At 31.8% G+C, this 59,305-nt stretch overlaps 1 protein-coding gene across 4 annotated transcripts; it reads right to left on the bottom strand.

Annotated features, from left to right (window-relative positions):
• Positions 1 to 16,660: 16,660 nt before the first annotated feature.
• Positions 16,661 to 22,180, bottom strand: LOC105114692 (potassium transporter 2-like). Of its 4 annotated transcripts, none has more exons than XM_011011330.1 (10): positions 21,984 to 22,180; positions 21,315 to 21,418; positions 20,887 to 21,121; positions 20,563 to 20,805; positions 20,413 to 20,466; positions 19,307 to 19,567; positions 19,026 to 19,078; positions 18,809 to 18,926; positions 18,283 to 18,537; positions 16,661 to 17,955 (listed from the first exon to the last, which is right to left on the bottom strand). In XM_011011330.1, the coding sequence occupies exons 2-10, from the start codon at positions 21,351 to 21,353 to the stop codon at positions 16,835 to 16,837; spliced, it is 2,379 nt and encodes a 792-aa protein (XP_011009632.1). In that variant the 5' UTR covers positions 21,354 to 21,418; positions 21,984 to 22,180; the 3' UTR covers positions 16,661 to 16,834. The 4 variants fall into 4 exon arrangements, with proteins under 4 accessions (XP_011009632.1, XP_011009633.1, XP_011009631.1 ...); XM_011011331.1 differs by having other exon boundaries at positions 22,031 to 22,180; XM_011011329.1 differs by lacking the exon at positions 21,984 to 22,180 and adding an exon at positions 21,616 to 21,977.
• Positions 22,181 to 59,305: the final 37,125 nt, after the last annotated feature.

Below are 59,305 nucleotides of genomic sequence, written 5' to 3'. Positions count from 1 at the left end.
TAATAATAATAATATAATAATAATAGTAATAGTAATAGTAATAGTAATAGTAATAATAATAATAATAATAATAATAGTAGTAGTAGTAGTAGTAGTAGTAGTAGTAGTAGTAGTAGTAGTAGTAGTAATAATAATAATAATAATAATAATAAAGAAAGAGAAGAAGAAGATGATGATGAGAACTTGGAGATGGAAAATTAATGTAAGGATTAAACAATAATAATAACAAATGTCAAGGTTAGAGGTTTCACTAATGGTATGTCAAACAAGTATAGTATAAACTCTTATTAGTCAATTGGAAACCACACACAAAGGAGGTTCCAATCAGATTATAGATTGTTAACATGATTACATTACTCATTTTATTCGATTAATGCTAGTACTTGTAAATCTCGTCAAGCATTCATGATTATAACTTATGTTAACAACAAATCAAGTTCCTTTCATAGCTCAGGTGTCGGTTATAACATAGTATGAGCTATGAGAGTGCCAAGCATTTGTTGTACCAAGTGTTATACAACATAAATCAAGATTAGTCATTTAACAAGCAAAGTATTAAAGAGTGAACGAGATAACAAATATAAAACATATTAGTATCAAACATTAAAGTCCATATTGAGTTTACACTATACTTATTCTTACACCATTAGTGTAACCTTTTCACCTTGACATAACTAACTTAGCTAGACATAATGAAAGAAAGAAAAATAAATAAACAAAATAAAAACATAAATAAGATAAAAGTTCACTAAGAAAATGAAAGGAAATGAAAGGCATAAACTTGATATTAATGAAAGCAAAGCATAAACATTACAAAAAATACAAAGACAGAAAGCAAGAGCATGATCTTGATCTGGAGACCAAGATGCCTAAATGCATGGCAAATGCCTCCTTTTATAGGCCAAAATCGGGAACTATTGATTTGATGACTAATTGATGAGTGGGTGGCCAACTCTTGACTTGATGACAATCCTTATCTTCTCTTGTCTGCCCAACACGTCATTGATAACGTCAAAATTGGAGCCTTGAAAACATGAAAGTTGTAGGAAATTGTCTCAGCTTTCTTGTGTAAAAAATTCAGCTCATTTGGACTTCTAGAACTCCAGATATGGCCAAAATACTGAACAGTGCTCAGGCTGGAGGACAGCTTCGGGCTTCTTTGTTGTTGCAATAATGTGGACTTGAAAATGGCCTTTTTAGATCTTAGGCTCCATATGAAAGTCGTAGGCCTATGTCTTACCTTTCCATCCATATAAAGTAGACCTAAATCTGAGATCTATAGCTCCAGATATGACCCAATTACTGAATAGTGTTCCGGTTTGGATTGCACCGACATCTCTTTTCTAATTTTGGTCACCTCGTTGCCCTTGCAATTTAAGCTCTTAAAGTCATCAATCAATCCTTTCATTTATGTGATAGGCCTGCATTTAAAATGAACATTTTCCACAAATTAAAGGTATCTTATATTATTAAATATATTATTATAAAACATGCTTTAGTTAAGGAGTTATTGATACTTCAAGTGCAAAATGATGATATAAAACCATGATAAAAATGCACTTTTAAATACTAATCAGTATGTTTGCAAGTATGGGTTCTGATTGGGTCTTTGGAAACTATTTAAACTATGGGCTTGTTCATGGAGACATTCCTTAAAAGAAGGCAAGGTTGGACAGTCATTGGTTGGGTGTTCATTTGTTTCACATATTTGACACACAATGTTTTTAATAGATTTTAATTTACCACTTTTTTTTAATTCTAGTGCCTCGACTTTTCTAGCTAAAGATGCAAACTTGACTTGGAGTTCATCATTTTCCCTAAAGGTATACATATCTCCACTAGATGTATGAGGATGAGTTTTACTCGGTGCCTTGTAAGTACTCGCGGTGTCCCAATTTTGAGCATTTTCAACTAACAAGTGTAAGTACTTCATTGTTTCATTAGGGTCTTTATCTTTAAAAGTTCCATTACATATCAATTCAATCATTTGTCTATCTCTAGGTGTTAACCTTTCATAAAAATATGAAACCAATCTCCATGTTTCAAAACCGTGATGAGGGCAAGTATTAAGCAAGTCTCGTTACCTATCCCAAAACAGATAAAATGTTTATCCTGGTTTTTGAGTGAAAATGGTGATTTGTCTTTTGAAAGATTTGTTCTATGAGATGGTAAAAACTTCTTTAAAAACTATTGTTGCATTTCATCCCAAGCACGAATGGATCCTGGTCTCAAATTTTGTAGTCATGTTTTAGCTTTATCTTTTAATGAAAAAGGAAATAGCTTTAATCTGATGGTGTTCATGCTACATTTTGAGTCATTATAGGTGCTACAGACCTCCTCAAATTCCCTTAAATGCAATTATGGATTTTCTAAATCTAAGCCATGAGAAGAAGATAAAATTTGAATAATGCTTAGCTTAAAATTGAAATGATATGCATCAGGAGGGAAAACTATACATGATGATGCACTTATTCTTGTCGGATTCATATGGTCTCTAAGTGTTCTAACACGGTTATTCTTATTATGAAATGATTGATTATCTTCTTTGGCCATATTTTCTGAAAATGATGAGGATACCCTAGAAAGTCTACCACTTGATGTACATGACCACACTCTCATGTACATGTAGGAATAGATTAAAAAGAAAAAGAAAACAAGAGAAAAGAAACAAAGTTATATACAAGAAAAGTGAAAAGAGAAAATAAAATAAATACTATAATTTTTACAACAATTTACTCCCTAGTGATTGTGCATCAAAAGTGTCATTAAGTCTCTTGTTTTACATATGTATTTATTATTTTTATTTGGTTGTTTTTATAATAATTGATGTGTTTTTTAGTAATGAAGTTTGTTTTAATGTTTCGATAGGTTTTTGGAGCTTAAATGAATTAATTCAGAAAATTCAACGTCGGAATTCAGAACAAAGAATTGAAGAGACATTTAGTTGAAGATTGAAGCAAATCTTGGTTCAAATAAGTGCTCCAAATTTGTCCCAAAAATCAATTCTATTCCAATTCTAGAAAAGAATATCATATGATTTATTTCAAGCCCAAACTTGCCTTATGTTGTGTGCAAACTTCAACCATTAAACACTCAAGGTTTCAATGTCAATCTTAGCCCAAATAATAAGTACATTTGTATACTTATTTGATGCTCAAATTCAGCCCAAATTCAACCCCAAATCAGCCCTAAATCAACCCCAAATCAACCCAACACAATCCATGATCTTACATATCCACACAACAAATAACAATTGATTTATTTTGGGTAATCTATTGATCCAAGAAGGCAAGCACATGGATGGAAAGCTGGAGGGGATATTTTAACATTATTTTTGGTCAAAAAGAAGAAGGAGACACCTCATAAATGAGGAATAAAAACGTGCACCAAAGTAGTTGTAAAGCTGTCTTGATTTAAATTTTCAGAATACCTTTCGGTGTTTTGCCCATAACTTTTGACTCCGGTGTCCAAATGAGCTGTTCTTTAATGATCTGGAAAGGTGACAGAATTGCCTATAAATATGTATCTAATAGACTTCTCGAAAAAAAGCTTCTAAAAGGGTCTAATTGCTATCCAAAGTTAGAGTCAGATTTGTGTCCGAATTTTTTCTGAAATTGTATTGTGTTCTTCTTTATAGATTTCGGTTCTTTAGTTTGTAAAACTTATTATTTTAGTTTGATTCAAGTTATTTCATGTTTATTGAAGTGTTATTTCATATTAATTCAGGAAATTCAACGTTGGAATTCAGAACAAAGAATTGAAGAGATATTTAGTTGAAGATTGAAGCAAATCTTGGTTCAAATAAGTGCTCCAAATTTGTCCCAAAAAATCAATTCTATTCCAATTCTAGAAAAGAATATCATATGATCTATTTCAAGCATTCTAGAAAAGAATATCATATGATTTATTTCAAGCCTAAACTTGCCTTATGTTGTGTGCAAACTTCAACCATTAAACACTCAAGGTTTCAATGTCAATATTAGCCCAAATGATAGGTATATTTATATACTTATTTAATGCTTAAATTAAGCCACAAATCAGCCCCAAATCAACCTTCAAATCAGCCCAAGCACAATCCATGATCTTACATGTCCACACAACAACAATTGATTTATTTTGGGTAATCCATTGATCCAATAAGGCAAGCACATGGATGGAAAGCTGGAGAGGATATTTTTACATTATTTTGGGTCAAAAAGAAGAAAGAGATAGCTCATAAATGAGGAAGAAAAACGTGCACCAAAGTGGTTGCAAAGCTGTCCTGATTTGATTTTTCAGAACATCTTTCGGTGTTTTGCCCATAACTTTTGACTCAGGTGTCCAAATGAGCTGTTCTTTAATGATCTGGAAAGGTGACAGAATTGCCTATAAATATGTGTCTAATAGACTTCTCGAAAAAAAGCTTCTAAGAGGGTCTAATTTCTGTCCAAAGTTAGAGTCAGATTTGTGTCCGAATTTTTTTCTGAAATTGTATTGTGTTCTTCTTTATAGTTTTCGGTTCTTTAGTTTGTAAAACTTATTATTTCAGTTGGATTCAAGTTCTTTCATGTTTATTGAAGTGTTCTTATATATAATCATGGTTGGCTAAACTCTTTCTTGGATCCAAATCAAGGATAATGGTGATTGAGGTGAGTTCTTTAGGATATGAATGAATCTTAATGTTTATCTTCTTATTTTCTTCATGAATGATTTATTATTGTAAAGAAATTTTAGAAATCATTTAGGTAATGTTATAATCTTGAATTTTTATGCACAAACTTTAGTTTTGGTATAGAGATTGCTTGATTCAATGTCTTACTTAATATGAAAGTACTTGTTCATTCTTAAGCAATAATCAATCTTCATCTTTCTAATCTTCATTGTAATATCTTCGATCTAATATCACCATCGTTGATATTAGGTTGAGTTAACTTATATATGTTGAAGAAATCACCAATACATCACCATTAAAATTGATTTGGACCAAGACTTACTTTTTCTTGTCATTTCAAATCTATTTACATTTTTTTTTATCTTTAAAAACAAATCCATCAATTATTTTCAACCAAGTTATTGTTAATTTAATTTCTCTTGAGTTTTTTTTTGTTACTTAGCTTAATTTCCAGATCTAGCTCTCTGTGGATATGACCTCAATCTTACCGAGTTAATTGCTACATCGCACACTCTTGCACTTGCGAGTTAAAACAAGCCGATCATAAAAAGCGGTCAAGCAATTTTGGCGCCGTTGCCGGGGAGCTAGCAAGCAAAGGTAACAAATTTAGATTTGATTATTGGAAAACTAAAAAAAAATCATATAAAAAAAAATTAAATTGTCTGGTTTTACCGCCTCAAAAAAAAATTTGACCTTAACATTTCGGATATTGGACTGTGGACTGGACTATTAATTGTTAGATTTTGGTTGGTTCAACCATTTTTCTTTTATTGTCTATTCTTATTAGTTTCTAATATTTTTCTTGTTTATTTCATTTTATTTTGTTTTTTTGTTTTTATTTATTGTCTAAAGTGTTTGACCGGTATTACCGCCTTTGTTTTTTTTATTCATGCTTATTATAATTATCTTTTAATGTTTATTGTTGTTATTTTTCTTATATTTATTGTCTAAAGTGCTTGGTCGGTATTACCGCCTCTTGTTTATTTCCTTTTTATTTTGTTGTTTTGTTATGATTATTTTTCTTATATTTATTGTTTGAAGTGCTTGGCCGGTATTACCGCCTTTTGTTTATTCATGCTTGTTATAATTATTTTTTAATGTTTATTGTTGTTATTTTTCTTATATTTATTGTCTAAAGTGCTTGGCCGGTATCACCGCCTTTTTATTCAAGCTTCTTATAATTATCTTTTAATGTTTATTGTTGTTAATAGTGCTTATTAGTTGGAGAGTGAATTTCTTAATTTGTTGTATTTTTATTTTTGATCTATTACTTTTATTTGCATTTTTTTTTCTTTCCTTTCCTTTCCTTTTCATATAATTGTTATATTATTATTATTATTATTATTTTATCATGGCTAATGTTGAAGATGTAGAAGGTGAAGGGAGTGTTCAAGGTAATGGACCTCCACAATTCAATGATCAACCTAATTTTCGAACTCTTAGAGAGTATCTTCACCCGGCTAGACAAAGTACACCTTCGTGTATTATCTTACCTCTTAACCAACAAGCTTTCAATTTGAAACCGGGCATGATTCAACTTCTTCCCACATTTCATGGTATGGATTCTGAAAATCCATACATACACATTAAAGACTTTGAAGAGGTATGTAATACTTTTATTGATAGAACATGCACAGAGGAAACCATTCGGCTTAAATTGTTCCCATTCTCTCTAAAGGATAAAGCCAAGCTTTGGCTAAACTCCTTGCGTCCTAGGTCTATAGGTACATGGAGAGAAATGCAAGCTGAATTTTTGAAAAAATACTTCCCCACTCATAGGACAGCAGCTTTACAACGTCAAATGATGAATTTTTCTTGTAGTCCAAATGAGTCATTTCACCAAGCTTGGGAAAGGTTCAAAGACTTGTTAAATGCATGCCCTCATCATGGTTTTGAGATGTGGAGGTTAGTGAGTTTCTTTTATGACTCTCTTACCGCAGATTTTAAAAAGCTAGTGTCAACCATGTGTAATGGTGAGTTTTATGACAAAGAACCAAGTGAGGCCTTTGATTTTTTTGATCAATTGGCTGAAAACACAAAGCAATGGGAGACTTCTCTCCCAGTTCATGTTAAGTCTAGAAACACCATTTCTCATTCAAGTGGGAAGTTTCAATTGAAAGAGACTGATGACCTCAATGCTAGATTAGCCTTATTGGCTAGGAAAGTAGAGTCTCTTGAGATTGAAAAAGTGCATGTCATAAGTGAACAACAAGAGGAAAGTTGAGTTGTTTGTGAGAGCAAAGGGCATAGGACAACTGAGTGTCCTACCATTCCATCCTTCAAGGAAGTGTTATATGGCCAAACTTCTGATTCAAGTAATGTTAGAAAGCCATTTCCAAACCAAGTAGGCAATCCCTACTCTAAGACCTATAATCCTGGATGGAGGAACCACCCAAATTTTGGATGGAGAAATGAGGGCTCTTCAGTACCTCAAACATTTCAACCTCCACCCCAACCATTTCATGCTCCCACACATAACACATACCAACCACCTCATAAGAGATCCTTAGAGGATACTCTTCAACAATTCATGCAAACACAAGGAGGAATCAACAACCAAGTTTACAAATTCCAAGACCAAACCAATAGGACCTTAGATGACATTCGAAGTCAACTAACTAAGTTGACTCAATCACTAAGCATTCAAGAGAAGGGAAAAATCCCAGCTCAACCAATGCCCAATCCTAGAGGTCAGGTACACATGAGTGAATCCTGACCTAGTGAACCTTCAAACCATGAACAAGTCCAAGCCATCACTACCCTTAGAAGTGGAAAGATTGTTGACAAAGGTGTAGGTTTTAGGATTCCTAAAGGTATTGTAGAGGAGAAATTTAGGGAAAGTGAAGAGGGAATCAAAACACAAGTGACAAATGAGAGTTTGAGTGACAAAGAAGGTGAGATAAATGAGAAAGAGATGAGTGAGAAAAGAGATGATTCAAGAAAAATTGGAGTCAAAATGAGTGATTTAGAATTTGTTCCTAGAGCACCATTTCCACAAAGGTTAGGGAAACCTAAACAAGATCTTATGAACTCAGAAATCTATGAATTGTTCAAACAAGTGAAAGTCAATATTCCACTCCTTGATGCAATTAAACAAGTTCCATCTTATGCAAAGTTTGTTAAGGATTTATGCACAGTTAAAAGGAGATTGAATGTGAAAGAAAGAGCTTTTCTGACTGAACATGCTAGTGCCATCATCCAGTTTAAGACCCCTCCCAAATACAAAGATCCTGGTTGTCCTACCATTTCATGCATTATTGGAAGTCATAAGATAGATCAAGCTTTGTTGGATTTAGGAGCAAGTGTGAATTTAATACCCTACACTGTTTACGAACAATTAGGTTTAGGAGAAATCAAGCCTACTCGAATCACCCTTCAATTAGCTGATAGGTCAATCAAGATTCCCAGGGGTATCGTTGAGGATGTGTTGGTCCAAGTAGATAAATTCTACTTTCCTGTTGATTTTGTAGTGTTAGACACCGCACCAATTCAAGGTTCTAGTGCCCCCATCCCAGTCATCTTAGGGAGACCTTTCCTAGCTACATCCAATGCCTTAATTAACTGTAGGAATGGGGTGATGAAATTGTCTTTTGGGAATATGACTGTGGAGATGAACATATTCAATATCTCCAAACTAATCGGGGAACATGAGGACATTAGAGAGGTAGATTTAATCCAAACAGTTTATCAAGAACACTTTGAGAGAGTGTGGATCAAGGATCCATTGGAGAGAACTTTAATTCATGATGAAAGATTTTGTTCTTTGGAATGTGTTGATGAGGAGGTAAGAGAACTCGAGACTTATCTAGATCCAATGCCTATTATGTCAATAGGTCAATGGACCCCATCATTTGAGCCTTTGATTTCACCCCAAGTGAAAGTTGAGAAATCTCTTGTCCAGCCTAATAAACTACAAAGGAAGTCTTTACCGAGTGATCTTAAGTATGCATTTCTAGGGGAAGATGAATCATATCCTATTGTGATCTCATCAAAACTTAGCATAGAGCAAGAACAAAAACTTTTGAGTGGTGAGAAAACACAACAAAGCAATTGGGTGGAAAATTACTGACTTGAAAGGAATTAGCCCTCTTTTATGTACACATAGAATCTATCTTGAAGAAGAGGCTAAATCTGTGAGGCAAATGCAAAGACGATTGAACTCAAACATGAAGGAAGTAGTGAGAGGTGAAGTGCTTAAGCTACTTGATGCAGGTATCATTTACCCTATTGCAAACTCAAAATGGGTTAGTCCAACCCAAGTTGCTCCAAAAAAATCTGGAGTCACGGTAGTTAAGAATGAAAATAATGAGCTGGTACCAACTAGAATCCAAACTGGATGGCGTATGTGCATTGATTATCGTAAATTGAACATGATGACTAGGAAGGACCATTTTCCGCTTCCATTTTTAGACGAAGTGCTTGAAAGAGTAGCTGGAAGAGCTTTCTATTGTTTTCTGGATGGATACTCAGGTTACAACCAAATTGAGATTTCTTTAGAAGACCAAGAAAAAACCACTTTCACTTGTCCTTTTGGTACTTATGCTTATAGAAGAATGCGATTTGGTTTGTGTAATGCACCAGCCACTTTTCAAAGGTGTATGATGAGTATCTTTAGTGACATGGTGGAAAATGTTTTAGAAGTTTTCATGGATGATTTTTCAGTTTATGGGGATTCTTATGAGTTGTGTCTAATGAATCTAGAAAAAGTTCTTGAAAGGTGTGAGAGAGCAATCTTGTACTCAATTGGGAGAAGTGTCATTTTATGGTGACACATGGCATTGTTTTAGGTCACATTGTCTCTTCAAAAGGGATAGAGGTAGATAAGTCAAAAGTGGAAGTCATTCAAAAATTAACTACCCCTAAGACTGTGAAAGATGTGAGATCCTTTTTAGGACATGCTGGTTTTTATCGAAGATTCATTCATTCTTTTAGTACCATTGCCAAACCATTGTGTAACTTGTTGTCACAAGATGTCCCATTTGATTGGACACCAAAATGTCAAGAAGCTTTTGAAAAGCTTAAAGGGTTGTTGACAACTGCACCAATCATACAAGCTCCTGATTGGTCTTTGGACCAAGACTTACTTTTTCTTGTCATTTAAAATCTATTTACATTTTTTTTTATCTTTGAAAACAAATCCATCAATTATTTTCAACCAAGTTATTGTTAATTTAATTTCTCTTGAGTTTTTTTTTTTGTTACTTAGCTTAATTTTCAGATCTAGCTCTCTGTGGATATGACCTCGATCTCACCGAGTTAATTGCTACATCGCACACTCGTGCACTTGCGAGTTAAAACAAGCCGATCATAAAAAGCGGTCAAGCACCCAGCAACGACCAAAAGATTGATGTCTTCTCCCAAGTGTAGGAGTGTCGAAGAAATAAATAACCCGGCAAGACCGAGGTCGAACCACATAGAGATTAATTGTATAAATTATAGATGACAATAATACAACAATAATAACAATAACAACAACAACAACAACAACAACAACAACAACAACAACAATAATAATAATAAGAAGGAGAAGGAGAAGAAGAAGATGATGATGAGAACTTTGAGATGGAATATTAATGTAAAGATTAAACAATGATAATAACAAATGTCAAGATTAGAGGTTCTACTAATGGTATGTCAAACAAGTATAGTATAAACTCTTATTATTCAATTGGAAACCACACATAAAGAATGTTTCAATCAGATTATAAATTGTTAACATGATCACATTAGTTATCTTATTCTATTAATGATAATACTTATAAATCTCGTCAGGCATTCATGATTATAACTTATGTTAACAACAAGTCAAGTTCCTTTCATAGCTTAGGTGTCATTTATACCATATAATATGGGCTATGAGAGTGCTAAGTATTTGTTTACCAAGTGTTATACAATATAAATCTAGATTAGTCATTTAACAAGCAAAGTATTAAAGAGTGAATAAGATAACAAATACAAAACATGTTAGTATCAAACATTAAAGTCCATATTAAGTTTATACGATATTTATTCTTACACCATTAGTGTAACCTTGTCACCTTGACATAATAAACTTAACTAAACATAATGAAAGAAAGAAAAATAAATAAATAAAATAAGAACATAAATAAGATAAAAGTTAACTAAGTAAATGAAAGGAAATGAAAGGCATAAACTTGATATTAATGAAAACAAAGCATAAACATTACAAAAAATACAAAGAGACAAAGCAAGAGCATGATCTTGATCTGGAAACCAAGATGCCTAAATGCATGGAAAATGCCTCCTTTTATAGGCCAAAATTAGGAAATGTTGATTTGATGACTAATTGATGAGTGGGTGGCCAACTCTTGACTTGGTGACAATCCTTATCTTCTCTTGTCTACCCAAAACATCGTTGATAACGTCAAAATTGGAACCACTTGAAAACATGGAAGTTGTTGGAAATTGTCTTAGATTTCTTGGGTAAAAACTTGAAGTCTTTTGGACTTCTGCAACTATAGATATAGGCTAAACATTAAACAGTGCTCGGGCTGAAGGATAGATTCGGACTTCTTTGTTGTTGCTATAATTTGGACTTGAAAATAGCCTTTTTAATTCTTGGACTCCATATAAAAGTTGTAGGCCTATGTCTTACCTTTCCATCCATATAAATTAGACCTAAATCTAAGATCTACAACTCCAAATATGACCCAATTACCGAATAGTGTTCCGGTTTAGACTGCACCGACATCTTTTTTCTAAGTTTGGTCATCTCTTTGTCCTTTCAATTTTAGTTCTTAAATTCATCAATCAATCCTTTTATTTATATGATAGGCCTGTATTTAAAATGAATATTTACCATAAATTAAAGGTATCTTATATTATTAGATATGTTATTATAAAACATGCTTTAGTTAAGGAGTTATTGATACTTCAAATGCAAAATGATAATATAAAACCTTGATAAAAATACATTTTTAATTACTAAATAGTACCTTAAAGTGGACCTAAGAATATAACCCTAAAAGTCTCTTCAATCTTAATGTATCCCACCAAGATTGTGTCTTGTAAAAAAGTACATAGGTGGTATAGTTAACTCGCAAACCCTCTAGTACACGCATTTGGTCCATGGTGTCTTTAATTGTGCAAAGCCACCTAACTATTATCTCTACATCTAGTTCATCAAAAAAGAATTCACATCCTAACTCCCTCATACTGTATAATACATACCAACATGACTACATTATCTGCTAGTATTATCACCACTAGTGTTGTCTACACTACCAAGGCTACTAGGGTTGTCAGGGTTAGTGTACTGGGCATCGCCTCAATCACTACTCTTATTATTTGAGTTATGAATGTTGGGTCAACATGTAGTGTAGGGGTTGCTAAAGGTATTATTATTATAGCTGGGGGTACGACTCTTTATCTTTGCTAACTAGACTCCCTAGGTTGTGACACTCCAGCCAGCCTTGAATCAGCATCTTTTAGAAGTCCAATTGATTTTGTTAGTCTTGACTGATAAGAATTAATGGTATGTGAAAGGTAATATCCTCTACGAGTTTTTTTCCCAACATCTCCTCGAATCCTTCTTCTCGAACCTGAGTCCCTGCTAGTGAGGGATCTGTCATCGCACCTTTCCTTGTGTAAACCATCTTGATATATATATGCAGAGTTTTCTTTATATTTCTAATACCAAGTTATCAACCAAACAATTTCACAATCTACAAACAATATTTGTTCCAATACATCGGACTCTGAAAACTTAATCATGACATCAGCATTCCATTTTCTTCTATACTTATTTAATAGAATCAAGAAAATAATTTCTTTATTACTATGACCAATTATAAGACTAATACTTAAATATATAAATCTAAAAAAAGTGCGACAACTTATAAATATAATTAAAAAGATAATTTATTTAAATACATCATCCATAATTAATTTTGATAAGAAACACAATTCAATACAAAATTATATTACAATAAAGTATTTCTACTCCCAAATTACATCAATTGATTTTTCAAAGGATACATAATATCAAATCTTCTTCTCGGATCGATGTTGTGAAGTACCTTAATTGTTTTTTTTATACTAGGCCTAATCAACCTCCTTTTATTTTTATTTTTTTTACTCAATGATAATTCAAAAAATATATCATATGCATCTACATGTATCTATATATATTAACAACCTTTATTTATCAACAATTTATCTTTTACTACACCATTATTTTATTTTATTATAAATCATCTAAATTTTATTATCAATTGTCAATTTAATAGGGCATTAATCCCCATTATCCAGAGAATTAGTTTCTCCAATTACCTATAAACTAGGGCGCGAATCTCATTCACTAGAGAATTAATTTCCTCAAATCACTTATTAGTCAAGGCACTAATTCTGTTAATTCATGGAATTAGTCTCTTGAATCGCCTATTAAAAAGGGCATTAAGCCCATTAACTAGGGAGTTAATCTCTCAAATTTTCTTTTCCTTGTTTTTCATTTTATACTAAAATTCAATTAAAAAATTGAAACTACTTTTTAGAAAATAAAATAGTTCCTTCTAAAGTATTTAACACCTACTAATGTCTATACATGCGAGTTGGTTTTTTACTACTGATTAGGTCCCACAACCTCTTTTATATTAATAGAATTAATACATCATTTATCATTCATCTATGATATTAGTCAATTTCATTCTCCATATAAATTTTTTCATAGAAAATTCTCATTCTAGCCATGTATAAATGTCAATTCCTTTTTTTTTATTCATTTTTATTTTTTAATCGACACATCTTCATACAACTTACTTATTAATTAATTTAACCAAAATTAATTCTTTTACATGAGTTTGATTAGGTTTCTTACCCTTAATGAGTAAAATTTTCTTTTCATTTCTTTACAACTAATCTATTTTTAACATTTTGATAATTCAACTGAATTTGTTTAAACATATTATTCTACATTAATAAGTTAAGAAAAATTACAATCCCCCCCCTTTTTAACAAGCAATGAGGATTCTTTTCTCCTTTTTTTTGAAATTTCCTACCCTTTTTCCATCCATTAATTTTCATCTAATTATAATCTCATACAATCCTAATCAATTCTATCAAAATTCTCATTTCTATAATTTTCCCCTTTTCTATAATTTCCCCCTTTTGGTTGTAATTCAAAGATAACAAGGGAGGGTTTTTCATCTTTTCAAAACTTGAAACTAAGTCATTACCCTACCATAATACATGTTTACAAGCTTTAATCAAGCATAATGAAATTCATTCATCACCCAAACAACACATTTGCATCCTCACATAACCCTTAATTTTCATTTCATTAACAAAACCACAAATTAAATGCAATTAATCTATTTGGATGCATTTCTTACCTTATTTGATTGGTATTTCAAGTGTTGGATGGAGAAGAACCAAAGTTCCCCTCAACTCCTTTTTTTCTTCCTTTTTCAAAACCTTGACCCTTAATTTATCCTATGAATAACCCACTAAAACCCTTAACTTTCTCTTTTGATTTCTTGCTTAACCCTTGAACAATCTAATTTTTTTTTTGATGAATATAACAAAAATTTGGTAGAAGAAATTTAAAAAAAATTCCCCTCTCTTGTGTTGAAACCACCGCCAAGAGAGAAATTTTGGATATTTATATCCAAATTTTTCATTAATTACATATTAACCTCTATTTGTATTATATTTCCATTTTATCCCTCTTCTTTTTCTTCTAAATTAATTTATGCCTTATCACTTTTCTTTTATCCAATTTCACCCTTCTCTTTTATCTAAATTTATTTCATTTTGCTTAATTCAATTTATTTTGTGGGTTAAATAAATTCTTTTATTTTTCTAATCGAGAAAAGATTTAATTGGGTTTTTACAATGTGTTTTGATAGATAATATTTATTATTTTTTGTCTTTAAAATATCCATATAAAAAAATTTAATTCTAAAATTGTCTAACTAAATATAAAAATAAAAATAATTATTTTTATAATTTTAAAATTCAACCTAAAGCAAGGTTCCGATAATAAATCAAGAGGTTCTACCCCAATATTTTTTTTAAAGAAAGAAAAATAATGTTATTTTTACCTAAAAATTTCAAAAACAAAGTCAATATATTTTAATCTAGGTTTTACCCAAGACCGATCAGGTTGTAGCTCAGCCTAGTTTTTTACTCGGTCAAGTTAGGTCAATTTTTCCTCTTTTTTTTTACGAAACCCAAACTATTATAGATTTAGATTGGCCATGTCTTGAGTTGACTTGCTAGATCGATCCAAGTTTTATAACTAGGATTATTATACTATTATTAATCTTAAAAACTCAATATAAACTATAGTAAAATAAAAAAATTAATATCTAATTAGTTTTAAAAAATATATAAGTTTTACATTAAAACATAATAAGAAAAAAATATTTTTATATATTATATTTTGTGTTATCCATCATTAACTAAACATAATAAAAGATAGTTACTCTTTTTTATAAATCATTATCAAACATTGTCTGTCTCCTTTATCACTAGTGTCTTCTTCTTTTAACCAGAGCCTAGCTAAATGTCAAGTGCCAGGCACTTCATGCATTAAATTTGATGAAAATGGGAAAATATTGGTTTGCAGGCAAGATATTGTTCGGAACAAAGCATGGAAAAACGGTGAACCAAGAACTGCTGGCAAAACTATGCTGTTCTTCTATTCTTTTACTCAAATTGTTAATTCTCCTTGAAGACAAGGGCACAATATGATAGGAAAACATATGAAGTCCGAAATGAACAAAAATCATACCATCAATGTAGGATTTAAAGAAATCCCTGTACGTCCCTCCATTTTTTCTTCTTAGAGCACCATACTGCAAGGAATTAGAAACAAGCGCCATACACTATCTATGATGAACGACTAGGAAATTTATTGTAAGCTGCGGATTGTGCAATGCATTTTGAGTTTGAAATGAAAGTCCCTCCCATGTTTGCTTTTTCCAAACTTTAGCAGTTTCAATTCCCACTCCACAGCTAGGTAAGTTGCTTTAATATCTTTAGGGTGGCTGTATTTGGTCCTTTCCTGCTAAGAAGAACCACTTTCTTACAGCAAACTGCAAATTACACGTAGAATGGTTGCCACTTGAAAGATTTGGTGGCTAGGGGGTAACTTCGCGGTCCTTTGCCAAACTAACGAGATTGCGAGGAGCAATTGCTTTTGCAATTTGATCAAACGTATTAAATGTCAAATATCTACTGACCAAATTATTCTCTTTTCTCAAAAAAATGAAAACATGCACCTCTTTACTTACATGTGTTCGTGTGTCTGAAGAAAATGGATGGTTAGGATTTTGCATTTGTGTCTTTGTCAATTCAGAAACACCAAACTCCCGGTAATAATTCATTCCTTTGAAGAGCAGAAACCACTTTGAGAAATTGCCATTGAATTCGCGAGTCGAATAATTATGTTGTGATATAGTAGATTGTCCGTCATGGAGTGAAATCAAAGTACAAGCGTGGACTCAAATAAAATCAAAACAGAAACTCTCTTAGCAGAGAAAACAATGAGGTTCAGGTTTGAATTCTAGCCACTGGAAACGTGTTTGCATCTTTATCCCAAAACATGTAAATAGGAATCCAGGTCTGAAGCATATCATCACCTACGCACCGTAACATGTTAAATGTCAAAGTGTGTTTGGAAATATGGTTTCAATTTATTTTTTAAAATACTTTTTATTTTATTATTATAATATATTTTTTATTTTTAAAAAATTATTTTTAATAATAATATACTAAAATAATCTAAAAATATATTAATTTAAAACAAAAAAAATAAAATAAAAATTTAAATTTTAAAACACGGAAACAAACATGTATTTCTAAAACCATTTGTTATTATAGTAATAATTATTTTTTAAAATATTATTTATTTAAAAATACATTAAAATAATATTACTTTTTAAACAACATTTTAAACATCAAACATCAGTATATTAATTTGTTCTAAAAACATTAAAAAATTGATTATTTTTTTCTAAAACACTTTTGAAAGTCTAAATCTATCGGGGGTGTAAGTAATTTTTTTTTTTTTATGTATCATAATGAATTTGATGGTTAGTGACGCAACACTCTGAGAAAGAGTTACTTGCTAGTCTACATACACATTACACACTTTCCTCGCTCTAATCTTCAGTTTACCATTATATAAAAACATGCAGACAAATTACTCGCACTGGAATCTTACATAACATAAACCATGCCGACCTCTAGAAGAGACACTGGCGGAACCTTGAGTGCCACATCTGGCCCTCGGCAGTTCCGCCTGAGAAAATTGTAACCAAAATTAAGAGCCAATCTCTTCAGAAGTGATGATCCTTGCTTTGCTTTAACATGCGAGTGCCCGAGTATAAATGCAGTACCAGCTTGTTGGGCTGATAACAAATCTTCTAGCTCTTCTTGTAACTGCAAATGCATATCAGCTGGTGAATGGGATCCGGACTCATCATCAACGGCAAACCTCACTCTTCTTTCTACTACCCCAACCGGTTCCATTTCAATAACATCTGTCACACTTTCTACTGTAGGGAAACCACCAGATATACTTGCTAGCTGCACACTCTCCTCAATCTCATAAGCTGGTATGCCGGAGAAAGCGACAGTTCCAATCACTGCCAAGCTATGCTCATTTGATGATTCATTGGATTGAGAGGCATCGTTCTCAGGAAATGAGCTAGTCCCATGACTTCGATGCCAATCATAGTTGATGAAATCAGCCAGTCGAGCAATGAGCTCTGATTCAAAAGAATCAACATCCTGGTGCACATCGCGATATCCATAACGGACAATGCACCTATAAGACCGATGACCTGGAGGACCCACACGACCAACAAGATACCTCTCCGCAGGGGGCACAAAAGGCACAGGCACTGATTTTACACACACAAAGACAAGGACACGATGGAAGGCAGGGAGGTTGGTGACAAAGCGTGAGAAGTTAGCAGGGATGCCAGAGGTGAGATCAGTGAAAACTAAGCCAATGCCAGGGACTCTAGCAATCCCCAAGCTTGGACCCAAGGCTAAGAGCCATTCTAGTGATACCTTGTTGTGAAGGTCAAATTCATATTTCTTAATGGTGGCATAATGCCAAACAAACATGATGGTCATCAAAATGAGGGCTAGAAGGATGGGGAGCCATGCACCCTCGGTGAATTTGGTTAGTGAAGCTGAGAAGTAAAGCAACTCAATGGAGCCGAAGAAAAGTAGAAAGGATAATGCGAGAATAGGGGGTCTGTGCCAACAAAGGATGATAACAAGGGAAGCAAGGCATGTGGTCACTAGCATCACTGTCATCACGGCTAACCCTGCAACAGATAAGAACGAGTGAAAAAGTCAAGTTCAATGAATCCCTCATTGCTGACCTAATTTTAATGTTGAACTTCAATAATACTACAATATAATAAGGTTAATGCAGAAATTAGATTGAAGGAATGAAATAGTGGTAGGCTTCCCGCAAAAGATTTAAGCTTAAAATTGACCGTGTTCCTTATCAAGTATCAACAGAAATGAGCTTCAATTTCCAATCTAACAAGTGCATGTCTTGGGGTTAGAAAATTAAATGGTGCAACTAACTTCAACTTCCCTATAATTAAATGGCAGGTTAGAAAATTATGAAGGGAGGTGCGACTTACCTGATGCATTTCCCATGTGCTTCGTGTCTCTAAATCCAATTGTCACAGCAATACAGAGGATCATGAGCATCCAATTGATCTCAGGGATATAAATCTGTCCGTGTATCTTGTCAGAAGTGTGAACAACCTTCACTCTTGGGAAACAGCCAAGCGACTGGCTCTGGTTTATGATAGAGAATGTTCCACTGATGATTGCTTGGCTTCCCACCACAGAAGCAAGAATAGCTATTATGAGGACAGGTATCCTTAACTTCCCTGTTCCAGAAAATGTATGCTCATTGTCAAATATATATACTAGTTAAGTATAAGCACAAATTGATAGAGGTATTGATATAGAGATTTTGCACTTTATTTTCCTGACTTTTTTCTTTCCTTCCAAATGCAGGGACCTCATAATTCATTTCAATCTGAATTAGCTTGCATATCTTAGTAATTCTGCTAACAAAATTATAATCCACCCTTCAGCCAGCTTTCTATCAATTATGTGCATGTGCAATTTCCATAGAAATTACTATTGAAGACATACCTGGGACCGAGATATAAAAGCCAATATGGTTTGTGTTGTCATGATGCTGTGACAAATAAGCAGCTTGCCCCATATATGCCAATATAAGGGCTGGATAAACCAAAAAGGTGAATGCAATCTGAAATGGGTCAAAGAGTAGGATATTTTATCAGGCATTCAGAACCGACTTTCTTTGACAAGAAAAGATTCTGAAAGACTATATAAGTGTCAGATTTACCTGAATTGCAGTATACGAGAAGTGGCCAAGATCAGCAAACATTGCCTCGGAGCCTGCATACAGAGTCACACAGAACATTGGTACTTGGTAGCTGAATTATGAAAAGATTGAGTCATTCAGAGGTTCATTCGTAGAATATGATCTATCAAATTTATATCATGGAAAGAAAATTATAACATATTCTGCTATTGGTTTAGCAATATATAGCAAACAAGGAACAGGGTGAGCTTAAAAATTGGTTTCCAGTCAAACATGCAGGAAGGGAAAAGGCAAACAAGAACCTGTTATGCACAACAATATTCCACCCAAAGACATCCACCCGCCTTTCTTTGTTTTCTTCATGAACTTGAACATGTAATATGGAGAAAGAGCTTGATAGACTTGTGGGTTCCAGTGGATTATATTATACAGACCAAGGGCACTTATGCATAGCAGCCATGCCAAGACAACTGGTGCAAAGAGAAATCCCACCCGATGTGTGCCATAGTGTTGAAGTGTAAAAAGGCACACCAAGATGAAGCAAGTGATTGGAACCACTGCATCTGCAATACGGATGGCATAAAGAGTGCTATATGAGACAAGAATAGCAATAAAATAGGATATAAATGAAAATCTCTTTGGTCTAAATTAATAACCTTTATAATGTATATTAGTAGTAAAAACAGTGCAGACAGTGATACATTATTATATTTTCAGTTATTTTCCTTCTGCTATTGCAACATATATTGAGAGCCATTAATCACTTTGAATTCATGTTAGGAATTTATTTACTCCCATTCACCCATTTCAACTCAACGACAATAAAAAAGCAGTAATAAGCATAACATATTACTAGTACTTCACCAATTTCACATTCTTACTTGCGTAGCTGTTATCCACATGGCCTAAAACAAAATCTTGACAGGACTAGAAAGGGATAAGAAATTGGGGAGAGGATCAGTCAAGACCACAAGATGGGCAATTGAAAGGTCCCCAAACTTCAGGCCAACATATTCACCACCTGGACCAGAATGACCAAAGGAGACCCCCTCCCATTCTTTATCATTTTCAGTGGCCCTACACAGACACCATCTTACTCTGAATAATTTACATCACCATGGTAACACTTGAAAATCTCCCGTTTTGTCATAAAACCATAACCTCTCTTTCTATACTGCAGAATGATCACGTAAAAAATGGTTCGGAAAACTCAGTCATATGATACTTAACTAGCATGAAATAGTCAGCTGTTTTTGCAGACAAAACCTGCTCCCATTGCAGCAGACGTTTTCTCCAAATATTTGGTTTGGCAACAGAAATCTATTTCTAGGTTTGAATATCATCTACTATTAAACGAATCTGCATAAAATATTTAAATGCTTCAACTCAATTCAGCTAAGAAGCTTACATTGATGATGGTTACTGGACATGGAAAGCTCGAGACCAGACACTGCTGAGAAGACTGCAAATGAAATGATTTTAGAATAAAATGCTGGTCAATTATATGAATGGAAGCGATGCTAAAATAATAATTACATGTTACAGTAAAGAATTTTACCAGAAATTGCTGGAGTGAGCAGTCCATCTCCAATTACCATGCAAGTGCCAAGAAGAACCAAGATTAGCAATGCAGTGTGCAAGGCCTTGTGCTTCTCAAGGTACATTTTAACCCTTGAGCTGTCCTTCTCTGGAGGGTTCTCCAGTTTGTATGTGGAGAGTGATTCATCTGCAACCTGTCTATTGGGCAGAAGGCTAACCTTTGCATGCCGGCATATCAATGAATACAATGCAAAAGTACCACCTATTGGACCAGATACAGAAAATAAAAATAAACTTGATGATTGAGCGATACAAAAAATTACATAAGTGCTCACACACTTACCCTCTCCATTGTCATCTGCTCGAAGGACCACAAAGACATACTTGAATAAGGGGACCAGAGTAAGGGTCCAGAAAACAAAAGACAGAACACCAAAAATCTCTTCATTGGTATCTGAATGTTGAATGTCTTCTGCGAATGTGCTCTTGTAAACATAGAGAGGGGAAGTGCTCAAGTCACCATATACTACTCCAAGGCTCTGATAAGCCAAAAGCAACAATGTCTTCCAAGAATCCTTCTGCAGTGCAGTTTCACAAGCAAAACTCTTAAGAATCAAGCGAAGTGGCAGAAGCATATCAGGTGACCAAAATCCTATCAACTGAATTTGAGTCTAAGACATCATGCCATACTAAATTTCCAGCATTCCAATTGGAAATGCAATTGAAAGTAACGAGCCGCAAAAGGTGAGCTCAAAATGCAAATGCAGATACCTTCGAAGAATCCCAACACTTGCCATGCCCAAGATCCATTGGGTCCTATACCTCAAGCTTCACACACAATGTTTTGCTGTTATTGGAAGAAGCTGGTGGTAGATCTGCACGGAAACATATAATTTGACCGAACACACACTAAACAAGAATGAGAAATTTGAAAACGCAAGTGAAAGGATATCATTTTTATGAAATTTTAAAGGCCATCCATGCATATCAGAGCTTTAACACCCGCAAATAGAGGAGATAAAAGGACGTCAAATTCAATCCACTTTCCAGAAACCCCACATGCCATCCATACCTCCATCACATGCCCACTAAACTCTTAGAAAAATGAGCACATCTTGATGTAAAATTTTTCACAAAACAAAAGAAAAAACAAAACCAAGTGACACCCACTTCCAAACTTCTGGTAACAACTTGGAAGCCATTTAAAAAAAAAAAATGAAGCTCAACTTATACGCTACAATTATTCAGAGAGAGATAGAGCATCATAAACGCAGAAGGGCCCCCTATTTTAATGCCCCGCTGATTTATTCTTACAGACAATTAAATGGGACAGAAGCTGATAGCTCATTGTTTATTGTAATTTAGTCAAAGCTAGGGTTGGTCCAACAGCACAACCCAATAAAGACAGATAGGAGGAAATAAAACAACAGCAAGCAATACCAACTTCCTCAAAGGTTGAGTAGCACGTATTACTACTATTTATTAACCTCAAGGCTGCTGCTGCTGCATTTCTTCAGAGGCAAAAAGAGGAGGTAAAGAATGTATGGAATCTTAAGAGAAGGCAACCCAAAGGCACGATCTTCGTCAAATCACTTCTCCCACCAACAATAAGTGCCCATGGAAATAAAGCCATCGTATACATGTCCCCACCCTCACACACACTCTCTCTTACCTGTTGATGATAAGAAAGAAAACCTTCTCTCCAAACCAAATGCTTTACCTAACAAAACAAGCCCTTCGAATATCTTTTGCTTGCAAAATCTTCCAATTAAGACTGCTAAAAAAACAAAAAACTGGAAAAAAGGTGAACTGTTGCTATAATGGTCATTAATTAAACAAATGGGTCTCGCTAGAGATTCAAGAAAACAAAACCAATCGCAACAATTCACATTTTCAAAAACCTTACCTAATCTAATCTCCAGAAATTGACCTGAATGATATTACAAACCCATGTGAGCAAATATATATTATCTCCAAATTAATCTACTAATGATCACCAGATTATTTCACAACTACTTTTCTAGCAAACATCACCACCTTATTGCACAACTCAATTTTTTAAGAAAAAATAGCATGCTTAGCGTAAATCATAGCTTACGATGTTTCTAACAAAATAATCAAAACACACAACTCATAAAAAAAAAAAAATTGTGTAAAAACGATAAGGTTTGTCGAATTGGTGCTTTCATAACTTAATTAATCCACTGAACAACCTAGAAACCTTTCTGGGCCTAGTGGTACATTTTTTGCATCCTAACGGGAAAACCATAAGCTCAAACGAGCCAGACGCGCGCTCGCTAAAAACAACCATTTAAAGAGTCGATTCATAATTTTTTTTATTTTTTAATTAAAACTTATTTTCACAGTTCTCACTTGAAAAAATACTTCTCACAAAGTATTTCTTGAAATTTGTTTTTGAAATTTAAAGTTAAGTTATTCATGCACTTCCTTTTTATTGAGATAAAAAAAAAATGTGAGAAGTAATTTTTTCAAGTAAAAACTTAATATGAGCGTGAAAGAAAATTAAAAAATAAAAAATCATGAATTGACTATTATCACACACATATAAAATTTAAGAAGTATAAATTTATGAAGATTATATAAAAAATTTAAAGATAGATATTTTATTCTTATAAAATATTAAATAGCAAGTTATTTAAAAAATTACGTATGTTAATTTAATACATAATTTTTCATAAAACAACCGCGGTAATATCATTATAAAAACTTGTCTTCTTATAAACAATTGCATAATTGCATGGCCTCTTAAATATTGTTTTAATAAATTGATTCAAAGAGATTTTTTGTCAAAAAAAATAAAAGGATATATATATATATATATATATAAGGCGTGAGTGTGCCATGGTTTCAGCTTTTTTATTATAAAAATTTTATTTGAAAATTACTTTCACCTTAAAACACTCTAAAAATATCATAAATATCTAAATAAATCCATTTCAAATCCTCAAAAAGCCTATAATTAATCTAAAAAACCAAAATCCAATTCAATTATATAAAAAATATATATATAGGTCCATATACATGACTAAAACATAAAACAAATAAAATTTTAAACTGAAACATGAAATATTTTAAATATAAATATCAAAGATTAAAATTTTAAAGAGTTAAACTATAGTTTTAACACTTATGAATAATAACAACAATAACAAGAAAAAAAATTATTTTAAATTTAGTTCTTGAGTTTCGATTATGTTTCCATGCATCAAGAAAAATAATAGTAGTAAACTAAAAAGATAATGTCTTCATATGATAAAACTAATCAAAAAATTATAAGCATTTATAAATATGAAAGAGATTTGCTAAAATTAACCAAAAATTAAGTTGGAAAATTAAAAAATAGATGCAAATTAAGATATATTATCTTATATCGCATAGAGTTCTTCAAATTTATGTATATAATTACATGTCAAAAGATTTTTTTTATACATAGAAAAAGCACTAATTTAATTTTTATTGAAATTTTTTCTATTATAACTCCACATTTTCTTATCATGATTTTTTTTTAATATAGCTTTTGGAGAGATATTGTTTGTTTGATAAAAACTGAAAGCAATTAGAATAAATATAAAAAACAAACTCTTAATATATAAAATAAGGATAGGAAAGGCATCTCCTTAATTAAAAATCCCCTCTATTTTATTAATGCAAACCCTTTTTTATGATATTCTTTCACAAGAGTAATTATTTTTTTAAATAACAACTTATCAAAACAATAAAAACAAGTTTTAACCAAAAACTTATGTTTTGATATTTTTTATACAAATATATTAGAAAATAAAATAATAATGTAATGCTTAGGTGCTAACATATAAACCTTTTAATAACATATTTTTAAAACCAATTATATAATTATAAAAATAGACATTTGCATGAAAGATAATGAATAAAATTATGGAACCAAAATGTATTTTTCTCCTATAAAAAACTTGCTTTTGTGACACATGTAAATGTTTTGCAACTTGAATCAAATTAATATCCTAAAAATATTTTTTTATTTTATTTAAATGAATTCAATTATTTTTTTTAAATAAAGGCTTATAAAAATAGCTAAGTAGTTTCACCCTACTAGGCTAGTTTTTAGCCCTGAGAAAAATATAGCAAACAAGTGTGGATATGTTTTTAAGTATCAGGATCTTTTTAATTAAGAGACCCAAATATATATTTTATACTTAATAAAATAATTTTAAAATATATATATAAATTGATATAAGAAAGATTTATTAGTTCTTATTAAAAGGTAAAAGACGTTTTGCATAAGGTCTAGTTCCTTAGGCACTGTATTGGCGACGGCATGAGTTGATTGGATCAAAAGAAGATGTGTGCAAGTCGTGTTGGACTGGGAGATGCCACACAAGGTGTAGGAACTACGATTTTTTGTCAGATTAGTCATACTTAAAAAGATATATTTCTAAAGATATATTTATATTAGAATAAATACTATAGGCTTGAGGGCTTCTCGGATGAAATGTAAAGCTAATCTTTTTTTCTAAAAGTGAAAGACAAAAGGGTATACATATATTTAACTCTAGTTTTTTTAATTTATAAATTTTAATTTATTCTTAGAATTTATTTTCTCATAACAAGAACAAATGATTTTATTTTATAAATACATAATGAAAACACAATTTATTTTTTATAAAATATAAAGGGAAAGAAAGTTACAGATAAATTACAATAATTTTTTAAAAAAATTATAAAAATACAAAAAATAACAAATATTCAAAAATATGAACTACACAATTGAAAAAATAAGAGAGATATTAATAAAAATAATGAAAAGTAAAAAATACATAAAAATAAAAATATTTTTTGAGACTATAATAACTTTATATAAAATAAATTAGAATTAAAAAACAAAAAATAAAGAAAAAAATACCATGTGAATCCACAGTGCAATATGTACACAACCTTTTAGGGTTTTTTTTAATATATATATATATACACACACATGTGGTCATATAAATCAAGGTTTTAATATGAGACTTGTTGAGAAAAGAATACATGGATGCTAGTTGTGCTCTGATTTCATTTGGCTCATATTAATTTGGTGCCTTAACAAGAACTTAAATCAAGCAAGTTGGGCTAGAATACAACCCTATGCCTACTTTATCACGAGCTAACAGGTTAGGCTCTGAAAAATCCACGCCTTTTTTTGTGTTGGCTCGCTAGAGAAAAACGTTTCCATGGCATGCCGCAAAAGCTACACTCACTTTTTGGAGTCAAACTCGCCCACTAGCTAGCAACGGCAGGTTATGGTTTTTTTTTTTTTTTTCCTGATTGAAAGAGAGAGGAAGACAATTTGGACACTCAAATTGGCTAGACGACAACGGAGGCCAACAGCACCGTTGTTCCAATGAAATTTGCTCAAAATGAAAGGCTTTCCCCGTGGAGAGTGGTGCTGGTGGAAGGACGCTCATGCCATAGGCTAGGGAGGTTGAGGCCTAACGACTCTTTTTTAAATAAATTTGTTTCCCTGGAAAATTCTACAAAGCCTTGCCGCTCTTAGATTGAAGATGTCATTGCCCATCAAGCACTTCTCTTTTTTAGTGATGCAAATATTAGCCATCAAGCATAAGTTAGCCAGTTCCTTCAATTTTATTATCATCCAAAGAAAGAGGTTATATTATCATCTTCTTCACTCTAAGTTAATGCCTTCTATGCTTTTTTTTTTCTTTTAAATTTTTTTTTTGACGTTTTGTAATCATATTTAGCATGATGACTTTTTGTGTTCATAGAAAATGATTCTCTCTTGTCATGTTTCTTCTTTTATAAATTTATTCCGATTTTAATTATATTTTTTATACTTTAAGATTTTGATGAATTGACTGGTCATCATAACCATCTTATTATTATCTTTTTCACCATTATATTTATTTTTATACTTGATATCATTTATAGATATTAAAGGCGAAAACTTTTATTTTTATATTACTATCATCAACCTAGAGCTTTTTAGCTTTTCCCTCATGAGCAATTAAAGATCTATTAAACTCATAAATTCAAAAGATTTTTAGCTTCTTCAGCTGCCATTATTTTCGGTTCTTAAACTTTAGATAAGGATCTTAAAATTTTACCAACTATTTTTTATTTGTGAGTTTTTTCCTAGTTTAACTAGTTTACTAACAAATATAATGAATGCTATAAGCAAGATCGATTTTAAAAGAGTTTATATTCTAGAAGGAAAGCTTAACAGTATGTAGTCTTTTACTTGACTTGCTTTTGTATAGGTCACTTCTAAAAGCTTTTAAATTTTATAAGTTGTTTTAAAATTCTTTATTATAGAGAACTCAACATGATAAAATGCAAAAAAGAATACATTTATAGCTTTTTTTTGTTTGTTTATCATTTCACTCGCTAATATATTTTCAAATATCCTTTTCATCTAATCTATCTTTTAGTGGATCTCATATATATACTCTCAATAATATCTCACAATTCAATATCAATAAACTTAAAAAAAGTTTGCATTTTTTTATTCAAATAAGCATAATTATTTCTCTTGAAGAAAGGATCATTAATTTGACATTGTTTCTCTTGTAACATGATCTTTTCTCCTAGAGATTAACCTCAAAAAAGAATCCAAGCTCCAACACAAATTAAAAGACTAAAATAGCCAAATGGAGAGGATGAATTAAGGCTTTATCTAAAATTGTAACCCTTTAAAAATCAATCATAAATTACTTAAAGTATAGTGAAATTCACAAATAATATCAATGACAAATTTAACTCTTGAATTTAACAACAATAATGACAATAATTATTATTTAAGGCACAAATAAATTGAGATAGAGAGAGAGATAAACACTCTAATTTTTTTACAAGATAAAATACAATTCATTAAGGATGGAGCACTCTAATTTTTATAATGGCTTTAACAATCACTCACTTTACTTTTTAAACTTCTATTCAAGTATTTACTATAACATATGATTTTTTAAACACGTGAGATTTTATCTATTACAGAATCCTTTTACAAACTCTAAATTAAACACAATTTTTTTACAAGTTAAGAATCAAACCTATCCTAATTTTTTTTTGAAATTAAAATTAAATCCAAGAACATAAAATTAGAAAATTTAAGATTATAAACCTTTATTTGACTATCAAATAATATACCCACAAGGTTCAAGTTCCACTTTCACTGTCATCGTTTTTTCTTTTTCTTTTTTCTCTCTCACAAGAGATTGAATAGATTATAAAGATTAACATCAAGTTTTTATAAGAATGTATTCTAAATAAAAAAAATAAGAGATTGGTTTGATGCAATGAAGACTCAAAGTTATTCAAAAGAATACAAGAGATTGACCAAAGGCTTTAGAATGAGATATATCAAAGCATCAAGATTAAAAACAAATAAGAATTTAAAAGATTATATAAGTTATTATTTGAATATCAATTAGTTATTCTTAAAAGAATACCAGAACTAGCTGTTACTCACAACCATAAAAAAGATAAAAGAAATACTACCATCAGTACTATCGAGTAATGAATTAAAATTATATTGGGATAATATAAAAAATAAAATGGAATTTAAAATTTAAAATATGTGAATTTAATTTATTTAGTGATTAAATTTAAATTAAATATTATAATTGAATTTAATTACAATAAAGAATTCATTAATTTAAATATTATAAGCAACCTCTAAATTACACTTCAATTGTAAGTCTTAGAACTCAAATATGAATGATCTGTCAATATAGTTGAATCAATCCTATAATATCAAATGTTAATTGCTTTAGTTATATTTAATTTAAGTTGTTAAAAAAAGTAATACTTTTTTGAAGAAATTAAATAAAATATGAATATTGTTAAAAAAAGTAATACTTTTTTGAAGAAATTAAATAAAATATGAATATTGTTAAAAAAAGTAATACTTTTTTGAAGAAATTAAATAAAATATGAATATTGTTAAAAAAAGTAATACTTTTTTGAAGAAATTAAATAAAATATGACTATTATTTTGTTGAACTCCCTAGAAAACATGACATGTCAATAATATGATGTGTCAAATTTTTAATTGTTTAAGATAAAAACATCAACTAAATAAAATAAAATAAAAATAATGCATTGTGGGTTATTTATTAATTGATCCCAATCAAATTTAATTGATTTGACAAAATTTAATCCATCCAATAGAAATAATTATGACTTACTCAAAATCCAATCATATAAAAAAATAGCAATAATTCATGTGTTCATCTAATTTCTCAGTGGCTCAAATATATATTTGGGTTAGAGTTGATTGCTAGATTTAACAACTAGCAATTGTTGTGCTTGTGCTATGCTATTTCAAGTTAATTTTTAATGCAAAAAAAGAAGTTACTAGAGTTATGAATGTGTTTTTTAGTTTCATAAAATTTATTAATTAAAAAATAAGAAGATTATGTTTGTGCTTAATGCAATAAATTTAAAAATATATAAACTAATAAACTGTAAGAAGAGTTATTAAAATTAATCAAAAGATAAAATAAGAAGTTGGTTTTTCTAGTAAAAAAAAGGATAGATAAATAAATATATGGACATATAAATATTTTATAAATGTAGGCAAAGACAATAAACTATAGAGTAAAGGAAAGAGAAAAGACAGTGGAATCATTTCAAAGCTCGTTTTAATTTATTTATGCATAACTTAAAATAAATATTTGAAAGAGTTTGAAAGTTTTGAATTTTGGAGAAAAGGATTGTGTTTCTTTAGCCAAAATCATTTTTTTTTAATCTATGCATTTTCTATATGTTCTGATGAAATACACACACATATATATAATAAAAACTTAAGGTAATTTAAATCAAAATTGGCATCAATTCTATTAATTTAAAGTCTATAGAGAAAATCATTTTTTTTTAAGCAAAGCATGTTTTTATTTATATAAAACTTATCATGATATAAAAAAACAAGTTTCAATAAAAAAATTATATCTTGATAATTTTTATGCTTTTTAATGAAATAATACAATAATAATGATTTTATGAAAAGTTATTAAAAAATTATATATGTGTGTGTGTAAAGTGAAGCCCATGCACATCTAGAAATGAAAGGATGACTTAGGCTTTGAAAATAAAATGCAAGCGCTCATGGGCCTGCACAACATGAAAGCCGAACTATTTCAAAATATAGTAAGGACTAATACGTAATCAACATGAAAATGATTTTTTTTCATATGAATTCAAATATTGCCTGCTGCCACATGCGGCAGGTCAGCCGCCGAAAGAAGGGTTTCTTTCTCGAAGGGACAGGGAGTCACACTAGCCGTGCCACCCAACCCATTAGGAGTAAATGACTGGGAGAGCTTTAAGGCCTCAGCTCGTCTTCTGGCGAGCTTATCATCACTTAAAAAACAAGTTTCAATAATAATAATATAAAAAAACAAATATGCCTCCACACTTTTTATGTGCACGTATCCTGATCTAAATGAATAATTAATTTCAAATATTTTTATAAGAAAATAAATATTTTAATATCATTTAATATTAATGAAAAATTATTAATTTCTTTTACAAATTAGATTTATATATAATTATTTACAAAATACTTATAAATATCACTATAAAAAGATAACAAAGCAAGTACCATCATACATTTTTTAAAATATAATAATTATTATTTTATTAATTTTTTTAATTTTAATACATAAAAAATTAAATGAAATATAAAATGGAAAGGGAAATCTTGAGTTTTTTAAAAAGGCCAAGCTTGCATTTCTTTTTTTAAAGGCTGAGCAGGTAGGCTATGTGTCAAAGAGAGGATTTGAGGATTTTTACTTTTAAAACCTAAATTTTAATATATTTCACTTACAAGTATCATTATTAAACATGATGTAGCACAATATATCAATCTATCAACTTTCTAAACCAACTTTAATTTAAAAATAATTTAATTTAATTTAATTAATCTGGTCAAAACTTTTAATTTTTTTCTTCCAAACAATTTTTTATTAATTATTTTTTAAATTTAAATTTAAATTATTTTAAATTAATTTAGATTGATATGATTAACTTGTATTTTTTTTAGGTTGGAATGTGGCTAACAGGAGCTCTCTTTTCTTATTATTGTTAACTGATGTTTTCTTTTCTCTCTTAATAACAAATAATTAAAATGCAAAACAAATGAAAATTTATGATTAAAATATAAAAGTGAAAAACTACAGGGACAACAATGTAGAATAGTAAAAATGAAAAAAAAGAAGAGATTTTTGCTTCTTTTTTGGGTCAACATTTGTCTCAGTTTTTTGAATACTTTTAACCTAACCCCATAATAGTATTTCGTAATATCAAAGTTATTTGCAATGCAATGCTGTAATAATTCTTGTCGTATCATATATATGAGTGCATAAAATGTGAAACAATATCCAACTCATAACACAACGACAACATAACTGGAAAGGCCTAGAAATTAAAAAATAAAGTTAAAAGTATAAATAATGAAAAACATTAGACACCTAGAAGGAAGGCGAAAAAATATGAACAATGATGTGAATATTGGAATAAGTGTTGATGAACAATTTATTAATAACAATGGACGCATGGCTGCAATAAACATTATAAATATTTATAGAAAAATTTAAATCCGGCCGTTCATGTTTAGACTATTTTCTCCTGTGTAGAGCTAGCTTGACTAGAATTTTTATTTTAATGTAAAAAATTTAAATTAATTTATATATATCTTAATTAATTTTATTATTTTTAAAATTAATAATTATATTTATTTTTAATATAAATACATCAAAATAATTTAAAAATATTAAAATAAAATTAATTTATAATAACAATAATAACAAGTTGGAATTTACTCCCAAATAGTTTCGTAGCGTGCGACATGTTTCCACCATCTAAAAAAGGCTCTCAAAGTGGTTGTTTCCAGTCAAATCAACTTGAATGTACCGAACAAATATATTATTTCATGGCAAAGCACAATGGAACTTCCCATGAAATTCTCTTCACCACCGACGGCACTGTCTGTGTGCCAAAACTGTTCAATACATGGGTTTCATTGCTATTTTTCCCCTTTTACAGCAATTGCTAATGGTGATGAATACATAGTATCTATATATGAATATGTAATTGAAGATTAGCAATAAGATTTTCTACGGTAAACTATATTTTTGCTATGATAGAAGATTCATCGATATCCTACTTCTATCCCTCTAGTTTTGGGTTTTCTATTATGTGTGGGAAATCCAACTAATAACATATTAATATTTGCTTATAAGAGGCCAAACATACTGATATAATATTTAACATGGTTCGATAAATAATCTATATTTACGGGAGAGTCGATATTAATAGAAATAAAGAAAGAACACGAAACAAATATATAAAGAAGGAGGATTATACCCACTCTAACTTAACTCCCAGCTCACACACATTGCTATACATTACAGCAGGGCTGCTGCCCTTAGCAACCCCTCTTTCTCTCTTATTCTCATATATTGCGCTCTCACACTCTCTCATTTTGCTCTCAAACAATGCCTCTATTTATAGACAATTCATGGCAGACAAGAGGCCATAAATTATGACACAAATTGTGGCACTAATGGTGGCAACACATGGGTTGCACTATTTTTGTCAATGATGGTGCAACTACCATTATAGCCTTTTGACAATAGTAACCCTACTTCTTAGGATAGGTTGTATAATTTATTGCCCATTAATGACAAATCCCAACACTATAGCCATTATATTTTAAAAAAACATTTCAGTTTTGTCCCTGTAACTAAAAAAAATACAAAAAGCTCATTTTGTTCATATTTTATTTTATTTTCCCCTTAATTTCTCTCATTATTCCTTTCGAATCCCCTTAGTTGTTATAATATTTCATATAAACAATTAAAAATCTAAAAACAACAATTTTTTTCTTGAAAAGTACACTATTTAATGGTTAAGGGAGATATTGAAACCTTTCGAAACTTGGAAGAGTATATTGGAAAAATCTTAAAGGAACAGAAGTAGAATCTTTCTATGGGAAGAAAAGGGTATACCCAACAGTCTAAGTGAAAGAAGATACTACTGTGTTTAGAAAAAGAAAATTATTACTGAGATTTTATATTAACACACATTCTAAGAAAAAATCATGCTATAAATTAATTTTGTCTTATCATAAGTCATAATTATATATAAAAATAAGAAAGATTTTAAATCAAACAACTAGACGGTGACTCCCAAACGATCCCCTAACGTTGCTCATCCATGTGTGACAAAGAGTATAGGAGAAAAATTGTTTAAAAATAACATGTTAATATTATACTTACTAGATAAAATATCTTAATTCATTGCAATTAAATAACATATAATTATATGCATGTCTGAATTTGATTTTTGTCAAGTATCTGAATTTGATTTTTGTCAAGTAACTTCCTTTAATTATATTTTTTTAGTAAAGGTCGTCTAAGATGTTAAAATATTGACAAATTCTTACTTGAAGGCATTTCTCTACCATCATGCCTTAGAATACAAATAATTCTTGTTCTTAAATGAGACTCAAAATAATATAAGATAAATATTGAAATCTCTTCAACAATATAAACATTACATATCAAAATCTTAATATGCACCTTGTTTTTAAATTTTGGTTTTTTGGTATGATGAATGTGTAATCTCTAACCTCTCGAATGAATATATTTATCTATACTAGACAAGGCCTCCAACTTGTACCTCAAATGGTGTGTATGTGTGTGTGTGTGTGTGTGTGTATAAATGCTCCATTGAGTTAAAGAAAGATGAATGGAATATCATCTCAAGTTTGCAAATTGTCTATATGATATTCATTTCAAGTTTCTTTTTTCTATATGAATATCTCTCGAATGAATATATTTATCCAACTTGTTAGAGCATATATCTCTAAAAAAATTGATCTTCATGAGTGCATCTTATATGCTTATGCTAATAAATCTTGGTAAGCAAGTGGAATAAGTGTTTGCGTAAACACATGGTAATCATAACTTTTTATTTCATTTAATTTGTTGTTACCTATTTTTGACCTCATAAAAATTAAGAAAAAAATAAAATAAAAAAATCCAAAATATAAAGGATACACACAACGAATGCCTGAAAGATTTTCATTGGTAGTGCAACATCAAAATAACTAGTGGAAAAGTTAGAGGACTAAAATGTATAAAATTAGAAAAATTAGCAATCTAATTATAATTGATAAGGGGCCTCATTGGTGAAAATATTTTTACATAGGGCAAAGAAATATAAATTTGAATAGTAAGGACTTAATGAGAATTACAGAAGGCTTAATCAATCTTATTAAGGACTTGATTGCAAAGAAAATTAGTTTTTGAAGTCAATTTGGATGTTAATTGGAATAAATTAAAGCCTAGAGACTTAATTAATTTTTTAGGAGTTTTAATTAGATGAATCAAAGGCTTAATTATAAGAATATTAAAGTTTGATTGATGACACGACTAAAAGATTGATGTCTTCTCCCAAGTGCAGGAGTGTCGAAGTAATAAATAACCCGGCAAGACCAGGGTCGAACCACAGGGAGGTTAATTATATAAATTATAAACAACAATTATAAACAACAATTATAAACAACAATAATAGCAATAACAACAACAACAATAACAACAACAACAACAACAACAAATATAATAATAATAATAATAATAATAATAATAATAATAATAGTAGTAGTAGTAGTAGTAGTAGTAGTAGTAGTAGTAGTAGTAGTACTAATAATAATAATAATACTAATAATAATAATAAAGAAAGAGAAGAAGAAGAAGATGATGAGAACTTGGAGACGAAAAATTAATGTAAGGATTAAACAATAATAATAACAAATGTCAAGGTTAGAGGTTCCACTAATGGTATATCAAACAAGTATAGTATAAACTCTTATTATTGAATTGGAAACCACACACAAAGGAGGTTCCAATCAGATTATATATTGTTAACATGATTACATTAGTCATCTTATTCAATTAATGCTAATACTTGCTCATTTTATTTGATTAATGCTAGTACTTGTAAATTTCGTCAAGCATTCATGATTATAACTTATGTTAACAACAAATCAAGTTCCTTTCATAGCTCAGGTGTCGGTTATACCATATAGTATGAGCTATGAGAGTGCCAAGCATTTGTTGTACCAAGTGTTATACAATATAAATCAAGATTAGTCATTTAACAAGCAAAGTATTAAAGAGTGAACAAGATAACAAATATAAAACATGTTAGTATCAAACATTAAAGTCCATATTGAGTTTACACTGTACTTATTCTTACACCATTAGTGTAACCTTTTCACCTTGACATAATAAACTTAGCTAGACATAATGAAAGAAAGAAGAATAAATAAACAAAATAAGAACAAAAATAAGATAAAAGTTAACTAAGTAAAGGAAAGGAAATGAAAGGCATAAACTTGATATTAATGAAAGCAAAGCATAAACATTACAAAAAATACAAAGAGAAAAAGCAAGAGCATGATCTTGATCTGGAAACCAAGATGCCTAAATGCATGACAAATGCCTCCTTTTATAGGCCAAAATTGGGAACTATTGATTTGATGACTAATTGATGAGTGGATGGCCAACTCTTGACTTGGTGACAATCCTTATCTTCTCTTATCTGCCCAAAACGTCATTGATAACGTCAAAATTGGAGCCACTTGAAAACATGAAAGTTGTAGGCAATTGTCTCAGCTTTCTTGTGTAAACAATTCAGCTCATTTGGACTTCTAGAACTCCAGATATGCCCAAAATACTGAATAGTGCTCGGGCTGGAGGACAGATTCGGGCTTCTTTGTTGTTGCTACAATTTGGACTTGAAAATAGCCTTTTTAGATCTTGGGCTGCATATGAAAGTTGTAAGGATTAAACAATGGTAATAACAAATGTCAAGGTTAGAGGTTCCACTAATGATATGTCAAACAAGTATAGTATAAACTCTTATTATTCAATTGGAAACCACACACAAAGGAGGCTCCAATCAGATTATAGATTGTTAACATGATTACATTAGTCATCTTATTTGATTAATGCTAATACTTGTAAATCTCGTCAAGTATTCATGATTATAACTTATGTTAACAACAAATCAAGTTCCTTTCATAACTCAGGTGTCGATTATACCATACAGTATGAACTATGAAAGTGACAAGCATTTGTTGTACCAAGTGTTATACAACATAAATCAAGATTAGTCATTTAACAAGCAAAGTATTAAAGAGTGAACAAGATAACAAATACAAAACATGTTAGTATCAAATATTAAAGTCCATATTGAGTTTACATTATACTTATTCTTACACCATTAATGTAACTTTTTCACCTTGACATAATAAACTTAGCTAAATATAATGAAAGAAAGAAAAATAAATAAACAAAATAAGAACATAAATAAGATAAAAGTTAACTAAGTAAAGGAAAGGAAATGAAATGCATAAACTTGATATTAATGAAAGCAAAACTTAAACATTAGAAAAATACAAAGAGAGAAAGCAAGAGCATGATCTTGATCTGGAAACCAAGATGCCTAAATGCATGGCAAATGCCTCCTTTTATAGACTAAAATTTAGAACTATTGATTTGATGAGTAATTGATGAGAGGGTGACCAACTCTTGACTTGGTGACGATCCTTATCTTCTCTTATCTACCCAAAACATCATTGATAACATTAAAATTGGAGCCACTTGAAAATATAAAAGTTGTAGGAAATTGTCTCAGATTTCTTGTGTAAACAATTCAGGTCATTTGCATGTCTAGAACACTAGATATGGGCAAAACACTAAATAGTGCTCGAGCTGGAAGACAGATTCAGACTTCTTTGTTGTTGCTATACTTTGGACTTGAAAATGACCTTTTTAAAATCTTAGGCTCCATATACAAGTTGGAGGCCTATATCTTACCTTTCCATCTATATAAAGTATACCTAAATCTGAGATCTATAGCTCCAGATATGACCCAGTTACCGAACAGTGTTCCGGTTTGGACTGCACCGACATCTCTTTTCTAAGTTTGGCCATCTCTTTGTCCTTTCAATTTCAGTTCTTAAATTCATCAATCAATCCTTTCATCAATCAATTTCAGTTCTTAAATTCATCAATCAATCCTTTCAATCATGGTTACTAAGATGCGTCTCAAGAGTCATAAAAAGATCTCCTTTACTCTGCCATCATAGTAACAACTATTTTGCACATGCTTTATGAAATAGAAAACACAGTTAGTTAATTTTTTTTTTCTCTACCACCCTCTCCCCCCAACCAAAATAAGATATTGTCCTCAATGTTCTAAGGTAGAAAGATAGAGTATAGAAGATATCACCTGAAATAACAAACACTGACAAACCTGAAATATACTAAAACAAAAATAAGAAATAACAAAACACAATAATAAAATAAAAAGACACAAAAAATTTACAAATGAAGACTCAAATCTAATCTAAACTTTTTACGGCTTTCCTTAGATGACCAATTTATGAGACTCATAGAGGGATCAATTACACGAATGAAAGATTGTAGTTGGTTAATCAATTATTCAGCAGTAGCAGTAGAGATTATGATTTGTCATGCAGAAGATGTTAGAAATTCCTGTTCCACAGCATGATCAAGAAAAAACAACAACTTATCATAATAACCATTAACATTTAACAGACATATGGGTTTATGGTGAATGTGCAGTTGGGCCCAAGATGAAATATGAAAGATCTCTTCCAATATGCCTAGACCACCTAGTAAAGCAATGAAGACATTAGTATGGTTAAACATTGCATTCATTCGCATTGTGGAGACTTGAAGTTCCTCTCTAATTGTTTTTCCAATGATGTCCCTTTGTGCTAAAGTTTCGGGGACGACCCTTAAAACTTGATTACCTCCTAAAAATACAGCTATTGACACACCTCCCGTTAACCTAAGACTGCCTCCCCCATACACTAAATGAATCTTTCTCTCAGTTAACACTTGATCAAGATGATTTGCTGATTCTAAAAACTCCTTTTCTTTCCCAGAACTAGATCCACCAAAAACACAAATATTTCTTATGTGATGACCTGAGGAACTTGCCATTTCTATACACTTCTATATTTATTGAATGTATGGGTTGAGTATAAATGAAAGGAAAGAAGAGAGAATTTTATAGATGAGAAATTAAAAAGGCAATCATACCACCTATATGTAGGCTAGTTGGAGTCACACACACTCCCTCTCACTCTTTATTTATTTATTTTTGAAAATGTGTATGTATAGGTAGTTGTGATTGTGACTCACATCTTCCCTTGGTTTTATGTCCAAGAACGACTTAAACGCCCTCTATGGGTCGAGGATAGGCTTCCCATCTGGTTTTCTTAAAAACTGGCAAACAAGGTCTGTTTTAGTCAGATTTCCAAGACTAAATCGATCATGTTCTTTATGAAAATGGGGCAAAAAATCATGAATTGCACGATGCACATCTCCATTAGGATGCGTCTCAAGAGTTAATAGAAGATTATCTAAAGACTCCATACTTAGGCCATCCTTAATGAATTGTATTTTATTTTCATGGTTTATATATATCATTCCTAAAGAATGACATTTTGCATTACAAGTCCATCTGGCACATCAATGATAGACTTTTAGTCGTTTTGCACGACGTTTCTTTGCAAAAGTGCTTTTACTTGTTCCAAGCATATGTGAAATGAATGAATTCGAGGACTCACCTGATAATCGGACCTTTGCTTCAATCAACTAGTGAATATCTTCAGGAATTCCATGATTCATTAACAACCTCAATCTTTCACATGTAGCATGGTAAATTTTTGTAATTGCATTTTGAGGCAGGGCGGGAAAATACTTTTTCAATTTTTTAAGATTAGTGTTCATTTTCCAATGAGAATTGGAAGAGAGATTCATAGAATTGCACAAATATATACATAGATATTAGTAATTTTTGGAAACTGAAAGAACCGACTGAAATCACGGAGTACCGTTGTCTGCCATTTGACCGGGGTGAGAGAAACTAGCAAAAATCACTCAAAAAGAAACACAAAAGCAATATGAGAAAAACAAAATAGTCAACCTTTATCTACAAGATCATTCAAACCAGTTAATTCATTTTCATTAGGAAAATTATCAAAGTAAGCTTTCAAACAATGTCCATTTTCCTTAAAAACATTGTCATTCATTGAATTCTCAATATCAAGGGCCCCATAAGGATACACATATTTTTAATAAATGGACTACCCCATTTTGATCTTAGCTCTCTAGGGAATAAATGGAGTTGAGAATTATAAAACAAAACTTTTTGACCAGTATCAACTTTTTGATAATTTTCACAAGTTTTGCAAAATGCATGCGTGTCCATGAATATGATGGGCCAATAAAATTCATTTTGAAATATTTTTAGAGCTGTCTTTTTTGATAAAAAATAACTCCCACATGCTTCAGAATGACAAAGTTTAATGACACTGCTTACCTCATTATCGAGAATGAATCTTTGAAATTTTTGATCAGGACAATAATTGAATAAGTTAGGGTCATCCTAATAAAAGTTCTTCACTTTGTTCAAAAACGTTTCTTTGTCTTGGGTACTCTAATCAACTGGCAAATCTCCTAAAGCAAGAAAATTGATATTTTTATCATACCAAGGCATTGGAGTAAGAGAAAGTAAGGATTTATTAGGAAAGTAATCATCGATTGGTGTGATATCAGATGTTAAATTTGTTGTCACTTTTGACAAAAGATCCGCATCAACATTTTCGGTGCATTTTTCATCTATGATTTCTTCCTTAAAATAAATCATTTGCAAATCTTCAGATTCATCCAACTCATTTTTACTTAAAGTAGATTCAAGGTGACCATAAACTAATTCATCAATATGATCTACTTCTTGTAAATCATTATCATCTCTAGGTTGCTTGCTGATTAGTACTTAAAAGTGCATTCTCATTAAGGATTTATGTCATCATATTGCACCTAAAGTATCATTAAATTCCCTAACAAAAGCATGTTTTATATTAGCAAGTCTAAAAATATAATATACCTTTAATTCATGGTAAATGTTCATCCTAAATGCAGGTCTATCACATAAATAAAAGGATTGATTGATGAGTTTAAGGATTGAAATTGAAAGGATAAAAAGAAGGCCAAACTTAGCAAAGTGTTGCTGGTGCATTCCAAACTCGAACACCGTTCAGTAATTTGATCATATCTGGAGCTGTAGATATCAGATTAAGGTCCATTTTATATCGATGGAAAGGTAAGACATAGACCTACAACTTTCATATGAAGTCAAAGACTCAGTTCTGCCGTTTTCAAGCCCAAATCTTAGCAACAACAAAGACATCGGAAGCTGTCCTGCAGCTCAAGCACTATTCGGTTTTTGGCTCATATCTTGAGTTCTAGAAGTCCAAATGAGCTCTGGTTTTTTTTTTATGGAAAGCTGAGACAATTGCCCACAGCTTTCACAATTCAGTTGGCTATAATTCTGATGTGAGCAATGACGTTTTGGCCAGCCAACAATATCAAAAATCAGCCCACAATATCAAAAAACCAGCAGCCATTAATGTCAAAAACCAGCCACCAAATCAATGGATGCCCACCCATTCTTCAATCAGCCACCAAATCAATGGATGCCCACCAATTCTTCAATCAATCAATAGTTCTGAAACTTAGCCTATAAAAGGAGGCATTGTCCATGTATTTAGTCATATTAATTTTCAGATCAAAGTTATCTTCTTGCTTTCTCTCTACATCTTTGTAATGTTCAAGTTTTCTTTTATGCTATAGTAATCTCTTGTTTATGCTCTTTCATTTCCTTTCCTATACTTAGTTAGCTTATATTATGTTTATGTTCTTATATTGTTTATTTGTGTTTTTCTCCTTCTTAATGTTTAGCTAAGTTAATTATGTCAAGGTGAAAAGGTTTTTCTAATGGTGTTAGAATAGGTATAATATAAACTCAACATGAGCTTTAAATGTTTATATCCAAGAAAGATTGTTATTAACATGTTTTATCTTTTTATCTTACTAGTTCTTAATACCTTGCTTATTAAATGTTTAATTTAGATTTGTGTTGTATAATATTTGGTACATCAAATGCTTGATCTTTCATAGTTTTCGGCCGAAATCGTTATTATGATAGAAACTTGATTTGTTGTTAACATAAACTAGCAACATGAATGCTTGATGATATTTATAAGTATGGTATTACTTATATAAGATAATTAATATGATCATGTTAGTAATTTATAATGAGCTAATAACGAGAAATCATCCGATTAGAACCTCCTTTGTGTGTGGTTTCTAGTTGAGTAATAAAAAGAGTTTATATTATATTTATTTGAAATATCATTAGTAAATCCTATAACCTTGACATATGTTTTGTTATTGTTTAATCCTTACATCAATATCACATCCCTAAATTCTCTTCAACTCTTTTTCTGTTATTATTCTCTTCAACTCTTTTTCTTTATTTGTAATTTATATAATTCACCTCCCTGTGGTTCGACCCCGGTCTTGCCGGGTTATTTTACTTTGACACTCCTGCACTTGGGATAAGACATCAACTCTTTGATCGTGTCAAGTTTTTGGCGCCGTTGCCGGGGAGGTAAGTTATTGTATAAATTAAATATTTTATTTTATTTTATTTTCACTTTTATTTGTTTTTCTAATTGTTGTTTCCTTTTCTTTTTCTTTCTTTTTCTTTTTTTTTTCTTTTGTATTTGCATGAGAGTTTGGACACGTACATTAAGTGGTAGACTTTCTAGAAAATCATCATTTTCTTTAGAAAACATGGCCGAAGAAGATAACCAATCAATTCATAATGAGAATAATGAGAATAATGAGAATAATCGTATTAGAACACTTAGAGATCATATGAATCCAACAAGAACAAGTGTACCATCATGTATTGTTTTTCCTCCTGATGCATCTCATTTTAATTTTAAGCCAGGCATTATTCAACTTCTACCCACTTTTCATGGCTTAGAATTAGAAAATCCATACTTGCACTTAAGAGAATTTGAAGAAGTTTGTAACACTTATAATGACTTAAATTGTAGCATGAACACCATCAGATTAAAGCTTTTTCCTTTTTCGTTAAAAGATAAAGCTAAAACATGGCTACAAAATATTAGGTCAGGATCCATTCATGCTTGGGATGAAATGCAACAACAGTTTTTAAAGAAATTTTTCCCGTCTCATAGAACAAACTCTTTCAAAAGACAAATCACCACTTTTACTCAAAAACCAGGAGAAACATTTTATAAATGTTGAGATAGATATAAAGACTTGCTTAATACCTGTCCTCATCATGGTTTTGAAACATGGAGATTGGTTTCACAATTTTATGAAGGGTTAACGCCTAAAGATAGACAAATGGTAGAATTGATGTGCAATGGAACTTTTGAAAATAAAGACCCTGATGAAGCAATGGAGTACCTAGAGTTGCTAGCTGAAAATGCTCAAAATTGAGACACCACAGGTATTTGTGAGGCACCAGGTAAAACTCAACCTCATACATCTAATGGAGGCATGTATAGCCTTAGGGAAGATCATGACCTCCAAGCCAAATTTGCATCTTTAGCTAGAAAAGTTGAGGCACTAGAATTAAAAAAGAGTGGTCAATTAAAATCTGTTCAAGAAATTGTGTGTCAAATTTGTGAAACCAATGAACACTCAACCAATGATTGTCCCACGTTGCCTTCTTTTAAGGAATGTCTCCATGAACAAGCCAATGCTTTAAATAATTTTCAAAGACCAAGTCATAACCCGTACTCACAAACGTACAACCCTGGTTGGAGAAATCACCCAAATTTCAGTTGGAAGAGTGGTAATAATAATGCACAAACTTCACAGCCACCATTTCAAACACAACATAATTTTCAAAATTCTCATGGATATGCACCTCCTTATATTCCCCCTCCTAAAAGAAATCTTGAGGAAACATTACATGCATTCATTGAAAAGCAAGAGACAATCAACACTCAAAATGCTCAAACCATGGCTGATTTGAAAGATACTCTTGCAAAGTTCACATCTGCTCTCAGTTTTCAGGAGAAAGGTAAGTTTCCATCTCAACCCCAGCAAAATCCCAAAGGGCAATACAATTCAAGTACAAGCAGTTTTGGAAGCCAACATCTGGATCAAGTCAAATCAGTCACTACTCTCCGTAGTGGTAAGGTTATTAAAAAACCTATTCTTGAACCTTGTGAGAAAGAAGATGAGTTAGTCTCCAAGGGTAAGGAAATGGTTGAACCTGATCATTGCAAGGAAGAGACTGATTCCCCACCAGCACTTCCATTTCCTCATGCCATGACCAAACAAAGGAAAGTCAATCACAATTCTGAAATCTTTAAAACTTTCAAACAGGTAAGGATTAATATACCTTTGCTAGATGCTATTAAACAGGTACCATCTTATGCTAAATTTTTGAAAGATCTATGCACTGTAAAGAGAAAATTGAATGTGAAAAAGAAAGCCTTCTTAGCCGAACAAGTAAGTGCCATTCTTCAGAACAATAATGCTTTGAAATATAAAGACCCTGGTTGTCCTACAATTTCTTGCTTTATTAGAGAACATAAAATTGATAGAGCTTTACTTGATCTTGGAGCTAGTGTGAATTTACTTCCATATTCGGTTTTTCAAAGTCTAAATCTCGGTGAGTTAAAACCTACTTCTGTTACTCTTTTACTTGCTGATAGATCTATAAAAATGCCTAGAGGAATAGTTGAAGATGTGTTAGTACAAGTTGATAAATTCATCTTTCCTGTGGATTTTATTGTCTTGGATACACAACCTGTTGAAGCATGCAATTCAATTCCTGTTATTTTAGGACGTCCATTTCTTGCAACTTCTAATGCATTGATTAATTGTAGGAATGGAGTGATGAAGTTATCTTTTGGAAACATGACATTAAAAATGAATGTTTTTAACATTTGCAAGCAACCTGGAGATGATAATGATTTACAGGAAGTCGATTTTATTGAAAAAATAATTTACGATCAATTTGAAAATTTTTCCAATGAAATTGAGTTTAATGAATCTGAAGATTTGCAAATGGTTTGTTTTCAGGAAGAATCAAAGGCAAATATTTGGAGACCAAAAATTGAGGAATTGCCACCACGATCAATTGGGTCCATACCTTCAAGTGTTCAACCACCAAAACCCGATTTGAAGCCATTACCATGTAATCTCAAATACTCATTTTTCGGAGAAAATGAAACTTTTCCGGTAATAATTTCTTCCAAACTTAATGTTCATCAAGAAGGTAAGTTATTACAAACTCTTAAAATGCACAAAAATGCATTAGGATGGACCATAGATGATATAAAAGGAATTAGTCCTTTGATTTGCACACACAAGATTTATTTGGAGGAAAATGCTAAACCCTCTAGAGAAATGCAACGAAGGCTTAATCCTAATATGAAAGAAGTAGTGAGAAATGAAGTCATTAAACTTCTAGATAATGGAATCATTTATCCTATTTCTGACAGCAAATGGGTAAGTCCTACCCAAGTTGTACCTAAAAAGTCTAGAGTTACTGTGATAACAAATGAGAAAAATGAGTTAATTCCAATGAGGACTATTACTGGTTGGCGTATGTGCATTGACTATAGGAAACTTAATTCAATGACTAGAAAAGATCACTTTCCTTTACCTTTCATGGATCAAATTCTAGAAAGAGTTGCAGGTCATGAATTTTATTGTTTCCTAGATGGTTATTCAGGTTACAACCAAATTGAAATTGCATTTGAAGATCAAGAGAAAATTACTTTCACATGTCCATTTGGTACATTTGCATACCGAATGATGCCTTTTGGATTATGTAATGCACCAGCCACGTTTCAAAGATGCATGCTTAGCATATTCAGTGATATGGTTGAACGTTTTCTTGAGATTTTTATGGATGATTTTTCTGTTTTTGGTGATTCATTTGATAATTGTTTAACTAATTTGGAAAAGGTTTTGAACAGGTGTGAAGAGAAGAATCTTGTGTTGAATTGGGAAAAATGTCATTTTATGGTAACAAACGGCATTGTACTTGGTCACATTGTTTCATCAATAGGAATTGAGGTTGATAAATCTAAAATTGAGTTAATTGCCAACTTGCCAACACCAAAATCTGTTAAAAATGTTAGATCATTTTTAGGACATGCTGGTTTTTATAGAAGGTTTATCAAAGATTTTAGTATAATATCTAAGCCATTGTGTAACCTTCTAACAAAGGATAATGTTTTTGAATGGACTGAATATTGTGAAGAAGCCTTTGTTAAACTTAAAAACCTGCTTACATCTGCTCCTGTTATTCAACCTCCTGATTGGTCATTACCTTTTGAAATAATGTGTGATGCTAGTGATTATGCCGTTGGTGCTGTTTTAGGACAAAGAAAAGATAAGAAACCCTATGTCATTTACTATGCAAGTAAAACTTTAAATAGTGCTCAAATAAATTACACAACCACTGAAAAAGAATTACTTGCTCTAGTATTTGCGTGTGAAAAATTCAGATCTTATCTTGTTGGCTCACCTGTTATTGTTTTTAGCGATCATGCAGCGTTGAAATATCTTCTTTCCAAGAAGGATTCTAAAGCTAGATTGGTGCGGTGGCTTTTGTTACTTCAAGAATTCGATATCACAATCAAGGATAAGAAAGGCACCGAAAATGTTGTCGCGGATCATTTGTCAAGATTGGCAACTGATTCGAAATCTGACATCACACCAATCGATGACTACTTTCCTGATGAATCTTTACTTTCTGTCACTACAATGCCTTGGTTTGCTAATATTGTTAATTTTCTTGTTTCAGGACATTTGCCAGCGCATTGGGGCACCCAAGACAAAAGAAAGTTCTTGAACGAAGTGAAGAACTTTTATTGGGATGACCCTTATTTATTCAAATATTGTCTTGATCAAATATTTCGAAGATGCATTCCCGACAATGAGGTAAGTAATGTCATTAAATTTTATCATTCTGAGGCATGTGGGGGTCATTTTTCGTCAAAAAAGACAGCCGCAAAAATCTTACAATGTGGATTTTATTGGCCCACCATGTTCAAGGACACGCATGCATTCTGCAAATCTTGTGAAAATTGTCAAAAGTTAGGATCTCTTTCAAAACGTCACATGATGCCTTTAAGTACTATTCTTGTCATTGAAATCTTTGACTGTTGGGGTATAGATTTTATGGGTCCATTTCCTCCATCATTTGGTTTTGTGTACATATTAGTCGCAGTAGACTATGTTTCAAAATGGATAGAAGCAATTCCAAGTCGTAACAATGATCATAAAACAGTCATTAAGTTTTTGAAAGAAAACATTTTAAGTCGATTTGGAATCCCTCGGGCCATGATAAGTGATGGTGGAACACATTTCTGTAACAAGCCATTTGAGTCTTTAATGAAAAAATATGGAATCACACACAAAGTTTCCACCCCTTATCACCCCCAGACAAATGGACAAGTAGAACTTGCTAATAGGGAGATCAAACAAATCTTGGAAAAAACAGTGAACCCTAATCGAAAGGACTGGTCTTTAAGACTTAATGATACACTTTGGGCTTATCGAACTGCTTTTAAAACATCATTAGGTATGTCACCTTATAGGTTGGTTTATGGAAAACCTTGTCATTTGCCTGTGGAACTTGAATACAAAGCTTATTAGGCTATTAAAGCTTTCAATTCAAACCTGGATGATGTGAGTCAGTTGCGTAAGTTACAAATAAATGAGCTTGAAGAAATAAGAAATGATGCATATGAGAATTCAAAAATTCATAAAGCAAGAATCAAAGACTTTCATGATAAAAGAATCTTGAGAAAAACATTTGATGTTGGTCAAAAAGTTTTGCTTTATAATTCTCGACTCCATTTATTTCCTGGAAAGCTAAGATCAAGATGGAGCGGTCCATTTGTTGTGAAACATGTATATCCTTATAGGGCCTTTGATATTGAGAATCCAAAGAATGGTAATGTTTTCAAGGTCAATGGACATCGTTTGAAAGCTTACTTTGATAATTTTCCTAGTGAAAATGAATCCATTGGTTTGAATGATCCTGTATATAAAGGTTGATTATTTTATTTTATTTTCATATTTTTGTTTCTTTTTTGTGTGACTTTTGTTTTGCTAGTCTTTCTCCAACCCCGGTCAAATGGCGGATAACGGTACTCCGTGACTCTTAAGTCGGTTCTTTCAGTTTCCCATGATAATTGATATCTCTGTATATATTTGTTCAATTCCTTGTTCCTTCTGTTTTCTTTACATCTCTTCTGCACTTCTCTTTAAAAACAAAACAAAAAATGGACACCACTCTTGAAAAATTGAAAAGGTATTTTCCTACTCTGCCTCAGAATGCGATTACAAAAATTTACCGTGCTAGGTGTGAAAGATTAAGGTTGTTAATGAACCATGGAATTCCTGAAGATATTCGCTGGATAATTGAAGCAAAGATCCGATTATCAGGTGAGTCTTCCAACTCTTTTATTTCATACATGCCTGGGACAGGTAAAAGCACTTTTGCAAAGAAACGTCGTGCAAAACGACTAAAAGTCTGTCACCGATGTGCCAGATGGACTTGTAATACAAAATGTCGTTTTTTAGGAATGGTATCTATAAACCGTGAAGATAAAATACAATTCATTAAGGATGGCCTGAGTAAGGAGTCTTTAGATAATCTTCTATTAACTCTTAAGACGCATCCTAGTGGAGATGTGCATCATGTAATTCATGATTTATGGCCTCATTTTCATAAAGAACATGATCGACTTAGTCTTGGGAATCTGACTGAAAAAGACCCTGTTTGCCAGTTTTTAAGAAAACTGGATGGGAAGCCTATCCCCGACCCATAGAGGGCGTTTAAGCCGTTCTTGGACGTAAAACCAAGGGAAAGCTGTGAGCCACAATCACAACTGCTTGTACATACATTTTTTTAATATATATATATATATATATAATAATAATAAAATAATACCAATAAATAAATAAATAAAAAAGAAAGAGAGAGAGAGTAAGACTTCAGCTAGCCTACATATAGGTGGTATGCTTTGCATTTTCAATTGTTCATCTATAAAATCTTCTCTTCCTTCCCATCATTTCTACTCAACCCATTCATTCAGCATATATATAAGTGTGTAGAAATGGCGAGTTCCTCTATTTCTAAAATAAAAACTATTTGTGTTTTTGGTGGATCTAGTCCTGGGAAAGAAAAAGAATTTTTAGAATCAGCAAATCATCTTGGTCGGGTACTAGCTGAGAGAAAGATTCATTTAGTCAATGGGGGAGGCAGTCTTGGGTTAATGGGGGGTGTTTCAATAGCTGCATTTGTAGGAGGCAGTCAAGTTTTGGGGGTTGTCCCCAAAGCTTTAGCCGAAGGGGACATCATTGGAAAAACAATTGGAGAGGAATTACAGGTCTCTACAATGTCTGATAGAATGAATACAATGTTTAACCATGCCGATGCCTTCATTGCCTTACCAGGTGGTCTGGGTACATTGGAAGAGATCTTTCATATTTCCTCTTGGGCCCAACTGCACATTCACCATAAAACTATAGGTTTATTAAATGTTAATGGTTTTTATAATAATTTGTTGTCTTTTCTTGATCAAGCTGTGGAATAGGAATTTCTAACATCTTCGGCACGACAAATCATAATCTCTGCTGCTATTGCTGAACAATTGATTGACCAACTACAATCTTTCATCCCTGTAATTGATCCCTCCATGAGTCAACTCAATTGGTCAACCATGAAACGCCATAAAAAGCTTAAATTGGATTTAAGCCTTAGTTTGTGAAAAATTGTGTCTTTTGGTTTTATTAATAGCATAATATTTGTGTTTTGTTGTTTCTTATATTTGTTTTAGTGTGTTTTAGGTTTGTCAATAGTCGTTGTTCAGGTGATATCTTCTACACTCTATCTTTTTGCTTAGAACATTGAGGACAATGTCTCGTTTTGGTTGGGGGGAGAGGGTAGTAGTTGATATTAAAAAAAAAAACATTATTATTACGTAACTTTATTTTATTTGCAAAACTATTGTTACTAGGATGGCAGAGTAACGGAGGAACTTTAGTGACTCTTGAGACGCATCTTAGTAAACATTCTTAACAAGGTCTATTATAATACTTCTTGAAATATTCAGATTTACAAACTCTTAGATTGTTATCTATAGATTCTGTTTATATGCTCATCTAACAAGTATTGTTAAACCTTCATTTTCACACACACACACTCGAACATATGATTGTGGGTTGCACATTGGATTATTACATTATTTGTGTTCTTTTGTTAAAGGTAACAACTAAGGGAAAGGAATAGTATATAATATGCAAAAAAAAAAAAACAAAAAAAAAACAAAAATAATAATAATAAAAAAAACGGCATTGTACTTGGTCACATTTTATGCTTAGCATAATATTAAAAAGAAAATAAAAACAAAGTAGATAAGTTTGGTTTCGTAGCCTCCTTGACTTAAGCAAATAAGCCCGAAGGGGTGTTTGAACACCTAGTACCCTAAAGTCAATTGACTTGGGAGTTATTGGCCCAGTGCTTGTTACATGGGTTGAGGAGAAAGCTTAAGGGAATCAAACACTGCACTATCTACATATCAGTATTTGCAACCCGAGTTACTAAGCTCGTAGGGGTGTCTCAACACCTGATGCCCTAAGACCAACTGGTCTGGGAGTCATTAGCCGAAAGCTCGTTACATGGGTTCAGGATACATTGTGCTATAAATTCTTGCTTTTTAAAAAAAAAGAGAAAAAAAAAAGATAACAATCCCAACCCAAGGAAGTTAACTTTAAACATTAGAACAAAAATTTTGTTTTCTTCCATGAAAAGCTCCATAGCTATGTTTTGATTTATTGAGCACCGAAAGAAGGTTTACTAGTATCTTGTTTAAGAGGTATTAAGCAGATATATAAATTTAATGAGAGTTTGTTTATCTGGATAGATTAATAGAAGTTAAATGATGAATGCCTTGCTTTGTGGTATTTGCAAATTATTTTTCTATTTTAATGCTTTGATTACTAGGGACTAGTAATAAGCTGGTTGGGGGGTGATTAGTACTTAAAAGTGCATTCTCATTAAGGATTTATGTCATCATATTGCACCTAAAGTATCATTAAATTCCCTAACAAAAGCATGTTTTATATTAGCAAGTCTAAAAATATAATATACATTTAATTCATGGTAAATGTTCATCCTAAATACAGGTCTATCACATAAATAAAAGGATTGATTGATGAGTTTAAGGATTGAAATTGAAAGGATAAAAAGAAGGCCAAACTTAGCAAAGTGTTGCTGGTGCATTCCAAACTCGAACACCGTTTAGTAATTTGATCATATCTGGAGCTGTAGATATCAGATTTAGGTCCATTTTATATTGATGGAAAGGTAAGACATAGACCTACAACTTTCATATGAAGTCAAAGACTCAGTTCTGCCGTTTTCAAGCCCAAATCTTAGCAACAACAAAGACGTCGGAAGCTGTCCTGCAGCTCAAGCACTATTCGGTTTTTGACTCATATCTTGAGTTCTAGAAGTCCAAATGAGCTCTAGTTTTTTTTGATGGAAAGCTGAGACAATTGCCCACAGCTTCCACAATTCAGTTGTCTATAATTCTGATGTGAGTAATGACGTTTTTTCCAGCCAACAATATAAAAAATCAGCCCACAATATCAAAAAACCAGCAGCCATTAATGTCAAAAACCAGCCACCAAATCAATGGATGCCCACCAATTCTTCAATCAATCAATAGTTCTGAAACTTAGCCTATAAAAGGAGGCATTGTCCATGTATTTAGTCATATTAATTTTCAGATCAAAGTTATCTTCTTGCTTTCTCTCTACATCTTTGTAATGTTCAAGTTTTCTTTTATGCTATAGTAATCTCTTGTTTATGCTCTTTCATTTCCTTTCCTATACTTAGTTAGCTTATATTATGTTTATGTTCTTATATTATTTATTTCTGTTTTTCTCCTTCTTAATGTTTAGCTAAGTTAATTATGTCAAGGTGAAAAGGTTTCTCTAATGGTGTTAGAATAGGTATAATATAAACTCAACATGAGCTTTAAATGTTTATATCCAAGAAAGATTGTTATTAACATGTTTTATCTTTTTATCTTACTAATTCTTAATACCTTGCTTATTAAATGTTTAATTTAGATTTGTGTTGTATAATATTTGGTACATCAAATGCTTGATCTTTCATAGTTTTCGGCCGAAATCGTTATTATGATAGAAACTTGATTTGTTGTTAACATAAATTAGCAACATGAATGCTTGATGATATTTATAAGTATGGTATTACTTATATAAGATAATTAATATGATCATGTTAGTAATTTATAATGAGCTAATAACGAGAAATCATCCGATTAGAACCTCCTTTGTGTGTGGTTTCTAGTTGAGTAATAAAAAGAGTTTATATTATATTTATTTGAAATACCATTAGTGAATCCTATAACCTTGACATATGTCTTGTTATTGTTTAATCCTTACATCAATATCACATCCCAAAACTTTCTTCAACTCCTTTTCTGTTATTATTCTTTTTAAATCTTTTTCTTTATTTGTAATTTATATAATTCACCTCCCTGTGGTTCGACCCCGGTCTTGCCGGGTTATTTTACTTTGACACTCCTGCACTTGGGATAAGACATCAACTCTTTGATCGTGTCAGGTACATGTGCCAACCCATTACCTATTGGGCCCCCATATTGCCTTTAAGAGGGTGATCACTAGGACAACAAGAGACCTTTTTTAGAGACCAAGTAGTAAACCTACCCTTTGTCTCACGTAAAAAGATTAGAACTTCTCTTTAGGATGTATACTCCGTAGATATTTATTTCACATCTGAGGAAGCCCTTCTTGAAGCATCTTGAATTCAGGACTTACGGGGGATATAATGGTCATCACTTAAGAAATTTTTATTTGTAAAGTTTGAGCAAGAATAAAAATTCTTGTCTCATTATGCAAAAGTTATGACCATATGTCACCCCTCGAGGGGTAAATTCATCATATAGATTACATGTCATGCATTTATCATGCATACACCGGGATGAAAAATAGGTTCCCTAAATAAGCTTTGCTACCCCTAATTAAAAAATGATGATGTCAAATGACGAAAGAGGTCAAAGAGAGGCTCAATATCAAAAGAAAGTTGAGAGCATCAAAGATGAAGTAGCTAGACTCAGATATGCCCGAACAAGTGTAGAGCATTAAATGGAAAGGGAATGTCTGCATAGTCTTCTATGGGAACACTACTTGCCCACGTCTCATTGAAGCTACACCTCTCATTTTCAGTTATGAACAACGACAATAATTCCTTCGGTCATCAACTAATGACAACCTTTGTTTTCGGTCAATTGTCTTATTAGTTGTTCATCGCCTCCACATCTTCCAATAACATCAAATAACTACTAGCCTTCTGTGCATAGTGTATTAGTCTTCTTTAAAATTACCCCCACTGTGAGCTTAATTCCAGTTCAACATAATTAGACATTGAACTTCTAAATGGCAAAGCTCTCTCTGTAGAGATTTGCTTGTGGATCTACTAGTGGAAAATGCAAGAGAGAATGTAGTAGTTTCATATGCTATAAAACTTTGTCTCATCAGTTTTAACACCAAACACTGTAATAGGTAGAAGAGCCAGATCTAGTTTGAAAAACAGGAGCAGATATAGAAATTCACCGTGGCAGAGCTTTCTCTACAGAAATTTATTTGTGACTTTTTAAGTGGGGAATCTAAGAAGGGATGCAGTAGTTTTAGATCATCTACAATTTTATCCCATAAGTGTTAGCTTGAAAACGCAAAAGTATGGAGAAGAGACAGACTTGGATTGCAAAAACAAAAACAAAATTAAAACTTCAACAGAGTAGAGTTTCCTCTACAGGTGTCTATTTGTTACACCATTAGTGAGGAACCAAAAAGGAGAAAAAGCAGTTTTAGATTCATCAGGTTCTCTTCCAATAGAGACAATGCGTGATTTCACACAACGACAGTGGCGATATTGCAAGTTTCTGGACATTGCCAAGATTATCTAGCTGTTTGAAGGTTTCCAACAACCCTCAACCAACCACAACAACATTGGGATATTAACATGAAGTTGTGTGGATTGCCAAAAGAATTAAGCTAGCTATCAAGATGGGAAAGATTGAAGGTTCTACCGTGGATTCCAGAACTATAAAGAGAGTTGAATTAAAAGATGACTCTCAATTGAGAAACCTTAGTTATTTTGCCTAGTCAAGTTTTGCGATAACATCAATTGCTCAAAGGTCTCTGCCAAAAGTTGACATCCCTCTGCCACTCGAGTTTTTTGATCAGTATTTGTCAGACTCCAAACTTATTGCCCTGACTTCGACAAATTACATCCAACCACAGTAGCATAATTCAGACGAGAAGTGAATATCATAGTGGGTTCCTAAGCCATTGTAGTTGAACAGATGCAAGAGTTCCAAGAATCGAGCTGACTTTGTAAAAGATGACATCATCAATTATTTTGTCACTGAACATCCTCAGAATAACAAGTGATCAAAATTGCTTGGCGAAACACAGATATTGCTAGAGCAGTTGATCCATGAAAAGGGTCAAACTGTCAAGCATCTTTGTTATGGATTTTTTTTCCATTTTTGCATTTTTGTTTTGGGATCATTTCTCATCTTTTAACTATACATGTTTTTTCTCTGTCTCTTTGTTGTTCTAAAAACATGAGATATTTCTTTCAAATTTTATTTTGATAAAATATTTTGATTAAGCTCCAACATGTGACTAAGATTAATCAATCCTGAAGATTAAAAGTGTTTTGATTGCAGAAATGACTCGATATTTGAAAATGACATGAGGTGACCAAACAATTTTGAACTCATACCTCCTGAAACTGAACCACACTTCATATAGCTAAGTTTTAATAGTATGCATAATGACACGTAGTGGATTCAGTAGTTATGGACTCATGAATCATGATTCTTACAAGTCCAAATCATTACACGGTATAAGATCAAAATTTATCAATTCTAACTGAACTTGCTTGAAATGAGAAAAGGCCATCTTTGTTATCCTTGCACATTTCTTGAGATATTTTCCCTTGCAGTCCCATTTTGAGCCTAGTAAAATATTTTGTTTCAAAAAAAACCCTAACTAGGATCACACCCTACACTAGGGGCAGATGAGAGATATTTTGAAGACACTGATAGGATTAATGGATAAAAAAAAGGCCTAGAACAAATGTCCAATGATTAAGAAAGGGTTAGAAGAAAAAAGCCATAGATTGAGGGTCATCCAAGAAATTTTTGAGGAAGGCTATGTAAAAAAAAAAAACAAAGAAAGAAGAAGAAAAAAGAAAGAGGTTTCAGTTGAAGAAAGAGGGGCAAAAGAGGTTTCAATTGAAGAAAGATACAACAAATGCCAAAAGTCAAAATAAAAAATCAAGCTTTATATATTTTGGTGTGTCTATGATAAAGCCTCTAGTGTCTTCAAAAAGATTAGATTGGTTATTCATCAAAGAAAAGTTGGAGTAGTATTATGATCTATGTTAAGAGAATTCTGATCTCTAAAATTAACAAGGTTATATATCATTTTCTCTACAATGACAACAAGAGAAAGATAGTTGATGAATAGTTAATGTTGATCCTAGGTCTTTGAAACCCTCAAATACCTTTTGAGCTTGAATTGTCCTTTTTTTTCATAGTCATGAACCATAACCTGCATTACGTGCTTTTAAAAACCCTTTTTGATCATGTAAGCAATTTGAATTAATAAATGGCACTCTCAAAACTTGAAGAGCTTTCCCATAAGAGTCATGGCTTCATGGATTAAGTTACTGATTATCATGCATAATGATAAAATTGGTGCTAAAAAAACAACAACAACAATCTTTCTTGATGAATCCTCAAATTTTGACTTGAGCCTTTTATTTTCCTAAAATTCATAAAAAGTCACCTCACCGCAGACCATCAAAATATATACCCAAGATCAAAGATTAAAACTGACATAAAGAACCACGAAAAAAGTCATTTTAATCTTATAACAGGCCATTTTTGTTTTCAAAATACAAGACAATCAAAGGATTGCATATTTTGAATGATGTGTGTTGGGTCTTGATTGATACTTAAAAGTGTATTTTTATCAAGGTTTTATATTATCATTTTGCACTTGAAGTATCAATAACTCCTTAACTAAAGCATGTTTTATAATAATATATTTAATAATATAAGATACCTTTAATTTGTGGTAAATATTCATTTTAAATGCAGGCCTATCACATAAATGAAAGGATTGATTGATGAATTTAAGAACTGAAATTGAAAGGATAAAGAGATGGCCAAACTTAGAAAAAAGATGTTGGTGCAATCCAAACCGGAACACTGTTCGGTAATTGGGTCATATCTGGAGCTATAGATCTCAGATTTAGGTCTATTTTATATGGATGGAAAGGTAAGATATAGGCCTACAACTTTCATAGAGACCAAGATCTAAGAAGGCCATTTTCAAGTCCAAATTGCAGCAATAACAAAGAAGCCCGAATCTGTCCTCCAGCCCGAGCACTGTTCAGTATTTTGGCCATATCTAGAATTCTAGAAGTCAAAATGAGCTGAAGTTTTTACACAAGAAAGCTAAGACAACTGCCTACAACTTTCATGTTTTCAAGTGGCTCCAATTGTGACATAATTAATGATGTTTTGGGCAGACAAGAGAAGATAAGGATTGTCACCAAGTCAAGAGTTGGTCACCCACTCATCAATTAGTCATCAAATCAATAGTTCCCAATTTTGGCCTATAAAAGGAGGCATTTGCCATGCATTTAGGCATCTTGGTGTCCAGATCAAGATTATGCTTTTGCTTTCTTCTTTGTATTTTTTGTAATGTTTATGTTTTGCTTTCATTAATATCAAGTTTATGCCTTTCATTTCCTTTCATTTCCTTAGTTAACTCTTATCTTATTTATGTTCTTATTTTGTTTATTTATTTTTCTTTCTTTCATTATGTGTAGCTAAGTTTATTATGTCAAGGTGAAAAGGTTACACTAATGGTGTAAGAATAAGTGTAGTGTAAACTTAATATGGACTTTAATGTTTGATACTAACATGTTTTATATTTGTTATCTTGTTCACTCTTTAATACTTTGCTTGTTAAATGACTAATCTTGATTTATGTTGTATAACACTTCGTACAACAAATGCTTGGCACTTTCATAGTTCATATTGTATGGTATAACCGACACCTGAGCTATGAAAGGAACTTGATTTGTTGTTAACATAAGTTATAATCATTAATGCTTGACGAGATTTACAAGTATTAACATTAATCGAATAAGATGACTAATGTAATCATGTTAACAATCTATAATCAAATTGGAACCTCCTTTATGTGTGGTTTCCAATTGAATGATAAAAGTTTATACTATACTTGTTTGACATACCATTAGTAGATCCTCTAACCTTGACATTTGTTATTATCATTGTTTAATTCTTATGATTAGTACTTAAAAGTGCATTTTTATCATGGTTTTATATCATCATTTTGCACTTGAAGTATGAATAACTCCTTAACTAAAGCATGTTTTACAATAATATATCTAATAATATAAGATACCTTTAATTTGCGGTAAATATTCATTTTAAATGCAGGCCTATCACATAAATAAAAGGATTGATTGATGACTTTAAGAACTTAAATTGCAAGGGCAAAGAGATGATAAAAATTAGAAAAGAGATGTCGGTGCAATCCAAACCGGAACACTGTTCGGTAATTGGGTCATATCTGGAGCTATAGATCTCAGATTTAGGTCTACTTTATATGGATGGAAAGGTAAGACATAGACCTATAACTTTCATATGGAGCCCAAGATCTAAAAATGCCATTTTCAAGTCCAAATTGTAGCAACAACAAAAAAGCCCGAATCTATCCTCCAGCCCGAGCACTGTTCAGTATTTTGGCCATATCTGGAGTTCTAGAAGTCAAAATGAGCTGAAGTTTTTACACAAGAAAGTTGAGACAATTGTCTACAACTTTTATGTTTTCGAGTGGCTCCAATTCTGACATTATCAATGACGTTTTGGGCAGACAAGAGAAGATAAGGATTGTCACCAAGTCAAGAGTTGGCCACCCACTCATCAATTAGTCATCAAATCAATAGTTCCCAATTTTGGCCTATAAAAGGAGGCATTTGCCATGCATTTAGGCATCTTGGTGTTCAGATCAAGATCATGCTCTTCCTTTCTCTCTTTGTATTTTTTGTAATGTTTATACTATGCTTTCATTAATATCAAGTTTATGCCTTTCATTTCCTTTCACTTACTTAGTTAACTTTAATCTTATTCATGCTTTCATTAATAACAAGTAAGTGCCATTCTTCAGAACAATAATGCTTTGAAATATAAAGACCCTGGTTGTCCTATAATTTCTTACTTTATTGGAGAACAAAAAATTGAAAGAGCCTTACTTGATCTTGGTGCTAGTGTGAATTTACTTCCATATTCAGTTTTTCAGAGTCTCAATCTAGGTGAGTTAAAACTAACTTCTATATCTCTTTTACTTGCCGATAGATCTATAAAAGTGCCTAGAGGAATAATTGAAGATGTGTTAGTACAAGTCGATAAATTCATTTATCCTGTGGATTTTATTGTCTTGGACACAGAACCTGTTGAAGCATGTAATTCATTTCCTGTTATTTTAGGACATCCGTTTCTTGCAATCTCTAACGCATTGATTAATTGTAGGAATGGATTGATGAAGCTATCATTTGGAAACATGACATTGGAGATGAATATTTTCAACATTTGCAAGCAACCTGGAGATGATAATGATTTACAAGAAGTAGATCATATTGACGAATTAGTTTATGATCAACTTGAATCTACTTTAAGTAAAAATGAATTGGATGAATCTGAAGATTTGCAAATGATTTATTCTGAGGAAGAAATCGCGGATGAAAAATGCACTGAAAATGTTGATGCGAATCTTTTGTCAATAGTGACAACAGATTCGACATTTGACATCACACCAATCGATGATTACGTTCCTAACGAATCCTTACTTTCTCTTAGTCCAATGCCTTGGTATGATAAAAATATCAATTTTCTTGCTTTAGGAGATTTGCTAGCTGATTGGAGTACCCAAGATAAAGAAGAGTTTTTGAACGAAGTGAAGAACTTTTATTGTGATGACCCTAACTTATTCAAATATTGTCCTGATCAAATATTTTAAAGATTCATTCCCAACAATGAGGTAAGTAGTGTCATTAAACTTTGTCATTCTGAAGCATGTGGAAGTTATTTCTCGTCAAAAAAGACAGCTGTAAAAATCTTTCAAAATGGATTTTATTGGCCCACCATGTTCAAGGACACACATGCATTCTGCAAAACTTGTGAAAATTATCAAAAAGTTGATACTAGTCAAAAAGTTTTGTTTTATAATTCTCAACTCTATGCATTCCCTAGAGAGCTAAGACCAAGATGGAGCAATCCTTAAGGGGCCTGTGATATTGAGAATTCAATGAATGACAATGATTTTAAGGAAAATGGACATTGTTTGAAAGCTTACTTTGATAATTTTCCTAGTGAAAATGAATCAACTAGTTAGAATGATCTTGTAGATAAAGGTTGATTATTTTGTTTCTCTCACATTGTTTTTATGTTTCTTTTTGAGTGATTTTTGCTAGATTCTCTCACCCCGATCAAATGGCAGACAACGGTACTCCGTAACTTAAGTCGGTTCTTTCAGTTTCCCACAATAACTAATATTTGTGTATATATTTGTGTAATTCTTTGAATCCCTCTTCCAATTCTCATTTGAAAATGGACACTAATCTTGAAAAATTGAAAAAGTATTTTCCCGCTCTACCTCAGAATGCAATTACAAAAATTTACCATGCTAGATGTGCAAGATTAAGATTGTTAATGAATCATGGAATTACTAAAGATATTCGCTGATTGATTAAAGCAAAGGTCCTATAATCAGGTGAGTCCTCTAACTTTTTCATTTCACATATGCCTGGAATAGGTACAATCACTTTTGTAAAGAAACGTCATGCAAAACGACTTAAAGTCTGTCATCGATGTGCTAGATAGACTTGTAATACACAATGTCGTTCTTTAGGAATGGTATCTATAAACCGTGAAGATAAAATACAATTCATTAAGGATGGCCTGAGTAAGGAGTCTTTAGATAATCTTCTATTGACTCTTGAGACGCATCCTAGTGGAGATGTGCATCAGGAGTCTTTAGATAATCTTCTATTGACTCTTGAGACGCATCCTAGTGGAGATGTGCATCGTGTAATTCATGATTTATGGCCATTATTTCATAAAGAACATGATTGACTTAGTCTTAGGAATTTAACTAAAAATGACCCTGTTTGCCAGTTTATAAGAAAACTAGATGGGAAGCCTATCCCCGACCCATAGAGGGCGTTTAAGCCGTTTTTGGACGTAAAACCAAAGGAAGATGTGAGCCACAATCACAACTACCTGTACATACACATGCTTTTTCAAAAGTAAACAAATAAATAAATAAAAAGAGAGAGAGTGTGTGAGACTCCAGGTGACCTATATATAGGTGTTATGATTGCCTTTCTAATTTCTCATCTATAAAACCCTCTTTTCCTTCCTTTCATTTCTACTCAACCTATACATTCAACAAATACAGAAGTGTGTAGAAATGGCAAGTTCCTTAAGTCATCATATAAGAAATATTTGTGTTTTCGGTGGATCTAGTCTTGGGAAAGAAAAGGAGTTTTTAGAATCAACAAATCATCTTGGTCAAGTGCTTGTTGAGAGAAAGATTCATTTAGTGTATGGGGGAGGTAGTCTTGGGTTAATGGGAGGTGTG

The sequence above is a fragment of the Populus euphratica genome, unplaced genomic scaffold (genome assembly GCF_000495115.2).
Source record: "Populus euphratica unplaced genomic scaffold, PopEup_1.0 scaffold561.1, whole genome shotgun sequence".
In the NCBI taxonomy this organism is placed as follows: Eukaryota; Viridiplantae; Streptophyta; class Magnoliopsida; order Malpighiales; family Salicaceae; genus Populus; species Populus euphratica.
Note: the sequence above shows the minus strand (reverse complement) of the source record. Positions and strands in the feature narration are given on the sequence as shown.

What these genes read in the sequence shown, in the direction of transcription:
- LOC105114692 (XM_011011330.1), bottom strand. Translation starts at nt 21,353, where the DNA reads ATGGATCTTGGGCATGGCAAGTGTTGGGATTCTTCGAAG. An exon ending in GTCCAGTAACCATCATCAAT is followed by an intron (nt 19,568 to 20,412) that starts GTAAGCTTCTTA and finishes TCCGTATTGCAG; the next exon opens with ATGCAGTGGTTCCAATCACT. An exon ending in AATATTGTTGTGCATAACAG is followed by an intron (nt 19,079 to 19,306) that starts GTTCTTGTTTGC and finishes CTCTGTATGCAG; the next exon opens with GCTCCGAGGCAATGTTTGCT.